At 43.1% G+C, this 72089-nt stretch overlaps 2 protein-coding genes across 2 annotated transcripts in view; both read right to left on the bottom strand.

The window, feature by feature from the left end:
• Nucleotides 1–11545, bottom strand: part of PFKFB3 (6-phosphofructo-2-kinase/fructose-2,6-biphosphatase 3) — a 96858-nt gene extending 85313 nt beyond the window's left edge. Inside the window, exon 1 of the mRNA XM_056573237.1 lies at nucleotides 11416–11545. Within this exon, the coding sequence (XP_056429212.1) occupies nucleotides 11416–11431 (16 nt within the window). The 5' untranslated portion in view covers nucleotides 11432–11545. The remainder of the gene's footprint in view (nucleotides 1–11415) is intronic.
• Nucleotides 11546–36136: 24591 nt separating this feature from the next.
• On the bottom strand, nucleotides 36137–67044 carry RBM17 (RNA binding motif protein 17). Its single transcript, XM_056573231.1, has 12 exons — nucleotides 66896–67044; nucleotides 64764–64903; nucleotides 61790–61903; nucleotides 61103–61269; nucleotides 52658–52749; nucleotides 50584–50640; nucleotides 49257–49395; nucleotides 48013–48164; nucleotides 43714–43790; nucleotides 43523–43621; nucleotides 39106–39178; nucleotides 36137–36787 (listed from the first exon to the last, which is right to left on the bottom strand). The coding sequence occupies exons 2-12, from the start codon at nucleotides 64884–64886 to the stop codon at nucleotides 36690–36692; spliced, it is 1191 nt and encodes a 396-aa protein (XP_056429206.1). The 5' UTR covers nucleotides 64887–64903; nucleotides 66896–67044; the 3' UTR covers nucleotides 36137–36689.
• Nucleotides 67045–72089: the final 5045 nt, after the last annotated feature.

Raw genomic sequence — 72089 nt, 5'->3', positions numbered from 1 at the left:
TCTCGGAAATCCGAAGTGTCTTTGAGGAACCTGCCCGAGCCTCTTCTGCTGAGACTGCCCTGTTGAACCTGGTCCAGGGTAATTCTTCCGTTGGCGAGTATGCCGTACAATTCCGTACTCTTGCTTCAGAATTGTCCTGGAATAATGAGGCCCTCTGCGCGACCTTCAAAAAAGGCCTATCCAGCAACATTAAAGATGTTCTGGCCGCACGAGAAATTCCTGCTAATCTACATGAACTTATTCACCTAGCCACTCGCATTGACATGCGTTTTTCCGAAAGGCGTCAGGAACTCCGCCAAGATATGGACTCTGTTCGCACGAGGCGTTTCTTCTCCTCGGCTCCTCTCTCCTCTGGTCCCCTGCAATCTGTTCCTGTGCCTCCCGCCGTGGAGGCTATGCAGGTCGACCGGTCTCGCCTGACACCTCAAGAGAGGACACGACGCCGTATGGAGAACCTCTGCCTGTACTGTGCTAGTACCGAACACTTCCTGAGAGATTGTCCTATCCGTCCTCCCCGCCTGGAAAGACGTACGCTGACTCCGCACAAAGGTGAGACAGTCCTTGATGTCTACTCTGCTTCTCCACGTCTTACTGTGCCTGTGCGGATGTCTGCCTCTGCCTTCTCCTTCTCTACAGTGGCCTTCTTGGACTCTGGATCTGCAGGAAATTTTATTTTGGCCTCTCTCGTCAACAGGTTCAACATCCCGGTGACCAGTCTCGCCAGACCCCTCTACATCAATTGTGTAAATAATGAAAGATTGGACTGTACCATACGTTTCCGCACGGAGCCCCTTCTTATGAGCATCGGATCTCATCATGAGAGGATTGAACTTTTGGTCCTCCCCAATTGCACCTCGGAAATTCTCCTTGGACTTCCCTGGCTTCAACTTCATTCCCCTACCCTGGATTGGTCCACTGGGGAGATCAAGAGTTGGGGGTCCTCTTGTTCCAAGAACTGTCTAAAACCGGTTCCCAGTAACCCTTGCCGTAACTCTGTGGTTCCTCCAGTAACCGGTCTCCCTAAGGCCTATATGGACTTCGCGGATGTTTTCTGCAAAAAACAAGCTGAGACTCTACCTCCTCACAGGCCTTATGATTGCCCTATCGACCTCCTCCCGGGCACTACTCCACCCCGGGGCAGAATTTATCCTCTCTCTGCCCCAGAGACTCTTGCCATGTCCGAATACGTCCAGGAGAATCTAAAAAAGGGCTTTATCCGTAAATCCTCCTCTCCTGCCGGAGCCGGATTTTTCTTTGTGTCCAAAAAAGATGGCTCCCTACGTCCTTGCATTGACTACCGCGGTCTTAATAAAATCACGGTTAAGAACCGCTACCCCTTACCCCTCATCTCTGAACTCTTTGATCGCCTCCAAGGTGCCCACATCTTCACTAAATTGGACTTAAGAGGCGCCTATAACCTCATCCGCATCAGAGAGGGGGACGAGTGGAAAACGGCATTTAACACCAGAGATGGACACTTTGAGTATCTGGTCATGCCCTTTGGACTGTGCAACGCCCCTGCCGTCTTCCAAGACTTTGTCAATGAAATTTTTCGTGATCTGTTATACTCCTGTGTTGTTGTATATCTGGACGATATCCTAATTTTTTCTGCCAATCTAGAAGAACACCGCCAGCATGTCCGTATGGTTCTTCAGAGACTTCGTGACAACCAACTCTATGCCAAAATTGAGAAATGTCTGTTTGAATGCCAATCTCTTCCTTTTCTAGGATATTTGGTCTCTGGCCAGGGACTACAGATGGATCCAGACAAACTCTCTGCCGTCTTAGATTGGCCACGCCCCTCCGGACTCCGTGCTATCCAACGCTTTTTGGGGTTCGCCAATTATTACAGGCAATTTATTCCACATTTTTCTACCATTGTGGCTCCTATCGTGGCTTTAACCAAAAAAAATGCTGATCCCAAGTCCTGGCCTCCTCAAGCAGAAGACGCCTTTAAACGACTCAAGTCTGCCTTTTCTTCGGCTCCCGTCCTCTCCAGACCTGACCCTTCCAAACCCTTCCTATTGGAGGTTGATGCCTCCTCAGTGGGAGCTGGAGCTGTTCTTCTACAAAAAAATTCTTCCGGGCATGCTGTCACTTGTGGTTTTTTCTCTAGGACCTTCTCTCCAGCGGAGAGGAACTACTCCATCGGGGATCGAGAGCTTCTAGCCATTAAATTAGCACTTGAGGAATGGAGGCATCTGCTGGAGGGATCAAGTTCTCCTGTTATTATCTACACCGACCACAAGAACCACTCCTACCTCCAGTCTGCCCAACGGCTGAATCCTCGCCAGGCCCGGTGGTCTCTATTCTTTGCCCGATTTAATTTTGAGATTCACTTTCGTCCTGCCGATAAGAACATTAGGGCCGATGCTCTCTCTCGTTCCTCGGATGCCTCAGAAGTTGAACTCTCTCCGCAACACATCATTCCACCTGACTGCCTGATCTCCACTTCTCCTGCCTCCATCAGGCAGACTCCTCCAGGAAAGACCTTTGTTTCTCCTCGCCAACGCCTCGGAATCCTCAAATGGGGTCACTCCTCCCATCTCGCAGGTCATGCGGGTATCAAGAAATCTGTGCAACTCATCTCCCGCTTCTATTGGTGGCCGACTCTGGAGACGGATGTTGTGGACTTTGTGCGAGCCTGCACTATCTGTGCCCGGGATAAGACTCCTCGCCAGAAGCCCGCTGGTTTTCTTCATCCTCTGCCTGTCCCCGAACAGCCTTGGTCTCTGATTGGTATGGATTTTATTACTGATTTACCCCCTTCCCGTGGCAACACTGTTATTTGGGTGGTCGTTGATCGATTCTCCAAAATGGCACATTTCATCCCTCTTCCTGGTCTTCCTTCTGCGCCTCAGTTGGCTAAACAATTTTTTGTACACATTTTTCGTCTTCACGGGTTGCCTACGCAGATTGTCTCGGATAGAGGCGTCCAATTCGTGTCTAAATTCTGGAGGGCTCTCTGTAAACAACTCAAGATTAAATTAAATTTTTCTTCTGCATATCATCCCCAGTCCAATGGACAAGTAGAAAGGATTAACCAGATCTTGGGTGATTATTTGCGACATTTTGTTTCCTCCCGCCAGGATGACTGGGCAGATCTCCTCCCATGGGCCGAATTCTCGTATAACTTCAGGGTCTCTGAGTCTTCCTCCAAATCCCCATTTTTCGTGGTGTACGGCCGTCACCCTCTTCCCCCCCTCCCTACTCCCTTGCCCTCTGGTCTGCCCGCTGTGGATGAAATTTCTCGTGACCTTTCCATCATATGGAGAGAGACCCAAAATTCTCTCTTACAGGCTTCATCACGCATGAAGAAGTTCGCGGATAAGAAAAGAAGAGCTCCCCCCGTTTTTTCCCCTGGAGACAAGGTATGGCTCTCCGCTAAATATGTCCGCTTCCGTGTCCCTAGCTACAAGTTGGGACCACGCTATCTTGGTCCTTTCAAAATTTTGTGTCAAATTAATCCTGTCTCTTATAAACTTCTTCTTCCTCCCTCTCTTCGTATCCCTAATGCCTTTCACGTCTCTCTTCTCAAACCACTCATCCTCAACCGTTTTTCTCCCAAATCTGTTCCTCCCACTCCTGTTTCCGGCTCCTCGGACATCTTCTCGGTCAAAGAAATTTTAGCTGCCAAAAAGGTCAGAGGGAAAAATTTTTTTTTAGTGGACTGGGAGGGTTGTGGTCCTGAAGAGAGATCCTGGGAACCTGAGGACAACATCCTAGACAAAAGTCTGCTCCTCAGGTTCTCAGGCTCTAAGAAGAGGGGGAGACCCAAGGGGGGGGGTACTGTTACGCCGAGCGCTCCGGGTCCCCGCTCCTCCCCGGAGCGCTCGCTTCACTCTCCCCGCGGCAGCGCTGCGGTCACGTCCTCTGACCCGGGGCGCTGCGATTCCGCTGCCAGCCGGGATGCGATTCGCGATGCGGGTAGCGCCCGCTCGCGATGCGCACCCCGGCTCCCCTACCTGACTTGCTCTCCGTCTGTTCTGTCCCGGCGCGCGCGGCCCCGCTCCCTAGGGCGCGCGCGCGCCGGGTCTCTGCGATTTAAAGGGCCACTGCGCCGCTGATTGGCGCAGTGGTTCCAATTAGTGTGTTCACCTGTGCACTCCCTTGCCGGATCTTGTTGCCTTAGTGCCAGTGAAAGCGTTCCTTGTGTGTTCCTTGCCTGTGTTTCCAGACCTTCTGCCGTTGCCCCTGACTACGATCCTTGCTGCCTGCCCCGACCTTCTGCTACGTCCGACCTTGCTTTTGCCTACTCCCTTGTACCGCGCCTATCTTCAGCAGCCAGAGAGGTGAGCCGTTGCTAGTGGATACGACCTGGTCACTACCGCCGCAGCAAGACCATCCCGCTTTGCGGCGGGCTCTGGTGAAAACCAGTAGTGGCTTAGAACCGGTCCACTAGCACGGTCCACGCCAATCCCTCTCTGGCACAGAGGATCCACTACCTGCCAGCCGGCACCGTGACACGGGTGAACGGGAGACCGATGTGGGGTCCCTAACTCATATACATACCTGCAGTCAGGTGCCCGATCCCTCTGAAGATCCTCTTCTGTGGGTCTGGACCCACTGGCTGGATTTGAATATTCATGGGTGCTGGTCACGTGAGCACTCAGTAGGTACAGGCACTCACATGACCAGCACCCATGAATATTCAAATTTAGCTGACAAGCCCGCCTCCAGCGCTCAATTCAACAAAGACAGAACCGGATCTTCAGAGGGACCGGGCACCTGACTGCAGGTATGTATATGAGTCAGGGACCCCGCATCGGTCTCCTGTTCACCCGCACTATAACCCAGTGTATAGGGTTTAGTGAGGGTGAGCGGGTGACCATTTTCCTTTAAAGCACCCATGCCAATTATCTGTTTGATGTGAAAAGGGCAATGCTGCAGTTCCTTTCACTGCCTCTTCTAAAAGTATAGTGAATGTAGGACAACTGTTCAGCAGGAGTGCCAAGAGTCAGACCCCTGCTTATCTATTTAGGCCAGGGGTGGAGAACATGTCCCATAAGGCCTGCAACATTATGTTGTCAGGAATGCCAGTGGTTCTCAACTGGAGTTTGGCAAGAACCCGCCAAGGGTTCCACAGCATTTCGGTGGGGAAGATGACTACAGGATGCACTAGGACCACCAAAGGTGTCCTAGCGTGTTCTAGGAACTGAATTGTTTAATACTCCCAGCCACTTGTGATGCTAACTGTGACCACTAGAGGCCAGGAGGTAAATCAAGTTCAACCTATATCACTATTGTGTCTCTACTGTGTTGATCCAGAGGTAGGCAAAAAACCCTAGTGAGGATATTACCAATTGCCCCCGGGGTGGGGGTGGGCAATTAGAATAAATCCCTGGATGAGCGTTCTGTCTCTGTAAATCAAGTATCCACAATCTGTAATGTTATTACTCTGCATATGAAACAGGGGATCCCATATACAGGGGGACCAGAGCAGACCATCGGAAAGACCGTGGGAGTGCTGGAGGTAAGCAGGAGTTTATTTTTGATATCTCACACAATGAGCATCATTTGGATCACCCCTTTAATTATAATATATTTGCTGTTCCAAAGTGGTTTAGAGGTTAACCTCTGGCATATCTGTTGGTTTAGGATAGTAGTTGGGCTCATAATAATATCCGTTATGTTTGGTGGTATAGGATGGGTATGGGTTAATATCTAATATTATTTCTAAGCTTATAATTTATGAGGAAGTAGGGCTGAGATACAGAGGCGTAGCGTGGGGGGTGCAGGGGGGGGGGGCGCACCGGGCGCAACATCTGGGGGGGGCGCTCGCACTCGCAGCACTCTGTCCCTGCCTGGCTCACTCGCTCTCTCTGCAGTGCTGGCTGTGTGAATCCAATCCGAGCCGCCGGGTTGCCGCCCACTGTGGAGGGGGGGGGGTGCCAGGCGTGCGGTGCGGTGAGTGCGAAGAGAGAGCGAGGGACTATCTGGGGGAAGGACAGTGCAGCGGCCGCCCAGCGCAGCGCTAAGAGCGCGGGAGAGAAGCACACCAGACCAGCCCAGGGAGCAGCAAGAAGAAGCTGGCAGCGGCAGCAGGCAGGTGACACAGGCCAGAGAGGAGAGAGGGAGCCAGTGGTGACAGACGCTACAGGAGGAAAACCTAGGAGGACCTGGAGGAGAAAACCTAGCCTGCTGACTGCTGTGATCGGGTCCAGGACAGTCGGTGAAAAAAAAGTGTAGTGTAGTGCTAGCAGAGCATCTCCAAAACTGAAGTTTCTTTGGGATGTTCCCGGTCTGCAGGTCAATAGGCATGAAGGTGAATAAACATTATGTTAAGAGTAAAGAAATGGTTATACAATGAAGGGGTGCTAAAATCCACGGGTTAGGGGGCGCAAATTACTTGCCTTGCCCCGGGTGCTGACAACCCATGCTACGCCACTGCTGAGATAAAAGGCAAAGAGTTCTCTTTTTCTACAATGGTCCAGCCATCTTTTGTAAAGTACATGTGAAGGTGGGTGAAGCAGTTACTAGTTAGTCTCTGTATGCACAAGTTGGACTGTAGGTGGACCTTGCTGAACAAAAGGGTGAATGAGTGGGGAATTTTATAGGCCTGTCTGGTGTGTTTTTAGATTGCTCTGGAGTATTTTAAATGTGTGCTGGGAAGAATACTCTTACACTCTAAAATATGGTACATATTCGCATTAAAAACTATGGAGCGCTTACTGGATATGTCTTTTTTGCAATGTTAGACAAAATGCTCAAGAAAAATGTTATGTGAACCTGGCCTAAGCTGTGTTCTTTAAACTGAATTGGTAGGTAATTGCCTGTTTATATTTTATGAAATCAGTCAACATTAGAACACAGCGGACACTGTCCTGTCAGTACTAATGTGGCGCCCAATTTGGGGAAACTGTGTGCAGGGTGTATAGGTATGATCGTGATCCCAGGGCACCGTTAACCTACACGGTCTGAGGATGGGACAGCTTCTCCTGGACCAGGCGCGGGATAAGAAATGCACTGATTCCAGGTTACAGATAGCTGTCTTTACTGAGGCAGGAGTAGATGTTACAATCCTCACAGCGCAGATTGGAGTAGAGGAGACGCAGTGTAACCCTTGATATCCCTGTACACTTGCTGTGACTTGTAGTATTTTACTTGAGACTGAATTCTGAGTCCTCCCACGCTGACTAGGATTCTGATAGTGTCCAATTAATGCTACACCGCCAGGGTATGAACTATCATTGTGTGGCCCGTCGACTCACCGAGTGTTATGCTCATAATTAGGAATCTCTAAATCCTCCTGGGTGGGGAACACTTGCAGAATGGCGTGGTCGCTTGCCTGAAGATTTATTTTAGGCTTGCATATTTTGGCCAAAATATCAACTAATACCTCATGTTTGTCATATGAGTATATATATTTTTTTTGTGAAGTGGTCTGGCCTTGTGATGCTGGGGGAGCCTGGGGTGTCAGTGCATTTGTGGGGTGCACATTAAAGAAGCTGGGCAACCCGCCTGATCGAATAGTATGGGCGTCACTAATAGGTTTTAGCATGGGGCACTACACATTATCATGTTACTGGCACCCTGTATATTGCCTTATCTGTGTGCAACTATAATACTAAGCAATTACCCACCTCATGAGTAGGAGGAGTATGAGTGGTTGTTCATTTTTGTTGTATTTTACACCTGTGCGACTCCCCCATATTTAGCATTGTGGCTGATCTGCATCATAATGGGAATAGGAGCCAAACCTGCCCTTGTATCAGTAACCAGTAAGTGGCCTTTATTCTGTGATTTTTTTTGTGTGATTTATGTCCCTTTTTTCAGTGTTTATTTTTTCTAGAATGTTAGTGTAGGGACACGCAAGAGACTGAGGACCCCTGACATGGGTTGCGAGCTTGTGTATTTTGGCCAAAATATCAACTAATACATCATGTTTATCATATAGGTATATATATATATATATATATATATATATATATATATATATATATATATAAAATTGCAATAGAAACAGCACATCCAAAAATATATGGCAAGAAGAGAAAAGGGGTGCATGCATGTTCCGAACCTCGGCCCACTGGTTCTTCAATCCACAGAAAAAATGCAGGCAGCACACCACAGCTTGTGTCAAAAAGGAAAGTGAGTTTATTCCATGATGTGATAGAGACTACGTTTCTCCAGCCTCACGCTGGCTTTCTCAAGTGCACTTGAGAAAGCCAGTGTGAGGCTGGAGAAACTTAGTCTCTATCACATCATGGAATAAACTCACTTTCCTTTTTGATACAAGCTGTGGTGTGCTGCCTGCATTTTTTCTATATATATATATATATATATATATATATATATATATATATATATTTTGTGATGTGGTCTGGCCTTGTGATGCTGGGGGAGCCCAAGGTGTCAGTGCGTTTTGGGGTGCACATAAAAGATGCTGGGCAGCCCACCTGATCTAATAGTATGGGCGTCACTAACAGGTATATTGCCCTGTATATTGCCTTATCTGTGTGCAACTATAATACTAAGCAACTACCCCCCTCATGAGTAGGAGGTGTGTGAGTGGTTGTTCATCAGTATTTTGCACCTGTGTGACCATCCCTTATATAGCATTGTGGCTGATCTGCATCATAATGGGAATAGCCTGCCTTTGTATCAGTAACCAGTAAATGGCCTTTTTTCTGTGTTTTTTTTATTTTTTTTTGAGATTTATGTCCTTTTTTTTCTGTGTTTATTTTAGGCTTCCCTAGAATCACCCAACTCTTCTCCACACTGCAGCTCACACTAAGCTCTGCACACAGCTCTTGGACTAGACCAAGACAAGATAACACACTATACATGGCTTAGCTAGGTAGACCTCCCATTGGGCAATCAGGGTCACATGGTTACTCTGCATCATACAGATATCCTGTACATTTCTTAAAGTTACAGTGCAACACAATATAAATTAACAAACAAAGATCATAACAAATATTAAAGCATCACCTGAGCAACAGGGCCTAGTGTAGGCACCTGAAGCAATGTTTACCTGACAGGACGTACTGGGACACCACACTAATAGTTTCAGACTGTGTAGGGATAAATCCTTTAGACAAAAAGATAGGGTTTGGATAGTTGTTTTAGGAGTTTCCAGTGTGGGACCGTCCTTATTAGGGCGACAATTCCGCCTAGGGGTAGGGCTTGAGAGTAGGACCAGTATAGGGAGTGACAGGCTCCCGGTCCCCCGCCCCCCCAGCTGTCCCTCCTAGCACCCTCCCTGTGTCATTGGGGGTTAGGGTTTGATAGATACATATTGTGTATATTTGATTTTTGTCTTACAATTGTATTGGTAGTTTGTTGTATTGGCTGATTTCTAGGTGGATAGGTACGATCTGTGTTATATGCTTTATCGGACGTACTAAGAATTATATTTTTGTCTATCAACGATTGATATATTTTATATCTTTTGTGAATTTATTGATTGAAATTTTTTTTTTGTGGTACCCCTCGTTTATGGGCTTTAGAATAAAAGTTATGTTTTAAATAGTCTATTTCTCTGTGATTGGGAGACAAAATGAATGGTAACACCCCGGAGAAATAACAGAAGAACAGAGCAAAGCAGAGCTCTATGAAATGATGCCACAACAGCCTAATTAGATATGGAATGAATGTCAGAAGAGTCTGTGACTTTATTTTTATTTTTTTGCTACATTGTCTTGAAGCAATTATCATTTTTGAAAAGTGGCTTGCTTGAATACTTTTTATTTTTTTTTACTTTGCAATGGTTACTGATTTATAAAGTGTGACTTTTCTATAAAAGTTGCACATTTTTGCACAATGCCCTCAAATAAACTGCAAACATACACCAGCCCAGACTTGGCTTACAAAACTAGCTGTGGCCAGAATTTTTAGAATGTCAAAGATTTTCACACAGCGGGTAAAAAAGTAGTACATTTTTGCACAGCGAGGGAATCATACAAAGTGGTGTATTAAGGTATTATTTTTTTTAAATGTGGCCTAGCACCAATATATGCTGTGCAAGTGCAACCATTTAATAAGTTTGGCGCAGGTATACATTGCCACCCACAAAAAATTCAGAAAAAAAAGTTTACCCACACCTACATTGATAAACAAATGGTCATAGGAATGTTCATTTCTCATTACTGCCCCCTGTGATCAGGCGACAAACACTTGTTTATTGGCTGCTCGCATATATAGGATAGTTTCACAACAGCACCATCATTCGAGAGAGCATTTACTTTCATGGTCCTTTTGATAAGTGCCTATTGACATTATATATATATATATATATATATATATACAGTGACCCCCCCGACATACGATCATTTCAACAATATGATGGCCTCTCAGAGGCCATTGCATGTTAAAGGCAGCATCAACATACGATGCTTTTGTATGTCGGGGCCATCGCATAAACGGCTATCCGGCAGCGCAGACTGCCTCAGCTGCCGCCGGATAGCCATTTACGGTGCCCTGTGTGGTCCGCTGACGATCACTTACCTGTCCTCGGGGCTCCGGCGCGTCCTCTTCGGGATCCCCTTCATGGCCGGCGCTCTCTCACGTCGCTGCGAACGCCGTCCCTTCATCCAATAGGAGCGGCGTGCATAGCGACGTGATGTGGCGACGGAGAGCGAGGATGCCGGGGAAGCAGAGGCCTTGCCGGAGCATCGGGGACACCCTGGGGACGGGGATGGATGGCGACATCCCAGGCAGCGGTGACGGACCGGAGCGGCGGGGACAGGTGACTACAACTTCCTCTACCAGTGGTCTTCAACCTGCGGACCTCCAGATGTTGCAAAACTACAACTCCCAGCATACCCGGACAGCCGTTGGCTGTCCGGGCATGCTGGGTGTTGTAGTTTTGCAACATCTGGAGGTTCGCAGGTTGTAGACCACTGTCCTATACTTTACATTGCACGGATCCCTCAACATACGATGGTTTCAACAAACGATGGTCCATTTGGAATGGATTACCATCGTATGTTGAGGGACCACTGTATATATATATATATATATATATATTTATATATATATATATATATATATATAGTTTGAGAGGTTTGGGCAGCACTTGTAGCAATGTTGATTTTCAATGGCGATGATAACAGGCAATAATCTGCCTTTGTAAAAGGAACCTAGGGTTGGCAAACTTAAACTGTGAGGTTTATCATCAACCATGGCACAGATGCCTGGCAGTCTTACATGCTTACTTGGTGCACAGATTTTAGCATAGCGCTCAGAGTTCAGGAGACCTGCTAGGGTTAACATATAAGATTTCACCTCCTACAGAGTAAATGCATGTATGTGCTATTGTATAGGACAGAAATCCCTATTCATTCCTTGTCTTCTAGCAGTAGTAGTAGTAAGAACCCACCGCCCCCCGATGCTTGTGTCATGAGGTCTGCTGTGCCCCTCAAACATCTGCTCCTATACAGTGTGGGGTGGGGAACTTCTTTGTGTTCTTACCTCTTCGGTGTGCCATGGCTGAGGTCAGGGGTCAGGATATAGCCCTATAGATAGTCACCAATGCAGGAAGTCTGCTGAAGACTGAGCAGTAGGAGTCTCACAGAAAGCAGGAAATAGTCATATATGGTTCTTATAACCCTCTCACACGTCACTTCAAGGAAGGATCTCAGCCAGAGAGAAGGAACTGTAAACTTTGTACTGTACGACTACAAGTCACACATTGACACGAAACATAATCTAGGACCAAAGATCCACCAGGGATTAAACAGTATGGAATGCTGCGTCTGAGGCGGGATATGGGGCGGGAGGAAATTGTGTAACATATTCTAAATACATAAACTAGTCGTGACTGAGCACAGATTGGAATGCTTGTGTGCTGGAGGATTCTCCCTCACGTCTTGTCCTGGCCTCCTGCTACACTGAATGGAGAAATGACCATTCTATTACACTGAGGCCACTCAATGCACTGGAGCAGAGGGCTTGGACCTCACATTAGGAACACACAAGGCAGAATTGCCACACAAGTTATAATAAATTGTAACCCTGTCCAGTCCTGATCAATAAAGACACAAAAGAATAATAGAATAGTGGCACCGGTACCTGTATATACAGCTCCACGAGATGGAAAATACGGACAATCGGGCAGCTAACCAGATCAACTCAGCTGGTGGAGGTGCTAGGACAATGGGAAACCCAGTGAATGCAAGAATGTAACACAGAAAAACCGGCGTCCTGCACTCACCGTCCAGATGCTGATAATTCGGCTCCCATCTCTGGCTTCTCAATCCGGCAAGGAAGACATGAATGGCGTGGGTCGCTCAGAGGCGACTGCCGGCGGTTTCACGCATACAGGTGCGCTTCTTCCGGTTTCACGCATACAGGTGCGCTTCTTGGAGGCCATAAGAAGCGCACCTGTATGCGTGAAACCGCTGGCAGTCGCCTTTGAGCGCCACACGCCATTCATGTCTTCCTTGCCGGATTGAGAAGCCCGATATGGGAGCCAAATTATCAGCATCTGGACGGCGAGTGGCGGACTCCTGTTTTTCTGTGTTACATTCTTGCTGTCCAGTCCTGATACCAACGCTTTAGGGAACATTCACACGATAGGATCTGCTGTAGATTTTAAGCAGTGTTCATTCGATTAGTTACATTGATACCTGCAGCATCAAATCTGCAGCAGATCCTATACATTTAATTGTACCTTTAGGCCATGTTCAGCCAACAGAAATTTTGCAGACATTCTGCAAGTAGCGGGTGCCATCTGGAATGCCTGCATTAGGACTGTTTAGAAATTCACCATTTCTATAGACAGCAATGCATATCCAAGGGAATTCCGCCAAAAGCATTGGTATGTCAATTCTTTCGAAAGGGGCCTGAATCAGGATTTCCACAGTAGATGTTTCTGCTACAGAACTTCCATCATGTGCAAGTGCAGCAGAATCCCATTGAAAGCAATGGGATTCTGCTGCAACAGAGTTTCCTAGCAGAATCTTTCCACTCGGAAATTCCGCTGTGTTAACATGGCCTTACAGTATACCATTTCTTGCTGGCTGTGCCATTTACTGTTAACTATTGTCACACAAAAGATCACAGATACATTATGCCAAGATTGTGCTGCCCTATTTTTCCAACAAGTTTAAAGGGGTACTCCGGTGAAAACCTTTTTTCTTTTAAATCAACTGGTGGCAGAAAGTTAAACATATTTGTAAATTACTTCTATTAAATAATCTTAATTCTTCCAGTACTTGTTAGCTGCTGAATACTACAGAGGAAATTCCTTTCTTTTTGGAACACTGATGACATCACGAGCACAGTGCTCTCTGCTGACATCTCTGTCCATTTTAGCAACCATGCATAGCAGATGTATGCTAAGGGCAGCATGGTGGCTCAGTGGTTTGCACTGCTGCCTTGCAGTGCTGGGGACTTGGGTTCAAATCCCACTAAGAACAACAATAAATAAAGCGTTATTATTATTATAATAACGTCAGCAGAGAGAACTGTGCTTGTGATGTAATCAGAGAGCATTCCAGAAAGAAAAGAATTTCCTCTGTAGTATTCAGCAGCTAATAAGTACAGGAAGGATTGAGATTTTTTTATAGAAGTAATTTACAAATGTGTTTAACTTTCTGCCACCAGTTGATTTAAAAGAAAAAAGGTTTTCACTGGAGTACCCCTTTAATGGAATCTGAACCTCCGACACATGAGTGCGCTATTACTTACTGATCTTCTGGGAATGAATATCTTCAAAATAAAAAACCTAGTGTGAATTCTTAAGCTGGCATCATGGCTTTTCATTTTCTGTCAATCATGATCTTTTTTTTTTTTTGCCGCCATTGACTTATAAGGGCAAATGTACACTGGGGAGATGTGCTGCAAAATTTTCCACAGCCAACCTGCAGTAAAACCTGCAAACCCCAATTTTTGAGGATTTGTTACTGTGAATTTTGCTGCAGATTCCCTAAAAGGGGGAAAATCCATTAAACATCCACAATAGGAGATTTTTCTATTGTACATAGGTTAGGGCTGGGCGGTATGACCAAATGTGTGTATCACGGCATTTTTTAAACTTTTGGCGGTTCCAAGGTATATAACGGTATTTCCTAGCCCCCCCCCCCCCCCCATATTAATTATTAGCCCACATCCCCATCAGGGTAAATACTCACACATCACCCGCAAGTGCTTCCTTCGTCGTCCTGTTTGTTGCGGCCGCCTGCGCTGGCACTCTATACTGTGCGGTATCCCTATGCCCGGGCTGCAAAAGGTAAACAAAATAAACTTTAACGCACCTACGTCGGCCTTACGCTGGGGACGGGAACGTTGGAGAGCCGTCAGCCTATCACCAGCCGCAGCAATGTTCCGCCAGTGATAGGCTGAGCCCACTGTCATGTATGAAGCCGGCCGAGGCGGTGATAAGCTGATGGCTGTCCGACGTTCCCATCCACAGGAAACAAGTGAGGCCGGTACCGGACCAAGGGGAGGTGAGTTAAAGTTTATTTTGTATACTTTTTGCAGCCCGGGCATAGGGATACCGCACAGTACAGAGCAGTGGTCTCCAACCTGAGGACCTCTAGATGTTGCAAAACTACAACTCCCAGCATGCCCGGACAGCCGTAAAGTGTCAGCGCCGACGGCAGCAACAAACAGGACGAGGAGGGCAGCGCATGCAGGTGACATGTGAGTATTTACCCTGATGGGGACAGCGCTGGGCTGGGCTAATAATTAATTGGGGGGGGGCAGAACAGCGCTCGCAGGTCACATAGGATTAGTTCCCCGATGTGGGGACAGCGCAACGCTGGGCTGATTCATTCATTCCCAGGGGGGGGGAGGGGGGGGGGCAAACCAGTATTGCGGTATGGGTTAAAATTCATATCGTGCAGCACAAAAATTTCGGTATTCGGTATGAACCGATATACCGCCCAGTCCTAGCATATTTAGTCCACAGCAATAGGATGGTTTATTGATTTTATTGGAGAATGTGAGTTAAATCCACGGTAAACCTACTACTAATCTGCAACATGAGATGATATTCTGTTGAAAGAAATATCTGCACCGCATGTCAGTTTCTGTGCCGAAAATGTCTGCTGTAAGTCGATGGGATTTCTACTTTCATGCTATTGTAATCATTTCTTATATGCATTATGGGACATATTAATCATAAACCAAAGAATTCTGTCCCCAGGCTCCCCCTATGAAATGTACTATACCTCTTAATAAGTCTTGTTTAATATAATTGAACATGTGTTTGTATGCAGCATATATTATGTCCATTTATAGTTCTTAGTAATAATGTAGATATGTAACACGTCATTTAATCCTATGCACAAGACTTCTCATCCCTTATACAGCACATTCTATTAGGAACCTTTCAAGATGAATTTGTTAGAAAGGTACATGCTGTTTTCCAGCTCTAAATCGTGATGTACTTAACAACAGGGACTTGAGCACAATGTTTAGTCATTATTTATAGTTAGAGAAACACCTATGGGATGAGCCTGTTCACAGGAAATAAATGGCAGAGGAATACGGCTAATGTCTTTCTTCTAGCACTGATGAGATTACATCCAGAAAACGTGTGCCATTATTCTAATTTTACTGTCATGGTACCAGGGGCTGACTGACAACACTCAGGGCCCCCGGACTAAAAAAGCAAGGGCCCCCTGCGATGCTTCGCCCCTGGTCAAACTTCTGCCCCTATTCCACCCAAATCCCTCCACCACGCCTACACACAAAATAAACAACATTTTATAAAACACTTTAAGGTAGGTAAAATAATTTTCCATGACCAATAATACCAGTATACAAGGAGTAATATATACCACCACACAATAACTGGATAATACCGCCATACTGTACAGAGTAAAACCACTATACACAGACCAGTATACTATACAGGATCTGTATACAATATAAGTGATTATATACAGGACCATATGGCGGTAGATATCAGCTGTACACATGGTCCATATACTATATAAGTGATTACAGTTACATTTTGGGACTCACAATTATGTCTTTTCTGATCAGCGGCGTCCTCTTTCCTTTTCTTCTCCGTCTGGATCAGACCGCCATGTGGATCTCTTAACATCTGCAGGAAAAACATGTCAGACTCTGCATGTTTCCAGTGCCCTCCCCTCCTCTACACAATCTCCCCATCTATAGGCACCAAACTGTAAGTATGTCCACCTGAACAGTAAAAGGACAGGTAGGTAGGTAGCCAGGTAACTAGATAACTAGGTAGGTAGATCAGGAAGCCAGATATGTATTTAGGTGACTAGCCAGGTAGGTAGGTAGGTTGCTAGCTAGGTAGTTAGGCAGCCATGTATGAAGGCCAGGTATGTACATAGTTAGGTAGCCAGGTATGTAGGTAGGTGGCAAGATATGTAGGTTGGCAGTTAGGCAGCCAGATATGTAGGTAGTTAGATAGGCAGGTATCTAGGTAAGTAGTTAGGCATCCAGATGTAAAGTTAGGTAGCCAGTACCCCCCTCCTCCACCCTGTGGTGGATCCAGAGTGTAGTCTTGGGAGGGGCACTATCAGAGTATTTTGTGTTAGCAAAAGAATACTGAAAATAAGGTGTTGCTTACAGAAGTTACAGGTAGGAAATGTGTGTATATATATATATATATATATATATATATATATAAGTGCTGGCGAATACAATAAATAAACTAATAAATATGATAAAATACCAATTTATTTAGAAGGTGTAGGATAAATATATTACTTGCAGTAAGAGCTGATGCAATACAATCATGTAGAATAAGAATGGCCAGATCAATCTGTGAATAAAAGGAATAAAAGGAATGAATATTTCATAAATAGGTAAAAAGGAACTGATTGTATATGTATATATTAGAATTGCTGAGTATTGGGGGGGCTCACCTAATGTGCTATAATGTTGATTACAGTTCTCAACTCCGTGAGTAAGGTTCCTTGTGCATCAAAGTAATGATTGGCAAGTGTGGTTGCCTATGGTAACAGGAATAATGAGAGTTGATTAACCTATACTTTCAATGAGGCCGTTAGAGACAATGTCAATCCGTGATAAACAATATGTTCATACCCTTATCTCCGCAATGATGGAAAATATACTGTGGAGGGTTGCCTCTAGACACAATGTGTACGTTGTATATCATTTAAAGCAATATGATCCTGTAAAAAAAGGGGGATACAGAAATAAGGCGCATTGTAGTTCTGTTATTTATGCACTTATTTACTGTGACCTGCAGAGGTGGAGAATACCTTTAGTAGTGTTGTCCTTGCATACGGTAGAATAGTATTGTCCGTGGTACCTGGAAGCTCGCATGGTATGTAATCCACGTGTCTGGCTGTAAGAGTTAAGGGAGATAAGCGGAAGATGGCCCCGGACGGTGGCGCTTCTACCGTATCTCTACCCGGGGTGGTAAAGAAGTTGATCAGCTGATGTTTCCCAGTGACGTCACTACGGGGTTGTTTAAGGTCCAAAAAGCTATCTGACGCTTTTTGGAGACTTCCGGTCTCCTTCGTCTGAGATGGTTGAATGCTCCCGAGCTGTTCTATATATGCTGATCAACCATTAACCCTTTGCAGACAGGAAAGGATTAAAGAATAGTTATTTCCTTTAGTGTTCTCTATTGTTTTAATCTTCCAGAAAAAATCTCAAAGTCACTATTTAGTCCATGTGGGGTCTCGGTGTTGAGGTTAAAAATCCATTTAGCTTCTGCCCGGGACATTTGTGATGTATAATTCCCCCTCTCCAATTTGGGGTAATGATTTCTAGTCCAAAAAATTGAGTATTGATTGTAGTGGAATTATGTTTGGTTTTGAAATGATGTGACAGTGGGTGCCCCTCATAGCCGCGTTTGATGTTAAATAGTTGTTCTGCGATTCTTTGCTTCAGAAGTCTTTTAGTTCGCCCAATAAGGTAGGAAATGTCCACAGGAGGTAGTGGCCCCTAGTAGATCATGCCCCCAGGTAGATAATGTTCCCCAGGTAGGTAGTCATGCTCCCTGTAGGTAAACAGCACCGATAGCTGCCCCCTGTATGAAACCCCTATGTAGGTAGTAGGTAGCCCTCCTATTAGTTTGGTAGTTTGTCCCCATATTAGCTAGAAAATAGTAGATAGCCCCTCACACTAAGGGGGTACTCCAGTGGAAAACATTTTTTTTAATCAACTGGTGCCAGAAAGTGAAACACATTTTTAAATTACTTCTATTTAAAAATCTTAATCCTTCCAGTACTTACCAGCTGCTATATGCTCCACAGGAAGTTCATTTCTTTTTTAATTTCCTTTCTGTCTGACCATAGTGCTCTCTGCTGATACCTCTGTCCAATTTAGGAACTGTCCAGAGCAGGAGAGGTTTGCTATGAGGATTTGCTCATACTCTGGACAGTTCATAAAATGGACAGAGGTGTCAGCAGAGAGCACTGTGGTCAGACAGAAAGGAAATTCAAAAAGAAAATAACTTCCTGTGGAGCATACAGCAGCTGATAAGTACTGGAAGGATTAAGATTTTTTTAATAGAAGTAATTTACAAATCTGTTAAAGTTTCTGGCACCAGTTGATTTAAAAAAAAATCCAGTGGAGTACCCCTTTAAGTGTAGACTGCAGAGTTCCCGCGCAGTAGGTGTAGGCAGAAGAGTACCCCCCATTAGGTGAAGGGTGCAGAGTTCCCCCACAGTAGGTGTAGGCAGCAGAGTTCCTCCACAGTAGGTGTAGGCAGCAGATTTCCCCTACAGTAGGTGTAGGCTGCAGAGTTCCCCCACAGTAGGTGTAGACTGCAGAGTTCCTTCACAGTATGTGTAGGCAGCAGAGTTCCTTCACAGTAGGTGTAGACTGCAGAGTTCCTTCCCAGTAGGTGTAGGCAGCAGAGTTCCCCAACAGTAGATGTAGGCTGCAGAGTTCCCCCACAGTAGGTGTAGACTGCAGAGTTCCTTCACAGTATGTGTAGGCAGCAGAGTTCCTCCACAGTAGGTGTAGACTGCAGAGTTCCTTCCCAGTAGGTGTAGGCAGCAGAGTTCCCCAACAGAAAGATGTAGGCAGCAGAGTTCCCCCACAGTAGGTGTAGGCAGCAGAGTTCCCCAACAGTAGATGTAGGCTGCAGAGTTCCCCCACAGTAGGTGTAGACTGCAGAGTTCCTTCACAGTATGTGTAGGCAGCAGAGTTCCTCCACAGTAGGTATAGACTGCAGAGTTCCTTCCCAGTAGGTGTAGGCAGCAGAGTTCCCCAACAGTAGATGTAGGCTGCAGAGTTCCCCCACAGTAGGTGTAGACTGCAGAGTTCCTTCACAGTATGTGTAGGCAGCAGAGTTCCTCCACAGTAGGTGTAGACTGCAGAGTTCCTTCCCAGTAGGTGTAGGCAGCAGAGTTCCCCAACAGTAGATGTAGGCAGCAGAGTTCCCCCACAGTAGGTGTAGGCAGCAGAGTTCCCCAACAGTAGATGTAGGCTGCAGAGTTCCCCCACAGTAGGTGTAGACTGCAGAGTTCCTTCACAGTATGTGTAGGCAGCAGAGTTCCTCCACAGTAGGTGTAGACTGCAGAGTTCCTTCCCAGTAGGTGTAGGCAGCAGAGTTCCCCAACAGTAGATGTAGGCAGCAGAGTTCCCCAACAGTAGATGTAGGCAGCAGAGTTTCCCCACAGTAGGTGTAGGCAGCAGAGTTCCCACACAGTAGGTGTAGGCAGCAGAGTTCCCCCACAGCAGGTGTAGGCAGCAGGGTCCCCCCCCCACAGTAGGGGTAGGCAGCAGGGTCCCCCCACAGTAGGTGTAGGCAGCAGGGTCCCTCCACAGTAGGTGTAGGCAGCAGGGTCCCCCACAGTAGATGTAGGCAGCAGGGTTCCCCCACAGTAGGTGTAGGCAGCAGAGTTCCCCACAGTAGGTGTAGGCAGCAGATTTCCCCAACAGTGGATGTAGGCTGCAGAGTTCCCCCACAGTAGGTGTAGGCAGCAGAGTTCCCCCACAGCAGGTGTAGGCAGCAGGGTCCCCCCCACAGTAGGGGTAGGCAGCAGGGTCCCCCCACAGTAGGTGTAGGCAGCAGGGTCCCCCACAGTAGATGTAGGCAGCAGGGTTCCCCCACAGTAGGTGTAGGCAGCAGGATGCCCCCCACAGTAGGTGTAGGCAGCAGAGTCCCCCCCCCCAATAGGTGTAGGCAGCAGAGTTCCCCCACAGTAGGTGTAGGCAGCAGAATCCCCCCCCAGTAGGTGTAGGCAGCAGGGTCCCCCCACAGTAGGTGTAGGCAGCAGGGTCCCCCCCATAGTAGGTCTAGGCAGCAGAGTAACCCCCCCAGTAGGTGTAGGCCACAGAGTTCCCCCCCCAATTAGGTGTAGGCAGCAGAGTTCCCCCACAGTAGGTGTAGGCAGCAGGGTCCCCCCACAGTAGGTGTAGGCACCTCAGTAACCCCCCCAGTAGGTGTAGGCAGCAGAGTTTCCCTCATTAGGTGTAGGCAGCAGAGTTCCCCCCAGTAGGTGTAGGCAGCAGAGTTCCCCCAATAGGTGTAGGCAGCAGAGTTTTTGCTCCCCCCTCCCCCAAAAAATAATAGGCTCACCTGATGTCCCACGCAGCGATCTTCTCCTCCGAGTGCAGCAGGGCCCGCATCTTCCTTACTCCACATTGCAGGCTCCGATGAGTGATGCCATCAGTGCCTGCACTGCGTGCTGCGTGGGGGAAGAGGTCATGTCTCTCCTCTGTGTAGGCCGCAGATGCCTCCTGCTCTGTGTCTGTGTACCGTACATACAGCAAAAGGCAGTGCTGTCTGCCTAGGGATCCGGGACAAGTGTCCTGGATCCTCAGTAGCGGCGGACCCTTCACCCGGCCGGGCCCTCGGACCACGTCCAATCAGACTGGCCGGTCAGTCCACCCCTCGCTGGTACCAACTGAATGCAGGGTACATACTTTAACAACAAATTTTCTTTTTAACTATGTTATGCTAATAAATTTGCCTAAGACAACTTTAACAAGGGCATATTTTGGTCAATATTTTGTATTGGTATTTGTATGTCATAACTAGGAGTTGATCTGTAACCCACAACGATCAGAAAACCAACAACTGGCAGATCAGAGTGCTATTTTAATGCACACTAAACCCTGGTGTCTTCAACCTACAGAGAGAAGCTCCAGTCCCTCTGACACAATGTCGGGATAAAACACAAATGGTATTGTGGTGGTATTATGGCACTAAGGAGCACAGAAAAGCTGGGTGACAACTTATTGTCTGATAGCACTCATCTGTGCTCTCTCCTGTCTATAGTTCTCCTCTGTGCTTTCTCCTGTCTGACAGTTCTTCTCTGTGCTCTCTCCTGTCTAATAACACTACTCTGTTCTCTCTCCTGTCTGATAGCACTCCTCTGTGCCCTCTCCTGTCTGATGGCACTCCTCTGTGCCCTCTCCTGTCTGATGGCACTCCTCTATGCTCTCTCCTGTCTGATAGCACTCCTCTGTGCTCTCTCCTGTCTGATAGCACTCCTCTGTGCTTTCTCCTGTCCGATAGGACTCCTCTGTGCTCTCTCCTGTCTGATGGCACTCCTCTGTGCTCTCTCCTGTCTGATAGTACTCCTTTGTGCCCTCTCCTGTCTAATAACACTACTCTGTGCTCTCTCCTGTCTGATAGCACTCCTCTGTGCTCTCTCCTGTCTGATAGCACTCCTCTGTGCTCTCTCCTGTCTGATAGCACTCCTCTATGCTCTCTCCTGTCTGATAGTACTCCTCTGTGCTCTCTCCTGTCTGATAGCACTCCTCTGTGCTTTCTCCTGTCCGATAGGACTCCTCTGTGCACTCTCCTGTCTGATGGCACTCCTCTGTGCTCTCTCCTGTCTGATAGCACTCCTCTGTGCCCTCTCCTGTCCTATCAGACACAGAGGAGTGCTAGCCCACCCTCACTTCCTGGACTTTGTCCATGCCTGTGCTTCAGCTTGGACAAAGCCATGATTTTATAAGCCATTATTTCTATAAAAAGGAAATAAAATGTTCTTATGAAGTATGTTAGAACTGTTAATGTTTTGCCAAGATGAACAACATATAAAACGTTTTTGTATCTGACAGTGCCCATTTAAGTAAAAATAAATGATACCCTATTATTCCCAGGTTATTGTCACCTGAAGACCCTGCATCTAAGACTACGTTTATTTCATTGTGCTCCAACCTGTTCATGGTCTGTTTGGTTCTCTTTTTTTTAATCTTTATAACCAAAAATATGGGCTCAATAATCAATCTAAACTATTCAGGGTCCATAAAATCTTAGACAGAAAAACCTGACACTGGACACTGTGGCATATATTGCAAAGTATAATCTTTATTCAACACAAAAATATACAGACACAATAAAAACATTTAAAAGACCAGCAACAGTCAGACTGCAAAACTTGCTGAAGCAGAAAAAATACCAATCACTCCCTGATGAAGCATAAAGTGCGAAACGGCGTAGGGGTTAACTCGCTGTGCGAGGGTAAGAGAGACCTGCCTGAGTGTGCGGTGAGTTACCTGTGTGATAGACTAGCTTCAGATTGGAACCCGAAGATATGTAAGACCGGCAACCTGCGTGTTTGCTTGTGCATGCCTCGTGATTCCGCTGGGATCAATTCACACTTGTGACTCTCTCCCTCTCTGGACTCTGTGTTTTCTACTTGTGTCTCTCAGTATCTTACCACCTATTATATTTATTTATTTAATGCTCACTGGCACTTTATTTAGTCTATAATATATTTGGCCACACATGGGCTCTTTATAGAGGTGCAATATATTATTACATGTACCGTATATACTCGAGTATAAGCCAACCCGAATATAAGCCGAGGCCCCTAATTTTACCCCAAAAACCCAGGAAAAGTTATTGACTCGACTATAAGCCTAGGGTGGGAAATACATCATCCCCCCATGTCATCATCCAAACCCCATCATCATCACCGCCTGTCAATCCCTTCATCAGTGGTCTTCAACCTGCGGACCTCCAGATGTTGCAAAACTACAACTCCCAGCATGCTGGGTGTTGTAGTTTTGAAACCTCTGGAGGTCCACAGGTTGAAGACAATTGCGGCCTTCATCATCATCCAGCCCCAAGTTAGGGTGAGCTGGTCCGGGCCATCTATTCTGCAGGGACCGTCCGGTGGGGAGGATTAGTCATTGCGGGCTGTCCATATTCACCGGGGAGGCCTCTTCTCCACGCTTCGGGCCCGGAATAGTGACGTTGCCATGACGACAACGGACAGGGACATTGCGCATGAATGTCCCTGTGCGGCGGTGTCAAGGCAACGTCACTAGTCCGGGGCCAAGCCCGAAGCGTGGAGAAGAGGCCTCCCCGGTGAATATGGACCCTAACTTCCCGCCGAGGGGAGGTGAGTACAAAACAAAAAGGGGGGGGGGGGGCTGGATGATGACGAAGGCTGCAGTGGTCTTCAACCTGCGGACCTCCAGAGGTTTCAAAACTAGAACACCCATCATGCTGGGATTTGTAGTTTTGCAACATCTGGAGGTCTGCAGGTTGAAGACCACTGATGAAGGGATTGACGGGCGGAGAGTTCACTCAAGTATAAGCCGAGGGGGGCGTTTTCAGCATGAAAAATCGTGCTGAAAAACTCGGCTTATACTCGAGTATATACGGTATTTGTGCAATAGTAATCTATGTGCAATATATCATTTACAGTATGTGGTAATCTTTCTGCTTCAGCAAGTTTTGCAGTCTGACTGTTGCTGGTCTTTTAAATGTTTTTATTGTGTCTGTATATTTTTGTGTTCAATAAAGATTATACTTTGCAATATATGCCTCAGTGTGCAGTGTTAGGTTTTTCTTTTTTTTTTTTGGATCTTGTCTGAACATAGCTCAACATGGTTGTGAATTCGGCCTTACAGGCCCAAAACTCAGAAGAGGTTAAAAATCGTTCTATTATATCTTCTCTCTGTGTTGTTTCACTCCTGGTTTTGGCACCATTGTGGGTAAATTGTTTGAAGGACTTATAAGGGATTACATACAGGAATACATAGGGGATAATTGTATTATAAGTGATAGCCAGCATGGGTTTACTAAGGATAGAAGTTGTCAAACCAATCTAATTTGCTTTTATGAAGAGGTGAGTAGAAGCCTTGACAGAGGAATGGCTGTGGATATAGTGTTTCTGGATTTTGCTAAAGCATTTGATACTGTCCCTCATAGACGTCTGACAGGTAAGTTAAGGTCTTTGGGTTTGGAAATTTTAGTTTGTAACTGGATTGAACACTGGCTCATGGATCGTACCCAGAGAGTGGTGGTCAATGATTCGTACGCTGATTGGTCCCCGGTTATTAATGGTGTAACCCAAGGTTCAGTACTGGGCCCGCTGCTGTTTAATTTATTTATCAATGATATAGAGGATGGTATTAACAGCTCTGTTTCTATCTTTGCAGATGACACCAAGCTTTGTAGCACGGTACAGTCTATAGAGGATGTGCATAAGTTACAAGATGACTTGGATAGACTAAGTGTCTGGGCATCCACTTGGCAAATGAGGTTCAATGTGGATAAATGTAAAGTTATGCATCTGGGCACTAATAACATGCATGCCTCGTATGTCTCAGGGGGGATTAAACTGGCAGAGTCACTGGTAGAGAAGGATCTGGGTGTACTTGTAGATCACAGACTACAGAATAGCATGCAATGTCAGGCTGCTGCTTCCAAAGCCGGCAGGATATTGTCATGTATCAAAAGAGGCATGGACTCAAGGGACAGGGACATAATACTCCCCCTTTATAAAGCATTGGTACGGCCTCACCTGGAATATGCTGTTCAGTTTTGGTCACCTGTCCATAAAAGGGACACTGCGGAGTTGGAAAGGGTGCAGAGACGCGCGACTAAACTAATATGGGGCATGGAACATCTTAGCTATGAGGAGCGATTAAAGGAGTTACAATTGTTTAGTCTTGAGAAGAGACGTTTAAGGGGGGATATGATAAACGTATATAAGTATATTAATGGCCCATACAAAAAATATGGAGAAAAACTGTTCCAGGTTAAACCCCCCCAAAGAACGAGGGGGCACTCCCTCCGTCTGGAGAAAAAAAAGTTTAGTCTCAAGGGGCGACACGCCTTCTTTACCGTGAGGACTGTGAATTTATGGAACGGTCTACCTCAGGAACTGGTCACAGCAGGAACAATTAACAGCTTTAAAACAGGATTAGATACATTCCTGGAACAAAATAAGATTAATGCTTATGAAGAAATATAAAATCTCATCCCTTCCCCAATATCGCGCCACACCCCTACCCCTTAATTCCCTGGTTGAACTTGATGGACATATGTCTTTTTTCGACCGTACTAACTATGTAACTAACTATGTAACTATGTAATACTGATGCAAAATATTGACTTAATACTGCTATTACCACTTTTACAATTTACAACCACTTCTTACATTTTTTTTAATCTGAGGAGTGAAGTTGCACAATGAGGGGAACTCATCAATGCTTTCTTCAAAGAACGGGTGTAAAAAGTTGCACAATGCTTTCAGTTTTTGTGCTTGGAGAATAAACATAAAGAACCTGACTTTGTTGAGCTTTAAAATCGATTTAAAGGGGTACTCCGGTGGAAAAATATTAAAAAAAATATTCACCCTTCCAGTACTTTTTAGCAGATGTATGCTACGGAGGAAATTCTTTGCTTTTTGAATTTAAAAGGGCAGGAACTTCCATTGTTTTATAGGTACTGTGGCGATTGCCGGCTGTAAGCTTGATTTTAAGCACGTTATACGAATGAATGTGAAAAAAATGGTTTAAACTAATTGTTTAAAGGGGAGTTCAGTTTGCTTGGGCATATTGTACCATTGTAACCTGAATAAAAAAAAAATAAACAGTGTAAAAATGTTCCTGATATCAGTGGAATACACTGAATACTATAGTTTTTGTAAAGGAAAGGAAGCTCTGAGATGTCAGCTGTGAGGGGAACCTCACTTGTAACTTTGCCACAAAGATAAGTGTACCACATATGATATTGATGAGTGACCATGGCTATATTACAGCCATTGTGTAAGAAGCCATAATAGGCCGCCATGGAGATATATGTCACTTTACTGTACCTCTATATACAAATAAATGAGGACAATACCTAATACATATAGCATCCCATACAGCATAATATAGTGGCACTTTATAGGACAATACTTATTACATACAGCATCCCATAGAGCATTATATAGTGACACTTTAGAGGACAATACCTAATACATACAGCATCCCATAGAGTATTATATAGTGACACTTTAGAGGACAATACCTAATACATACAGCATCCCATAGAGCATTATATAGTGACACTTTAGAGGACAATACCTATTACATACAGCATCCCATAGAGCATTATATAGTGACACTTTAGAGGACAATACCTAATACATACAGCATCCCATAGAGCATTATATAGTGACACTTTATAGGGCAATACTTATTACATACAGCATCCCATAGAGCATTATATAGTGACACTTTAGAGGACAATACCTAATACATACAGCATCCCATAGAGCATTATATAGTGACACTTTAGAGGACAATACCTAATACATACAGCATCCCATAGAGCATAATATAGTGACACTTTATAGGACAATACCTAATACATACAGCATCCCATAGAGCATTATATAGTGACACTTTAGAGGACAATACCTAATACATACAGCATCCCATAGAGCATTATATAGTGACACTTTAGAGGACAATACCTAATACATACAGCATCCCATAGAGCATTATATAGTGACACTTTAGAGGACAATACCTAATACATACAGCATCCCATAGAGCATTATATAGTGACACTTTAGAGGGCAATACCTATTACATACAGCATCCCATAGAGCATTATATAGTGACACTTTATAGGACAATACCTAATACATACAGCATCCCATAGAGCGTTATATAGTGACACTTTATAGGACAATACCTAATACATACAGCATCCCATAGAGCGTTATATAGTGACACTTCCTCTCCATAGTTTGGGACCATGCTGGACTTTGAAAGGCTGGTGCTACACACAGAATTTGTAATAAAAAGGCCAGTCTGATTTGTCAAGTATCAATTTTTGTGTATCCCTGCCCCATTTCTGTGAAAAGCTTCAAACATCATGAGATATTTAGCCCCTATGGCTCACTGCAGAAATAATCATTGGACATCCTGAAGCTTCACAACATAATAACATGTTTGTACAAAGAGTTTAATGTCACTTTTATATCTGTAGCTTCCAGCTATTCTTCGATTGAATAAAACCCAACTCCAGCATCTATTTCAATAGTGAGTCAGATCTGACAAAATCTAAGCAATTAAAAGTGAAGGATGTCGGTCCGTAAACCAGTTTACACTACAAATCAATATATAGCCTAAGCTAAGGGCTAAAGGCTGGAATGTTAGATCTAGTTGTGTTACTAGACAATGATACACAAAAAGTTAAGAATGTTTTATTACAGACTATGGCCCAGAGTTATCATTCTGTCTGCAGCAAAAACTGATTTGCCGATAACAACCAATCATATTGAGATATTTTATCCCCTATTGATAAAATCTATTCCAAGCCAGAATAAAATAACATCCTCCAGCCATAGGGACAACATCAAGAGGCCTGACCAGACATGAATAACATGCTTACTACAATATCAGAAGATTTATGTTCTGAAAAACATTTTGTATTCTACAGCTGCAGCTTCTCATGACATTTATTATTTTATCTATTTATTGAGGATTTTTTTTTATCCATTTGAAATACACAAAACAGCATAGATCTGTATTGCGATGGCAAAGATCATAGTTTCCTGTATTTAATCTCTTAGCGATTTTTTAGTTTTGCATTTTTATTTTTAACTCCTTGCCTTTTTAAATCCGGATTACAATTTTCCAAAACTTAACCCCCCCCCCCCACCACCACCTTTATGGTTAAAATGACAAAATATTTTTATCCTATAGGTCCATACATTTACAACAATACCCAATTATATAGGTTTGGCAAATGTTTACTACTTTAAAAAAAATAACTTTTGTAAGAAGATGCGTATGCTTAAAACTGTCCTCTTCTGACCCCTATACCGGGCTCACAAGACATTTTTGCAATACAGTTCCCGTATCAGGTTTTTGATGAAAAACGGATTCCTCAAAACCGGACGAAACTGTATCAAAACCGTGTGTACAAATTTTTATCTGTATACAGTTGAAAACCTTATACTGAAAACCGTATACGGTTTTAAAAAATGATGTCTGGTTGCATCCGTTTTTTAGGAAAAAAAGTAAACGTTAACTTCTCATTCCATTATGAATAAAGTTTCACTTGTTTGATTGAAATTTCAAAATAAAAAACTGTGCAAAGATAAAAACCGTATGGTGATAACTGGATGGAACCGTACGCACATTCGGTTCTGTACCTTTCCCATTGCCTCCAATGTTAAAAAAAATATATATATATATATAAATATATATATATATATATATATATATATACACACACACACGTTTCAATACGGTTTTTCACCCAGACCAAAAACCGTGGTAGGCTACGAGAAAAAAAACCATACAGGATGCAAAACAGCCACAACCGGATACATCTTTTGGCATACGGTTTTCAATGGAGAAATCAATGTATACGGTTTTCAACACGGTTCCGAACGGTTTTCAAATTGAAAACATATAACTGTATTGCAATAACGTGGTGTGAACCCAGCCACTCCCCTTATTCGGGGCTGTATGAAGGCAAATTTTTTGCGTCATGGTCTGTAGTTTTTATTGGTATAATTTTCATCTGGATTAGACTTTTTGATCCCTTTAAATAATTATTTTTCTTGTACATAAAGTGACCGAAAATCAGCAGTGTGGTTTTATTAATGTTATATTTTAATAAATTGGATATTTCCACAAATATGTTTGCTTATTTTTATTTACATTATTTTATTAAAATATGAAAAAAGAGGGGAGGAGTGATTTGAACATTTTTTTTGGGGGGGGGGGGGGGGGGGATTACCATTCATTACAAATATTTTTATATTTTTTTCCCCATTTTTTTTTTGTCCCATTACAAACACACACTGTTCAATGCTTTGCCATAGACATGGCATCGATCGGTGTTATCAGCACTCTGCTGCTCCATGCTGCTTTGGCAGATAGAGACCCTCCAGCCATCAAGTCAGCTGATCAGATCCCTGCGATCACCCTTTGGTGTTCCTGATAAGTCCCCCAAGCCCACATCCACCAGTATTCTACTAAATTTAGGCCCCACGATCGACATCGATCGTGAGCTTTTAGCAGAATTCCCTTGCTATTGACATCAGCTAGCGGCATGTACGGGGCTGGATAACAGCACAATCTGGTTCCAAAGCCACCTCAAACCCGCCCACCCCAGGACATACCAATACATTCTAGGGACGGAATGGGTTAAAGGGTATAAATCATGAGAAGATAACCTATTTTTTATTCAAGTTTTTATGTTATCCATGAGTTTGTGTTTTTTTTTCCTTCTAAAGTTCCATTTTACTATCTATATTTTAAAATAATCCTGAAATCTTGCAGTTTCCATTCTTTCCACTAGTTCTAAAACTAGGCTGAGCTTTCCTGTTCTATACAGATACTTTCCTCCTTATCACAGACTGGATTCCAGTAATAAGCGACACCAGTGGATAGATCTGCATCTACACGGCTGAATAGTTCGCAGCAGCGATGCATCTCCCCACTCAGCTGCTGAAAGCGCTGTCACCAGACGGAGTGAATAATAATGAAGGGGCAGGTGAGACAGGAGGAGATGGCGCCACGATTGTTACTACAAAAAACAATGGGAACGCCCCTGTTGCTAGTTTCTTTGTATTAGCATATCTTTATTTCATATCATGACTCTGCAAGTGCATCACACTTAGATCTTCTGCAGTTGCAAAGTGTGATGTTCTAAAAATTGCTCTAAGCTAATGGTAATGCAGTCAAGTAAAGTGTAGATTAATATTAGCAATGATAAGTGCACACACTTATATTACTCTACACAGGACATGAGTGCACTACAATTTACTATTATTGGAGTGTGGCTGTTGCACCAGAATACAGAATGAAAGTAACAGTTTTTCGCACCAGTTCCCATCTAGATACAACTTACATGTATTCTTTACTAAGTTTTTATGCGTTGTTAAACTCTATACTATATAATGCACCTCCCCATCTTATTACTGGTTCTTCTGGTTTCACTGAATCACAGTTATGCAGAGCAATCATACAAATCTATATTCATGGGAATAACAAATATTTTTGGTACTAAACACATTGCATGTATGAGCTTCACTACCACTATTTTGTTTGATCTAAATGATGCACGATTGTGTACAAATCTGTACATATTTAATAACCAGCATATTTTGTTACTACCACTCCAATAAACGCTTTCAGTCTCTGCAGGGTGACTTTTATCCTGTGGATACATTTCAAGGGAAGGGGACCTGTGATGTCTGATAAAGGGCTGATCACATACCTTTTTATAAAATGGTGATCGTGAAATTCCCCCTTCTATGACTGACACCAGTATTCAGCTCTGGTCAGTAGCTTTTATATTTATATGCCTACTATGGTGTTGTGTTTTTAACCCCTTAACCCTTTAAGGACACATGACGTTCTCATACGTCTCCATTTCTGAGTCCTTAAGGACACATGACGTATGAGAACGTCATGTGTTTTACCGGCCCCCCGCAACCATCTGGAGCGGAGCCGGTGCCCGATGCCTGCTGAAATCGTTCAGCAGGCATCGGGGCATATCGCCCAGGGGGGTCATTGTGACCCCCCATGTCGGCGATGGCCGCAGATCGCTGGACAATTCAGTCCAGCGATCTGCAGCGGATTCCGGGTCAATCGGGTCTCCAGTGACCCGGAATTATTGGCTGATCGGGGCCGTCAGAGACGGCCCCGAACAGCCAGAGCCAGCAGGGGTGAGGTGGCACTGGTGCCACCTCACGATCGCCCTGATTCGTCGGCCGGCCGACCAATCAGGGCGCCTGCTGCGGGTGTCACTCCCGCAACCCGCTCCGCCCCTCTTCCGGAGGACGTGAGCGGGTGCGGGACGTGCACCCCGGGTGCTGGGGACCCCGATCCCCGGCGTCCCTGTTGGGATCGGGGCCCCAGGAGCAGCGGGGGCGATGACGAGGGACTGACCTGTGCGGCGTGGATCGTTGGAGGTGAGTGACAGCCTCCTGCTGTTGCTTAGCAACAGCTCCCAGCATGCAAAAAGGGCATGCTGGGAGCTGTAGTTATGCAACAGCAGGAGGCAGACCACCACAACTCCCAGCATTCCCTTATGGGCATGCTGGGACTTGTAGTTTTGCAACAGCTGGAGGCACATTCTTTCTATGGAAAAGTGTACCTTCAGCTGTTGTATAACTACAACTCCCAGCTTGCACAATCAGCTAAAGTGCATGCTGGGAGTTGTAGTGGTGCATCTGGTGGTTGCATAACTACAACTCCCAGCATGCCCGTTGGCTGTCGGTGACTGCTGAGAGTTGTAGTTTTGCAACAGCTGAAGGCACACTGAGTTAAGTAGCAAACCAGTGTGTCTCCAGCTGTTGCATAACTACAATCCCCAGCATCCCCAGCCAAAGTAGTATGCCTCCAGCTGTTGCATAACTACAACACCCAGCATGCCCTTCCGCTGTCCGTACATGCTGGGGGTTGTAGCTTTTGCAACAGCTGAAGGCACACTGGTTGCAAAACACTGAGTTTGTTACCAAACTCGGTGTTTCACAACCAGTGTGCCTCCAGCTGTTGCAAAACTTCAACTCCCAGCATGCACTGATAGACCGTACATGCTGGGAGTTGTAGTTTTGCAACAGCTGGATGTTCCCCCCCCCCCCCCAATGTGAATGTACAGGGTACACTCACATGGGCGGAGGATTACAGTAAGTATCCGGCTGCAAGTTTGAGGTGCGGCAAAATTTCTGCCGCAGCTCAAACTGCCAGCGAGAAACTACTGTGAACCCCCGCCCGTGCGACTGTACCCTAAAAACACTACACTACACTAACACACAATAAAATAAAAAGTAAAAAACACTACGTATACACATACCCCTACACAGCCCCCCCTCCCCAATAAAAATGAAAAACGTCTGGTACGCCACTGTTTCCAAAACGGAGCCTCCAGCGGTTGCAAAACTACAACTCCCAGCATGCACTGATAGACCGTACATGCTGGGAGTTGTAGTTTTGCAACAGCTGGATGTCCCCCCCCCCCCCCCCCCCAATGTGAACGTACAAGGTACACTCACATGGGCGGAGGATTACAGTAAGTATCCGGCTGCAAAATTTTCTGCCGCAGCTCAAACTGCCAGCGAGAAACTACTGTGAACCCACGCCCGTGTGACTGTACCCTAAAAACACTACACTACACTAACACAAAATAAAATAAAAAGTAAAAAACACTATGTATACACATGCCCCTACACAGCCCCCCTCCCCAATAAAAATGAAAAACGTCTGGTACACCACTGTTTCCAAAACGGAGCCTCCAGCTGTTGCAAAACAACTACTCCCAGTATTACCAGACAGCCACTGACTGTCCAGGCATGCTGGGACTTTTACAACAGCTGGAGGCACCCTGTTTGGGAATCACTGGCGTGGAATACCCCTATGTCCACCCCTATGCAAGTCCCTAATTAAGGCCTCAAATGCGCATGGCGCTCTCACTTTGGAGCCCTGTCGTATTTCAAGGCAACAGTTTAGGGCCACATATAGGGTATCGCCATACTCGGGAGAAATTGCCTAACAAATTTTGGGGGGTATTTTCTGCTATTACCCTTTTAAAAAATGTAAAATTTTTGGGAAAAGAAGCATTTTAGGTAAAAAATATATATATTTTTTTACATATGCAAAAGTCGTGAAACACCTGTAGGGTATTAAAGGTTCAAATTACCCCTTGTTACGTTCCCCGAGGGGTCTAGTTTCCAAAATGGTATGCCATGTGGTTTTTTTTTTGCTGTCCTGGCACCATAGGGGCTTCCTAAATGCGGCATGCCCCCAGAGCAAAATTCGCTTTCAAAAAGCCAAATGTGACTCCTTCTCTTCTGAGACCTGTAGTGCGCCAGCAGAGCACTTTTCACCCCCATATGGGGTGTTTTCTGAATCGGGAGAAATTGGGCTTCAAATTTTGGGGGGTATTTTCTGCTATTACCCTTTTTAAAATTGTAAAAATTTGGGGAAACCAAGCATTTTAGGTAAAAAAATATATATATTTTTTTACATATGCAAAAGTCGTGAAACACCTGTAGGGTATTAAGGTTCACATTACCCCTTGTTACGTTCCACGAGGGGTCTAGTTTACAAAATGGTATGCCATGTGGTTTTTTTTTTTTTTGCTGTCCTGGCACCATAGGGGCTTCCTAAATGCGGCATGCCCCCAGAGCAAAATTCGCTTTCAAAAAGCCAAATGTGACTCCTTCTCTTCTGAGACCTGTAGTACGCCAGCAGAGCACTTTTCACCCCCATATGGGGTGTTTTCTGAATCGGGAGAAATTGGGCTTCAAATTTTGGGGGGTATTTTCCGCTATTACCCTTTTTAAAAATGTAAACATTTTGGGAAAACAAGCATTTTAGGTAAAAAATATATATATTTTTTTTACATATGCAAAAGTTGTGAATCACCTGTACGGTATTAAGGTTCACTTTACCCCTTGTTACGTTCCCTGAGGGGTCTAGTTTCCAAAATGGTATGCCATGTGTTTTTTTTTGCTGTCCTGGCACCATAGGGGCTTCCTAAATGCGGCATGCCCCCCAAAAACCATTTGTCGCTCCTTCCCTTCTGAGCCCTCTACTCCGCCCGCCGAACAATTAACATAGACATATGAGGTATGTGCTTACTCGAGAGAAATTGGGTTTCAAATACCAGTAAAAATTTTCTCCTTTTTACCCCTTGCAAAAATAAAAAAATTGGGTCTACAAGAACATGCGAGTGTAAAAAATGAAGATTTTGAATTTTCTCCTTCACTTTGCTGCTATTCCTGTGAAACACCTAAAGGGTTAATACACTTACTGAATGTCATTTTGAATACTTTGGGGGGTGTAGTTTTTATAATGGGTATTTCTAATATGAAGACCCTTCAAATCCACTTCAAAACTGAACTGGTCCCTGAAAAATAGTGAGTTTGAAAATTTTGTGGAAAATTTCAAAATTGCTGCTGAACTTTGAAGCCCTCTGGTGTCTTCCAAAAGTAAAAACTCATAAATTTTATGATGCAAACATAAAGTAGACATATTGTATATGTGAACCCAAAAAAATATATATTTTGAATATCCATTTTCCTTACAAGCAGAGAGCTTCAAAGTTAGAAAAATGCAAAATTTATTTTTTTCATCAAATTTTGGGATTTTTCACCAAGAAAGGATGCAAGTTACCATAAAATTTTACCACTAAGTTAAAGTAGAATATGTCACGAAAAAACAATCTCGGAATCAGAATGATAACTAAAAGCATTCCAGAGTTATTAATGTTTAAAGTGACAGTGGTCAGAATTGCAAAAAACGCTCCGGTCCTTAAGGTGTAAAATGGCCTGGTCCTTAAGGGGTTAAGGACGCAGCTCATTTTCACCTTAAGGACGGAGCCATTTTTTGCAATTCTGACCGTCACTTTAAGCATTAATAACTCTAAGATGCTTTTACCAATTATTCTGATTCCAAAAATGTTTTTTCGTGACATATTCTACTTTATTTTAGTGGTAAATTTTCGTTGTTACTTTATTTCATGAAAATTTGGAAAATTTAGCATTTTTCTAACTTTGAAACTCTCTGCTTGTAAGGAAAATGGATATTCCAAATACATTTTATATTGATTCACAAATACAATATGTCTACTTTATGATAGCATCATAAAATGTACCTATTTTTTTTTACTTTTTGAAGACATCAGAAGGCTTCAAAATATAGCAGCAATTTTCAATTTTTCATGAAAATTGCAAAATCTGAAGAGACAGATGTTACAGAACTACAACTCCCAGCATGCCTGGGCAGTCTAGGCATGCTGAGAGTTGTAGTTTTGCAACATCTGGAGGGCTACCGTTTGGGCACCACTGTATTATAGTGGTCTCCAAACTGTGACCCTCCAGATGTTGCAAAACTACAACTCCCAGCATGCCCAGACAGCCTTTGGCTGTCTGGCATGCTGGGAGTTGCAGTTTGGAAACCACTAGGAAGCCAGCAGTAAATATCGCTTTACTGCCACTTTCCTTGATGCTCGGCGCCATCACCTCCCTACCTCCGCCACTGATCTCCGCTGATGCCACCGATTATCGGCGGTCCCGAACGCATCTTCTCCCCAGGTACCGGCCGCCATCTTCTCCCCCCATTCTGCCCGACATCCAGGGGTGGGCAGAGCGGGGGGTTTCCATGGTAACCCCCTGCCTTCAACTGCCATTGGTCAGTAGTCATTGCTGACTAATGGCAGGGGATAGGAGGGGGTGGCACCACTGAAACCTCACTCCTATACCTTGGGATGATCGGCGCTGTCACTGACAGCTCCGATCATCCCTATTTTCCGGGCGATTGGGTCACCAGAGACCCGATCAGCCTGGAATAGCGACAAATCGCAGATCTGAATTGATCTGCGATTTGCCACAATCACCGACATGGGGGGGTCCCCCCCTCTCAGGACCCCCCTGGGCGATATGAACGATATCAGCAGTCATTCCGGTCCAGTCCCCGACCAGCTACCAGCGGGGACCAGAATTCCCACGGGCATATCCATACGCCCTACGTCCTTAAGGACTCAGGATCCAGGGCATATGCATACGCCCTGCGTCCTGAAGAGGTTAATCTAGCACAACCAGTCAAGGTAAGTACACCTTTGGTGAGGTGGTTGGGACGGACACACATGCCATGTACTACAAAAAATAGAGCTCCTCTCCTCTTTTTTGTCTTTCCTGTGATTTTACAATATAGATAAGACAGGATCAGACCATTGACAAGTGAGTTCAGCCTCCTCCCTCCCTGCACAATGATTACAGTACAGGTCACAGAGCATACTCAGAAAATTTCCTAATACAAGTGAATAGGGTCTGCCCCAGTCTATTGTGCCTTTGTCCATTTGACTTGCTGTAAAGCATATCTCTAACTTCGGTTACAAAAAAAAAAACACGTTTAGGCAAGATGGCTACCTCTATTATAATGTACACGCTAATTGTAGAGCTTTAATAGAGTAATTTGTGCTGCATGTTTAACCTTTTACTTTGTGCAAAATGCTACATTTGAGATAAATGAGGCCAAAGAGTAGTGGGAAATAAATATAATAAAAATGTTTTATACACAAAAAATTTTTATTTAATCATTACTTTGAATATAAAACACTTGACATGAGCGGTAACACTGGGAGCTATCCCAGATTTTATTTTTCAGATTCCCACTTTGCTACAAAAAAATATAGCTCAGTGGTTACAGGGCAGATCTTACATGTACACATGACGTTTTAATTTGGATAGTGACCTCATCCATAAATTCTTGCCATTGTGTTGAAGAAAAAAAAAACTAAACAAATGTGTTAATTTGATAATAAATACCCTTAGAAGATGAGGGGATTTATGCATTAATATCGGATGGAAGCTGTAGGAAAACAGGCTACCAGTTTTAGTTTAGAAAAAAGGATCTAGACAAAATCATGTTGTCATAATTGAAACAAAAAGAATTGCACGGAGAAACAAGATCAGTGTGGTTTTAAAATGTTTTTTATACTATAAAAACAAAAGGAAAAAAAAAACTGTGATAATTTACATAATATTTTCTTGAGCAGATGACCCACAAGGTCCACAGCACTAAGAGACTGGTCCCCTCAAAGTACAGGACTACAGTTATTGTTACTCTCCAAGGTCCAGAGTTCTGAATTTGTCTAAGTTGTAGAAGCACGCCTTCACTATTCTACCGCCAAAGTATCTTCCGTTAAGGTCCACCACAGCTGTAGAACAAGAACAAAAAATGTATTATAAATGTTATTCAAGAATAATAGAAAAATGCACCACAGTGTGGGATTTGGGTGTTAGGAGTGGATGAGACTGACACCTCCCCCCCTTTACAACAGAAATTAGAAAGAAAAGCACCTAAATGTTTGCTATTGCTTTGGATAGGCGATAAGATGCATAGCAGCGGAGTACCCCCTTAACGACAATGGACGTAAGTGTATGTCATGGTGACGTGGTACTTAACGCACCATGACGTACATTTACGTGCCACCATGATCGCGAGCACCGGAGCGGTGCTGGCATCATGCCCGGCAGGTCCCGGCTGCTATCAGCAGCCAGGGATCCACCGGTAATGGCGGACATCCGCATCTGCGCGGATGTCCGCTATTAATCCCTCAGATGCTGTGATCAATACAGATCATGGCATATGCAGCAGTGCAGTACTTTGAATGGATGATTGGATCACCCGCAGCGATCCGATCATCCAGCATGGCGGCTGGCGGTCTTCCGGGATCTTCTGCTCTGGTCTGAGATCGAGCAGACCAGAACAGAAGATCACCGATAATACTGATCAGTGCTATGTCCTATACATAGCACTGAACCGTATAAGCAATCAACTGATTGCTATGAATAGTCCCCTATGGGGACATAAAAAGTGTAAAAAAAAAAAAAAAAAATGTAAAATAAAAAAGTTACAAAAATGTGAAAAATCCCCTCCCCCAATAAAAAAGTAATACGTCCGTTTTTCCCATTTTACCCCCCAAAAAGCGTAAGAAAAATTATTAATACACATATTTGGTATCACCGCGTGCGTAAAAGTCTGATCTATTAAAATATATTGTTAATTATCCTGTATGGTGAACGGCGTAATCGTAAAAAAAAATTTAAAAGTACAAAATTGCTGCTTTTTTTTTTTATAAAATGTGACAAAAAAGTTAAACCTAAGCAAAATTGGTACTATTAAAAACTACAGATCATGGCGCAAAAAATGAGCCCTCATATCGCCCCATATACGGAAAAATTAGAAAGTTATAGGTGGTCAAAATAGGGCCATTTCAAACATACTAATTTTGTTAAAATGGTTTGAGATTTTGTTTAAGTGGTACAATTATAGAAAAGCATATAACATGGGTATCATTTTAATCGTATTGACCCACAGAATAAAGAAAACATGTCATTTTTACCGGAAAGTGTACAGCGTGAAAACAAAACCTTCCAAAATTTGCTAAATTGCTGTTTTCTTTTCAATTTTCCCACATAACTAATATTTGTTTGGTTGCGCCGTACATTTTATGGTAAAATAAGTGATGTAATTACAAAGTACAATTGGTGACGCAAAAAACAAGCCCTCTTATGGGTCTGTGGATGGAAATATAAGAGAGTTATGATTTTTAGAAGGCGAGGAAGAAAAAATGAAAATGCAAAAATAAAATTGGTCTGGTCCTGAAGGGGTTAAAGAAGCACTATGAGATTATAATTAGAGTATAATGTAGATGTTCTTGTGTATGCCTTGTTATTACCTATTTTAGCTGATGTGTTCCTGAAATATAATGGTCACGCTGCCTACATTTCCCATGAAACCTCTGGCTTTGCAAAGAGAGATTGGGATTCATATTATGTAATGAGACCAACCTAATCACCTGGCTAGACTCCTGCAATCAGATGCCTAAACAGCTGAGATCATAAGTGGGTTGGTGTCAGTTCACACTACAAGCAGTTTTGATGGGGTTTCTTCAATATGCATTCAAAGTGCATTTTTAGGAAAAATATTGTCATTCACCTGTAATCACAATTCTAGTGTTTAGTTGAACTTTATTGCATTTTTCACACATTTTGATGGCTTCTGCTGTGATTTTCCAAAATCGAGGTAAAATTTACACATTTACTGTGATTTGCACAATTGCAGTAAAATATCCCCATTTTTTGCCACATGTTAGAAAAATCACAGCAAAAGCAAAACATGCAGTAGCCTCTGGGGAGGTGTATAACTACTATATAAATCCTGATCCCATAAGGAAAACATTTTTCACCGGAACACCAAAACAAAAAAAGAAAACCTCACACAAGATCAAATAATAGCTACATCTTTTCAGTAAAGGATTCTGACTTAATTACAACACGTAAAAGTTCATCAGAGTTTCATCATGGAAAACCAATTTTAAGCCCATTTACAACATATATTTAGGAGGCAACAAGTGTCACCCATAACAGGCTTAGCAATTACCAAAGACTGCTATTATCCTTGAGCCTCCCTTTCCTCCCTTAGAAATCCTTTGACAAATTGGTCAGGGTTTACAAAAATGACGCAATTTACCTTTTATAGCTGACTCCACTCGTTCAAATTCCAAAAATATCCTCACTGCATCTTCATCTGGAGCTCCTGGGATCTAGTAAAATAAAAGCATAATGACTATTACTAACCAGCTTAGTCACTTCTATTACACATTTTGCGTCTTTAGAGTATATTTTATGTACAGCAATGAAAAGTAACATAGGGGAGAGACTATACAAAAAACCTGTATCCATCTGGATTTCAGTCAGGCTTTATACAAGTGAAATTCATAAAGAATCAAATTGTATAAAGCTATTTTTCAATATGCCTCTTTAGATGGGCTTTTAAAAGGAGAGGATGTAAAATCAAACTGCAAAAATGAAAACTGACATCATCATGAAGGGATTATTCATAAACATCAAAAGCTAACCCCAAAATATTCAGGACAGTAGAACATGTAAAAGGGAACACGTTAAATATTTCAAGCTGTCTAAACCAGTGGCAGTGAGGAAATCATTCTAATGATCTAAATCACTCCCTCATTTTAATATGATTTACCTGAAAAGATATGTTGTTTATTAAGAGAAATCAAACTTTAAAGTCAAGGTGGGAACAGGGCATAAAGTTGAGGAGGGCGGCTCTCTGCCGACTTCTCTCTGCTCCGCTGATTAACAGGTCTCTACCTATACACAAATAGAGAAAGACCTCTCAATCAAGCCTAACAGGACAGGGAGTGGTTGGTGTAGAGCTCAGTGTACAGATTTATAGGGACGGGAAACATAAAGCATGTTGGGGTGTGTTCTTAAAGGGGTATTGCGGTGGAAAACATTTTTTTTTTTTATCAACTGGTGCCAGAAAGTAAAAACAGATTTGTAAATTACTTTAATTAAAAACTCATAATCCTTCCAGTACTTATTAGCAGATGTATAGTACACAGGAAGTTATTTTCTTTTTTTGGATTTCATTTCTGTCTGACCACAGTGCTCTCTGCTGACACCTCTGTCCATTTTAGGAACTATCCAGAGCAGCATATGTTTGCTATGGAGATTTTCTCCTGCTCTGGACATGGACAGAGGTGTCAGCAGAGAGCACTGTGGTCATAACAGAAAAGAAATCAAAAAAGAAAAGAATTTCCTCTGTAGTATACAGCCGCTAGTAAGTACTGGAAGGATTAAGATTTTTTAACAGAAGTAATTTACACATCTGTTTAAGTTTCTGGCATTAGTTGATTTAAAAATAAAACATTTCCGCTGGAGTACCCCTTTAATGATACAGGGTGCTGGCTACCCAGTAGTCATTTATCCTTGACAATACTGCCTTTTTTTGATGGTCATTTCTTGTGGCACTTGTTTCATGACTGTGTTAGCCTCATGTGGTTGTCTGACAAGTTCTTTGTAAACATGCATAAATGAGATCTAAAAAAAAAAAAACTTTTTTCCCTTGATCTAACGTTATATATAAACCACTTGCACTTTACCTTGTAGTGACTATTTGTAATAGCGTATGTATTGCGATACATTATATGCATGTACTGCCATGTAAGGCACAACAACTTTAAAAGGGGTACTCTGTGATACAACAAACAAATTGGACTTACCTGCCACTGTTCCCGCGGTATCCTTCTCCTGACCTCCGCAATGATCCTCTTCCTGCTGGTTGATACATCACACTGTAGTGTGACGAATTGTGCCCCGGCACCAGAATGATGACCAGGGCTCAACATGTCCCACAACAGCTCAGCCTATCACCAGCCAAGGCGGGACAACTCCACAGCGGGCAATTAGCCACAGTGTGAAGCGTCGACCACAAGAAGCAGGAAGTAGATTGCCGCAGAGGTCATGAGCAGGATACTGGAGGCACCGGGGGAGCGGCGGGAGGTAAGTCCAGTTTTTTTTTTTTTTTTTTAATGCCAGCATTCAGGGTAAGTTACAAAAGTTTAAAAATTATAATTATTTGATCCCGGAGTATTCCTCCTTTAAAGTTTTTATAAAAATTTTTTTTTTTCAAAGTAAAGCTTGAGTTTTTAAAGCAAATTAGGTAATACATGAACAAGTAATGAATTTAAAAAATGTTTTATGATTGTCCTTGAGCTTATTCTATAAAGTAATATAACCAATTTTGTATCACTGTCATTGTGTACTCTCTTTTTGTAGGGAATATACTATTCTTGTAGGGGTTATAAGATTTATAGAAAGGAAAAAGGAATCAGCATCCTTGACTTTTGGCTCCGGTACTTGCTCATCTTTAAAGGGTAGCTCCCACAAAGTGCTATATAATCTAATATGTCCCTACCTAGTAGTAATCTAGCCCTAACCCCCTACCTGGCTACAAAAAATGTTTAAATCGCTTTAATAGAGCAGATTTATTGCTTCTAAATCTGCTCTATAAAGCAGGGCAGGAAGCAGCGCTTTCCAACAGGCGCGACGTCACTGACGCCTTGCTGGGCGCTTGCTTCCGCCCTCAGATCGTCTATGCAGCGCTCCTATCGCTCCTGTTTCACAACTACAATTCTCAGCATGGCCTGACAGCTAATGGCAATCATGGCATGCTGGGAGTTGTAGTTGGCAAACTACAAGAAGAATCTTTGTAAATAGAAAATGATGCCAGATCCCAACCATAACATGTTCCGGCCGTAATTTGTAAAGTTTGTAAAGTAATTTGTAAAGTATTATAAGACCTCAGATCAGACTTACCCGTCCGGAGGATCAGCACAGCAATGAGTGTGCGCGCTGCCTCCGGACAAGGTAACGGGGGCGGGCGGGGCCGCGCGCGAGGCCAGTGGAGCTGGCCAATGCGCGCAGCCCCAGCTATCAGCGTGCTTGCTCTCGCCTGTTTGACAGCGAGCACCGCAGTGACTGAATTTCGACTCGTTGCCAGGCTTAAATGAGTCGAAATTCTGTAGCGACGTCACTGCCGAATGCATTCAGCCACTAGGAGGGCGACCCCTAGTGGCCGAATTTAACCCCTTAAGGACCGAGGATTTTTCCGTTTTTGCACTTTCGTTTTTTGCTCCTTGCCTTTAAAAAAGGCGCCACCAATTCTACTTTGTAATGACGTCAGTCATTTTGCCCAAAAATCTATGGCGAAACGGAAGAAAAAATCATTGTTAGACAAAATTGAAAAAAAACCCGCTGTTTTGTAACTTTTGGGGGCTTCCGTTTCTACTTAGAGCATTTTTCGGTAAAAAGGACACCTTATGTTTATTCTGTAGGTTCATACGATTAAAATGATACCCTAATTATATAGGTTTGATTTTTTCGTACTTCTGGAAAAAATCATAACTTCATGCAGGAAAATGAATCCGTTTAAAATTGTCATTTTCTGACCCCTATAACTTTTTAATTTTTCCGCGTATGAGGGCTCATTTTTTGCGCCGTGATCTGAAGTTTTTAGCGGTACCATTTTTGCATTGATAGGACTTAGTGATCGCTTTTTATTCATTTTTTCATGATATAAAAAGTGACCAAAAATTTCCGCACGCAGCGATACCATATATGTTTATTTTTATTTACACTGTGTTTTTTTTTTTTTATGGGAAAAGGGGGGGTGATTCAAACTTTTATTAGGGAAGGGGTTAAATGATCTTTATTCACTTTTTTTTTGCAGTGTTATAGCTCCTATAGGGACATATAACACTGCACACACTGATCTTTTTTACATTGATCACTGGTTTCTCATAGGAAACCAGTGATCGATGATTCTGCAGCTTTACTGCTCATGCCTGGATCTCAGGCACTGAGAAGTCATTCGGCGATCGGACAGCGAGGAGGCAGGTGGGGACCCTCCAGCTGTCCTGTAAGCTGTTCGGGATGCCGCGATTTCGCCGCGGCTATCCCGAACAGCCCACTGAGCTAACTGGCATGCTTTCACTTTCACTTTAGACGCGGCGTTCAACTTTGAACGCCGCGTCTAAAGGGTTAATAGCGCGCAGCACCGCAATCAATGCCGCACGCTATTAGCCATGGGTCCCGGCCGTTGTCAGACCCGATGACGCGGGGCCACGCGTTATAGATCGGGAGCGGAGACATGACGTACATGAGGTACGTCATGTGTCCTTAAGGGGTTAAAAGTGATTTTAACATGTTTAAAATCACTTTTTTTAATTAAAGTATATTAGAGATATGTTGTAGTACTTAAGTACTACAACATTCCATTTTTTTGATTTCATGACAGTGCCCATTAAAAACCACAACTTCTCTGTAAGAGTAATGGCAATGGTAGCACATTGTCCCTTTTTCATGCGGCATAGTCAAGTCTTTAGCAGTAGTTTCTGGAATATGACCAGCTGTGATTAAGAATGTGATGAACCCAATTACATAATAAAAATAAACAACTGTTAACAAAAGCACCTAAGAATAAACATCTGAAGACACAATGACATAAGGATAAACAACTGTTAACATTGTGTAGGTTTATAAGAATGTTTTCAATAAAAAATTAATAAAACAAATGTACTTGCCTCAAAAATGACACATTTTGCAACTTTGCCATATTTCTCACATTCTTCTTTTGTTTCACCCTCTAGGTCTTCATCCACTTCCCCTGCACCCACCATATTCTGCAAAAGAGAGTTAGTATGACATGTAGATTGTGTACATTGTGTCAGAAACTCTCCATTTGGGCATGAATGTGCTGTCACACTTGTCTTACCCGTAATAACACCACTTTGGTAGGACACTTTAAAATTTCTGTTAGAGGGTTTGGATCAGCTTTTTTAGATGGGTCAACTGAAAGAAAGTGATACAAAAGGTTAGATTACTCCACTGCAACAAAACACATTCAGAAAATGAAATGTCATGATTTGCATCTGTTCTCTCACGTTATTATCTGTAACATTTCATTACATCCACATGCATAGCATGCATTCTAATAGATCAAAGACTCATCAGTGACGAATGGGATCTAAGCTTCTTGTTCATGTATATTTACAATTGGTGATTCCATAAATGCATGACAATGCAACCCTGAGCTGAACAAGGGTGCAGGATTCAGCCCTTGCTTACTGGCATTGTTCCAAAATGAAGCACATCAGCCGCAGAAGAATAGGCTTAACTGTATGGTCATCAGTCCCATAAACTATGTCACAGCAATAATCCTTTCTGCCTCTCGGTTTATCCGTTAGTGATGACAGAGTAGAGAGACTGGCGCAGGAAAAAAGTGACTGATGGCATGTATCTTCCTGTTTGAAGAGTAAAGTTATGTTTGGCACGGCTATGTATTTAGAATGATTTTATGAATACCGCCATGCAACATTTATTAATGAGTCATTAGGATCAATCTGTAATACTGCCTCACTGTAGATGCTATATGGTCTGCTGTGAGTTCACACCGCTTCTGGGCTCTGTTCCATGTAGGGCCAGTTCAGTGCCAAAAAATAAAGCCGAACGGACCCTTTTAACAGTGGACACTGCGATCCCATTGACCTGAATGAGGTTCATTGGGTGTCCAGTATTTTACAAGAGTTGAGCGAAGAGAAGAAAAAAGAACATGCTCTATTTTTGTATGCACTCAACTCCAGTCTTTTATACCGGTTAAGCAATGGTGCTACCTTCAGCAGAGGCCAGCAGTAGTGTGAACGTATCCTTAGAAAGATTTAAGTAACCTAGTCATTTCTGTCAGGTTATAACTGTACAGCTTTGGATCTGAACAATAACATGCTCCTATGCTTCCTGCATAGCTAATATTGTTGCTGCCAAGAAGCAGATAAAACACAACTGTCACTAGGAAGTACCCCAAAAAAACTTTGCCCAGCATGTAAAAGCTGTTTAGATGTGTAATGCAGCCATACCATCGGCTCCTTAATCAATGTTTTTATGGAGCTAAAAAACATGTGACAGGAGTCAGCAACTGTTGAATAGGCATTGCCAGGGGTCCACAATGCCTCTGGGTCGGCATGCCTCACCGATTTGCCTACTGTGAGATTGACACACAGGTTGTCCGCGCATGCGGCACTTATCTCTTTTACGGCACCCAGAGAGATGTCTTGCTCCAGCTAGCTATCCGACATGCGCTAAGGGCCTGTGAGTTATCTTCATATGGGCGTTAATTTCCATTTTAAACCAGTCTGCGATGATGATAATATGGAGACTGCTAAAAAATGAGATCTCTACAGAAAAGGACTTTTATGGGGCTCAGTGGCCAGAGTATGGACACCTTTTTTTTCCCAATTTGTTTTCTAAATGCAAAATGAAGCAGCTTCCTATATGTTCAGTAGAATTTTACTACAATTGAGCTATAAATCAGACAAAGATTGGATAAGTCTTAGAAATAACTAGGGATATTGTAGACCAGGTCAGATAGTGGATAGAGAAAGAAGCAAAGGCTGGAAAGAGGAGATGAAAGACAGTTTGCTAGAGAGAATCACATAAGCTGTGTATAAGTATGTAGAGAAAATACAGAATGTTGTAGAGAGTGTACAAGCAAAGGATCCAGCGTTTTTAATGACCACCTAGGGATAAAATGTTTTTTTCTGCACAATAATAAAAAAACAAGGGCGTTTCAGGGCTCTCATATGCTTTAAACACGGCCCTTTCCTCAGTAGGCTTGCAACATAACGCTCCCGAGACCATCTTCCAGGCAGCGCTGCCCAGCGCCTGTGACGTCACCCACCATCGAGTTACCTAGAGGTCCGCACCTGCTTCTCTGCTTGGTTACCGTCTACAGCAAAACATCAGAACGCAGCTACCTTTCCAGCTGGTCTGTGGCAGACCGACCACCGCTAAGATGCGTGCCAGCGTCTGGTACCATTCCAACTGTGCGGACTTCACATTACAACTCAAGGTGACATATTATCGGGACTCATTGCAGGCTGGTAACCATAATACATCTAATATAATCTTATTATTTTGGAATTTATACCATTTAAGGGACTTAAACTCATTTTCGGATTATCGGAGGCCGGATTATGAAAAGCGACATCGCATTGTTAAAAATTTCTAAATGATAGCTATTGGTGGTTGTTGATATTGTCATTTTATTTTATTTAGTGTTTTATATTATAATTCCCTCAGCACAAGGGCCCTGTGCTCTGAGGATTTACTGTTTAAAGAATTTTTTATATATTTTATATTGTGTAATAAATTTGCACTTTCATATTATAATTGAAGCACGATCCAGTCATTATTATTATCACTACATCATTGTATCAGGTAACTGATGGTAGCCTTGAGGGGTCGGCTATCTTTTTCAATTTTGTCTTTCTTATTACAAACACCAGGTGTAGGTGTACAGCCCTCTTACCTCGGCTAGTTAATTGTGAGCTGCACATCCCCAGTTTTGTTTTACTAATTTACAAATCTGTTTAACTTTCTGGCACCAGTTGATTAAAAAAAAAAAAGTTTTCTATGGGAGTACCCCTTTAAGGACACAGCCCATTTTGGCCTTAAAGGGGTACTACCGTGCTGACAAATTATCCCCTATCTTATCCTAACCCCCTAACTTATCCCCTATCAGCTTTTGCAAAACTACAACTCCCAGCATGCCCAGACATCCTTTAACTGTCCATGCATGTTTGGAGTTGTAGTTTTTCAACAGCTGGAGGCACATGTTTCTGCAAGTTGTGTTCCTCCTGCAACCTTATGCATCAGCCATCACTTGTCCATGACCCTTGGACAAGCTGATGCTGCTGTAGGATTCCGTGTCCCAAGAGGTATGAGGACCCCTAGTGGTGGGATTTTTAAAGGCAGTTTCATTAAAGAGTACCTGTCATCAACAAAAACTTTTAATATGTTGTTCATAATCATTAATGAAGAGATATTGTAATATATCTTCATTAAAAAAATATTAATATTTCTACCAGATTTTTCATTTTATACTTTTGGCCACTAGGGGTCACTCTTCTATGCCTGGTCTGCAAGCAGCATCCTATGCTTTTCATAGTAAGTATACAGATTTTAGGACTAATGCTGAAAGGGCACTGGTCCTTCCACCGGAAGTTCAGTACTCTCAGCTCAGGACTCGCTCCCAGCCTGTGAGCTACAAGCCTACACATGCCTCTCATATAACAGCCAGTCACCTCCCCCTCCCCCTTCCCCTCACCACACGTTATCTTATATATTGTATTATCTCACTGCACTCCCTGCTCTGTGCCCCCCCTGACATTCATCTTAATCACTGCCTCTGTAATTGCTCCCACCGCCCCTGGTTCTCAGCATTGACTTTTTAGTGCAGAGAGACACAGGAGAGAGAGAGACAGAGGATGCCGTCCCTCACCTGTAATTAGTCTGTATGCACACTGCAGAGCAGTGTTTCCCAACCAGGGTGCCTCCAGCTGTTGCAAAACTACAACTCCCAGCATGTCTGGACAGCTGTTGGCTGTCTGGGCATGCTGGGAGTTGTAGTTTTGCAACAGCTGGAGGTGCCTTGGTTGGGAAACACTGCTGCAGAGGGAGAGCAGCATACAGGAAGACTGGCAGAAGCAGAGTCCCAGCCAAGCTTCATGTGACATCATGCCTGCCGGGACCCGCCTCCTTTCACCCCTCAGAAAGACTGTGCTCCTGAGCTAATGAAGAGGGATAAAAAAAGGTATTTCCACAGCGTTTTAAACCTCAGTAAAAACACAGGGATAGGCATAGTTAGAGAAAGGGACAGATGGGAAGGGGGATCAGGGATAGTTTAGATGATGACAGGTACTCTTTAATAAAATGTGAAGATTTTTTAAAGAAGCATATTAGACAAATTATAGTTTTGCCAAGATGTACAACATATAAAAAGCTTTTATATCTGACAGTGCCCATTTAAGTTAATATTTCTTTAAATATGAATATCAGCCAGACATTTGACAAACCAAATGCATGTAAGATAACATTTTGGTTTATCTAAGACTAAATAACAGCTTTATTATATTGACCTTTATAAGCTCATATGTCAACATTGAATCAGAGTAACTCTTCATATAGATTTGCAAGTATTTTAAATGTAATACTCTTGATTATAAAAGAATCAACATACGTTTGTCAGACACATCACCAATGATGATTTTGCCTCCTCTTTTGCTGGTTTTCTCAACGGATAATGCAGTGCTAAGCCCCTGCTCATGTTTCCCCAAACCCTGTCCTTCTCGGAAGCCATATTTCTGCATGATTTTATGAGCTACAGTTCCCCTACAAAGCAAAAAAAGTAAAGAAGAGGAGGTTGAGTGCAACACAAAGCAAGATGTTTTCAGGCAGAAATGCAAAAGCAGTAAAATGATTATCTAATAAGTTACTAAGATTTATAATTATAAAAAAAATTAAAAAAAAACAATGGTCCGGGTTTAGGTATTCAGCTAAGCGCTTCTCTCCATGACTCCTGTCTTGCTACAAAAGATGGTCTCCATATGCTTACTATAGAAATCTATCTACTTCATATCTTTAGGGGTCCTTTAAAGGGGTACTCCACTAGAAAACATTTTTTTAATCAACTGGTGCCAGAAAGTTGAACAGATTTGTAAATTACGTCTATTAAAAAAAAATCTGTATCCTTCCAGTACTTATCAGCTGCTGTATACTACAGAGGAAGTTCTTTTATTTTTGAATTTCCTTTCTGTCTGACCACAGTGCTCTCTGCTGACACCTCTGTCCATTTTAGGAACTGTCCAGAGTAGAAACAAATCCCCATAGCAAACCTCTCCTGATCTAGACAGTTCCTGACATGGACAGAGGTGTCAGTAGAGAGCACTGTGGTAAGACAGAAAGGAAATTCAAAAAGAAAAGAACTTCCTCTGTAGTATACAGCAGTATTTGTCATTTACAAATTTGTTTAACTTTCTGGCACCAGTTGATTTAACAAAAAAACATTTTCAGCAGAGTACCCCTTTAAGTCTCTCATAAATCGAAACAGAAAAAGTGTTCAAAAGATGGCTTCATTTGGACACAAATCTGCACTTCTAAAAATAGGGATTTACCCAGCTTGCAGCCTCCGTTATCACTGTGCTTTGCCACCTCTGAACTTCACTTCCTGGTTCTTGGATCGGCCCAAGACATTACCGCTCTGCCAATCACTGGCCGCAGCATTGTCCAGCCTCAGCCAGCGAGTGGCAACTACCATGATAACTGAGGCCGCAGGGGGGCGAGGGAGGTAAGTACAGGCTTTTTTTATTTTATCAGACAGCAGGGGCACATGAAAAACATTTTTGCAGGACAATTCCTTTAAGAAAGGAACAAATCAGGCCAACACTGTTAGCATACAAAAACTTTATCTAAAAAAACTCTTACCCCATGTTTGCTATAAATGAATTGCTGGGCCCAGTTGGTGAGCGAGGTCTCTCTGGCTCATCATATATAGGCGGAGGAATGGCTGCTTTAGGTATAGGTGGACGAGGTCTAGGTTCATCATCATAAGATGGCACAATGGCTAAAAAGAAATCAGGAAAATGACAATGTAAACCTCAAATGAAAGAAGAATGTATTTAGACAGAAAACTTAACATTTCAACTGATGCAGTGTATATACTGTAATTAACACCTGGATGATTATCAACTTTTTTTTATGGGTTAAGTGAGTGTTTTCAAGAGAGCAATTCAACTTTGCTCTCATCTTTAAGGCTAGGTTCACACTGCGGATTTTCCAAGTGAAATTCCACTCAGAAATTCTGATACAGCAGAATCCTATTGCTGTCAATGGGATTTTGCTGCACAGTGCAGACTACGGAATCTCCTCTGTTGACGTTTCGCCGCTGAAATTTTACCGAAAAATAAAACCCGATCCTGCTCGTTCTGTCGACAGAATCCAAGCAGAATACTTTGTTGTCTATAGAAACAGAAATGTCTGCGTAGTCCTAGTGCGCTCTTAATCTCCCAGAATAAAATGTAAACCTAGCCTAACACTAAAAGCACAGAAAGTACATCGGACCTATGTTTTTTTCGGAGTAGCAACTAAATAGTAGGAAATTTCTAATGATCATTATTTAGAAATGTCCTTTTTTTTTTAATAAATTAGAGAAAAGGTGTCAATATTTTTTAATAAATTAGAGAAAAGGTGTCCATAGCCTTTCATTTGGTGCATTGTAGGTATGTACTTATTAATAACTGTACAATTGTAGGTAGTTTATGTGTAGACTAATGTGTGACTTGATTCATGATTTACATATTCATCAAAACTTGTTCAGAGGAAAAGTTGACCAGATCAGATTGCGTCTTTCATTTGTGATAAGGCCTCTGAAAAATTAAAGTAGGGATCTGATTAGTTGCTATGGGCAACTGGTCAACTTTTTCTCTTCACAGGTCTTTATGAATCTTTTCCATTGTTCTTTAGAAATGAAACTATCCTCTAATCTAACTATTGCTTTTATATAAAGGAAGATGCTATCACGGTAAACTGGAACTTTGTATTTGGTCTGAACTACCACTACAAACGACACAAAACACATTGTCATATCATAATGTGAAGAGGAGTAGCACATAAAATGTACAAAAATGTTTTTTAATGATATTATGAAATAGGCAAACATCTTTGTTCTTAAATGCATGAGAAAATTTGTACCACTGACTCCATCTAGTGTAAAAACACACTCATAATTTAAAGAAATCATAGCAACACTTACATTCCCGATCTTTCTCAACAAGTGATGTAGGTGGTGCAATGGCTGCTCCTCCTATTACTGTAAAAAGACAAATAGATGATGACACAAAAGAAAAGCTATTTTGCTGAGAAATAAATGGAAAAAAAGAAATTTTGCAGTAAACAATAAATATTTGAGTGTAGACATAGCCTTCAATGATTCAGCATTATCTTAAAGCGGTTATTCCAAGATTATAAATTAGCACCTATCTATAGGTATTAACCCCTTCCCTCTTTTTTTCATTTTTGCACTTTTGTTTTTTCCTCCTCACCTTCTAAAAATCATAACACTTTCAATTTTCCACCTAAAAATCCATACGCGGGCTTGTTTGCGCCAACATTTTTTCTTTGTAATGCCATTAATAATTTCACAACAAAATCTACGTCTTCCATTCTTATGCAGTAAAAATTGCACCTTATATTTATTCTGTAGGTCCATATGGCCGCAAGGCTACCCAATTTATATAGGTTTGATTTTATTTTACTACAAAAAAAAAAAAAGCTATAACTACATGCGCCAAAATTTATAGGTTGAAAAATGTCCTCTTCTGACCCTATAACTTTTTATTTTTCCGTGTACGGGGCGGTTTGAGGGCTAATTTTTAGCACTGCAAGACAAAGTTTTTAGCGGTACCATTTTTGTTTTGATCGGACTTCTTGATCACTTTTTATTCATTTTTTTATGGTATAAAAAGTGACCAAAAATACGCTATTTTGGACTTTGGAATTTTTTACGTGTATGCCATTGACCGTGCGGTTTAATTAACAATATTTTTATAGTTCGGACTTTTACGCACGGTGGGATACCACATGTTTATTTTTATTTACTTTTGTTTTTAAATGGGAAAAGGGGGGTGATTCAAACTTTTATTAGGGAAGCTGTTAAATTACATTTATTAACACTTTATTTTCTTTTTTTTTGCAATGTTATAGCAAAAAAAATAGGGGGCTATAACATTGCACGCACTGATTTCCTACACTAATCACTGCCATGCAATAGTATGGCATTGATCAGTGTTATCGCAGCTCGACTGCTCCTGCCTGGATCTCAGGCACCGAGCAGTCATTCGGCGATCGGACAGCGGGGAGGCAGGTAGGGATCCTCCTTGCTTCCTGCAAGCTGTTTGGGACGCCACGATTTCACCGCAGTGGTCCCAAACAGCACCACTGAGCTAACCGGCAATGTTTACTTTTGTTTTAGACACGGCAATCAAATTTGATCACTGTGTCTAAAGGGTTAATGCCGGACACCAGCCCAATCGGCGATGTCCGGCATTAGCCGTGGGTCCTGGTTGCCTATAGCAACCGGGACCCACCGGGTATGAAGCGCGCTCACCTGCTGAGTGCACGCCATTCCTCGGAAGCTGCAGATGGACGTTAACGACCGTCCATTTGCGGCAAGGGGTTAAACTTCATGAGACTGCCAAAGATATTAGAGTAAAGTGCTCACTATGTTTGAAAGTCCCATAGTTTGGAGGAAGTAACAGTGTACATACTTAACCACCACTCTAATGAAACATGTGCAATCGGGACCCCCATTATAATTTTGGGGGTCCCAGCAGTCAGAGCTCCCTGATCAGATATTTTTATAATCTGTGTTTAGGTGTTAAATTGTAATCTTTAATGCATTTAAAAACCACACATGCATTTTATACACTTGCACTTTCAAATTATGCATATTTGGACAAGAGAGAAAAAAAAAATCCTGAAGTCTTGCCTGGGAATGTCTGCCCTTGAATTACAGATAGTCTGGCCTAGAACAAATGGCATATATCCCAGTAATACAGATTAGAGGTGTCTCTACATATAATTCAGCACGTAAAACAATAAATCTCTTAATCCTGATCCTAGGAGAAGCCTTCAGTGATCGTTCATGACATTAATTCAGACTTCTCCATTCAAAAAAATTCTAGCTTAAAAGTGCGCAAGTCCACATAAGATAAATTACTAGTTCAGAGTCCATTACAATTCTATGTCCCACACTGTACAGATAAATGTAGATAAGGTATCATTTTACATTATCCAAGTAAAACATACAAACTCTTACAACTACTGACCTCTCTTACGCCGCTCAAATTCTTCCTCTTCATCAGATTCAGGATCTGGTCTGCGGGAAAACCCACTAGCTTCATGTCGGTCCTTTCTTCGCCTAAAAAGCAAAACATTGCACATTTTTATTTAAATTGCAGCATTAGTTTCCAAGGCACTGTATAGGTATACACCCAAAATGAGATATTACAGAGTGTCAACAATTCACACAAAAGTGAGGCTCCAGTCATATTTTGGCTAAACATGGAGAGGGATACCTAATCCTGCAGAGACTGTTCTGCCCTTCGTTCTGATGCAATGAACGATGTAAAAGATGAAGGAGTAAGAGACTTAAAGGGGTATTCCAGGAAAAACTTTTTTTTATATATATCAACTGGCTCCAGAAAGTTAAACAGATTTGTAAATTACTTCTATTAAAAAATCTTAATCCTTTCAATAATTATCAGCTGCTGAAGTTGAGTTGTTTTCTGTCTGGCAACAGTGCTCTCTGCTGACATCTCTGCTTGTCTCGGGAACTGCACAGAGTAGAAGAGGTTTGCTATGGGGATTTGCTTCTAAACTGGGCAGTTTCCGAGCCACGTGTCATCAGAGAGCGCTTAGACAGAAAAGAACAACTCAACTTCAGCAGCTCATAAGTAATGAAAGGATTAAGATTTTTTAATAGAAGTAATTTACAAATCTGTTTAACTTCCTGGAGCCAGCTGATTGATATATAAAAAAAAAAAAAAAAAAAAAAAAAAAAAAAAAAAAGGGTTTTCCTGCATAAACCTTTTAACTATTATTGAATATACTGATCAGGTTCTAAGGAATAATATAGAAGAGGGTGCTAAAAGGAACTCAGAAGTAATAAGAGTTATTCTAGGTCAGTGGTCTCAAACTGTGGCCCTCCAGATGTTGAAAAACTTCAACTCCCAGCATGCCCAGACAGCCAACGGCTGTCCGGGCATGCTGGGAGTTGAAGTTTTGCAACATCTGGAAGGCCATTGTTTTGAGACCACTGCTCTAAGTAATATGATTGACCTCCCTAAAAAGATGCGTTTCTAGGGCATACTTCAAACTGATAAAGCTGTAAAGAATGCAGGGTAGTGGTCTACAAAACTGGTGCAGCACAAGATAAATCAGGCTTAGGCAAACTTCGGCACTGCAGATGTTTTGGACTACATCTCTCATGATGCTCTTACAGCCAAAATGCTGACAAAGCATCATGGGAGATGTAGTACAAAACATCTGCAGTGCCGAAGTTTGCCTAAGCCTGAGATAAATCATGGATTTATCATTTATAAGTGGGAGGTTTGGATTATGATATTTTCAGATTGTTGGTAAATTGGGTAGGACAATAATGAAATGAGGGGCATGATGCAGGGCGCTGCATCACCACTGAGAGTTTTTTGAGTTAGAATTTTTTAATTAAAAGAGAATGAGAATGGGCAGTGACTGTGGGCAGTGCAGTGACTGGCTCAGGTAAGACACATTACTACAGACTACCGTATATACTCGAGTATAAGCCGACCCGAGTATAAGCCGAGACCCCTAATTTCAACCCAAAATCCCAGGAAAAGTTATTGACTCGAGTATAAGCCTAGGGTGGGAAATACATCATACCCCCCCTGTCATCATCCAGACCCGTCATTAACATCCTCATCATCATCCCCTTGTCATCATCCCACACATCCCCCCTTCATCATCCCCTTGTCATCATCCCACACATCCCCCCTTCATCATCCCCTTATCATCCCGCACATCCCCCCTTCATCATCCCACCCCCCCTCCCTTTATCATCCTCTTGTCATCATCCCACACCCCCCCCCTTCATCATCCTCTTCTCATCATTCGCCATCAGTGGTCTTCAACCTGCGGACCTCCAGAGGTTTCAAAACTACAACTCCCAGCAAGCCCGGGCAGCCATCGGCTGTCCGGGCTTGCTGGGAGTTGTAGTTTTGAAACCTCCGGAGGTCCGCAGGTTGAAGACCACTGCGGCCTTCGACATCATCCAGCCCCCTCTCACCCCCTTTAGTTCTGAGTACTCACCTCCGCTCGGCGCTGGTCCGGTCCTGCAGGGCTGTCCGGAGAGGAGGTGGTCCGGTGGGATAGTGGTTCCGGGCTGCTATCTTCACCCGGGGCGCCTCTTCTCCGCGCTTCCGGCCCGGAATAGAGGCGTTGCCTTGACAATGACGCAGAAGTACGTTGGCAATGAACGCACCTCTGCGTCGTTGTCAAGGCAACGTGACTATTCTGAGGCCGGGCCCGAAGCGCTTAGAAGAGGCCTCCCTGGTGAAGATAGCAGCCCGGAACCACTATGCCACCGGACCACCTCCTCACCGGACAGTCCTGCGGCACCGGATCAGCACCGAGCGGAGGTGAGTACTGTACAGAACTAAAGGGGGTGAGAGGGGGCTGGATGATGTCGAAGGCCGCAGTGGTCTTCAACCTGCGGACCTCCGGAGGTTTCAAAACTACAACTCCCAGCAAGCCCGGACAGCCGATGGCTGCCCGGGCTTGCTGGGAGTTGTAGTTTTGAAACCTCTGGAGGTCCGCAGGTTGAAGACCACTGCGGGTGGGGGAGTTCACTCGAGTATAAGCCGAGGGGGGTGTTTTCAGCACGAAAAATCGTGCTGAAAAACTCGGCTTATACTCGAGTATATACGGTAGTTTCTGCATGTGTGAGAGGTTGGAGATGTGGGGAAGGCAGAGCATTAATGAGTTGCATCAATAAAAGGGATAAAGGGATAATAATATTACCAGTTATTTTAAGTCTTCAATGATGTCTTAAAGGGGTTATCCAGGAAAAAAAAAATTCTTATATATCAACTGGCTCCAAAAGTTAAACAGATTTGTAAATTACTTCTATAATTTTTTTTTTTTATCCTTTCAGTACTTATGAGCTGCTGAAGTTGAGTTGTTCTTTTCTGTCTAAGTTCTCTCTGATGACACCTGTCTCGGGAAATGTCCAGAGAAGAAGCAAATCCCCATAACAAACCTCTTCTACCCTGTGCAGTTCGCGAAACAAGCAGAGATTTCAGCAGAGAGCACTGTTGCCAGACAGAAAAGAACACCTCAACTTCAGCAGCTGATAATTACTGGAAGGATTAAGATTTTTTAATAGAAGTAATTTACAAATCTGTTTAACTTTCTGGAGCCAGTTGATATAAAAAATAAATAAATAAAAAAGTTTTTTCCTGGAATACCCCTTTAAAAAGGAATATTGCCTCCATCTATGTGTGTGGTAATATTAATAAAGGGAAAAGATCCCCAATTTGCTGAATCTTATAGGTCTATATCACTGCTTTGCAGTGGTGTAAAAATTTTAGCTAAAATTGTGGCCTCACATTTAAATAAGATAACCCCAATAATAAACCAAAATCAAACACACTTCATCCCTACACATTCTACATCTACTAATATACGACACTATCGACAGGTTTTTCTAAGTTAAAGGGGAATTCTGGGCAAAAACATCTTATCCCCTATCCAAAGGATAGGGGATAAGATGTCTGATCATGGGAGGCACGCTGCTGGGACCCCCCGCAATCTCCCTGCAGCACCCGCATTCTATGCGGGGCTGCGTCTCCAGTTTCAGAAACCTCCATGCTTCCGAGACGGGGACGTGACGTTACGCCACGCCCCCTCCATTCATGTCTATGGGAGGGGGCGTGATGGCCGTCAGAGGTTTCCAAAACTGGAGACGCAGCCCTGCATAAAATGCGGGTGCTGCAGGGAGATTGCGGGGGGTACCAGCAGCAGCCCCCCGCGATCAGACATCTTATCCCCTTGTTTTTGCCCGGAATACCCCTTTAACAGATTCCACCGGACTCTTCCAAAGATAGGGCCATTTTCTCGTTGAATGCACAAAAAGTCTTCAAGTGCAAGGATTGGCCTTATCTTTGGGCAACAATGGAGGAAATGGGCTTCGGCCCCTGGTTTATATCATTGGTTAAATTACCTTATAATGGGCCGAGAGCCCGAATTCGGGCCAATGGTGAGGTCTCCCTGAGCTTCTCACTATCTCGCGGTACTAGACAGGGGTGCCCACTTTTGCAGCTACTATTTGCAATTGTTATGGAACCTTTTGGCAGCCCTTGTGCCCCTGACAAAGGCGATAAAGGGTTCCTGCTACGCTTTATAAGTAAATAAAATTGCATTATATGCAGATGATGCATTATTGTTTCTAACTGGCACTGGCCCCTCACATATTGCCCTAATAAAACTTATGGATAGATAAGGGTGGCTCTCCGGTATATGTATTAATTGCAAAAAATCGTTTCCTATGTTGTTAGATCAGGATGTCCCCCATGCCAGGGTTAATGATGAAATTATTATAAAATGTGTAACCCAAATTAAATATCTTGGAATTGAGATCTCCCTAAACATACATCATTATGAAGCCTTGAACCTGGCTCCACTTTAAATTACACTTGAATCTATGGCATGGCGTAAACTTCCTTTATCAGTAGTAGGAAGAATCAACCTTAGTGGTTTATATGCCCCAATTTCTCTATTTGCTCCATAACTCCCGATCTGGTTGTCTTCTAATCTTTTTCAAAAAATGAATGGTCAGTTTAGAGACCTGATATGGAATGGACGGAAAGCCAAACTTAAATTAGAAAATCTTCAAAGACCTAAAGAGGAGGTTAGCCTGGCTCTATCCAACCCCTGGCTCTTTCCTGGAATCACAGTCTCAGCATTTAGGGGGATGGGCAAATGAAAAGATTCTACCAGTGCAGTGGCTATTCTTCAACATTACTTATCTAGATCTTTGATCTTTGTGGAGATTTTATAGCAAAGAAACCAAATCCCCCCCACTCTAAAACTGGTTTACAAAGTGTTGAGTAAGGTGAAGCAAATATGCAATTGGAAAGGTGAACACATTTTTTCAGACTAAAGTTATCAACAGCCGAGCTGCGAGGTTCGTTATGAGCCAAGTTACTGTAAGTTCGCTCTACTCTAGCCTCAAGTAAATGTTACTGAGTCAGGACTATCGGAGCTGAACAAGTTGTAATACAAACACACAACATGAGGACTGATATGGTGTTGTTTTTGGAAGAAATTTGCTCTGTTTTTCTATTCCTGTGAGAACCTTTTAGGGTACCTTCACACATACAGGATCTGCTGCATATTTTTCTGCATATTTTTAGTAGTTGGTTTTGCTACCCACTAACTTCAATGAGCAGCAAAATCAGCTGCAGAAAATATGCAGCAAAAATATGCAGCAGATTGTGTATTTTCTTTTTTGTTCTTAAGGAAATTATAAAAAAAATAGATATATTCCGGCACTGCTTTGGTCCTTCCCACTGGTCTGGTTGTGGCAATAACATGTCTTAATACTCATCTCCCCAATACAGCCAATCATTGATCTCCGTGGCCAATGATTTGCTGCAGCAGTCATATGTGTATATCTGCATGTCATCACTAGAGCCAAGTAAACAGAGTAGTGGGATGATCAGGTGAGGAATTGATTATTTTTTTTTGTTATGTGGCTTTTTTTTTTCTTCAAAACTCAAAAAACTCTATTAATCCTTATCCACAATGTTTATAAAGTGTTGTGAACAATAATGAGGGGAAGAAGCCCATAATACCATAAAGCAAGAAGGCTACTGCAAAGGACTCCAATTGCCCTGTCTATTATCATTGCTTACTGTGGGCAGTGTGTAATTTGACTGAAACAAGAATGACTTTACGGAGGCATTTTATCAGTTGTGTCTCAAACTGCAGCATTATAAAATATATGAGTGTCAATAGGGAAATGTATTTGTAAAAGCTTTCCTTTGGTGATGCTTTTCTACTTGACACTATTTAGTAGTAGTACAATAGGAGTTATTTAGGATGGAATAAATCATTTCATATTCATTTGCAGGCCTGTAAAAGTACATTTTCATTTCTACATATAATATTTCCAGAGCACAGCAGAAGTAGATCCCACACATTTAAGCAAAGGATAAAAGCCCTCGCTGTGTATTCTGATGGCCGAACGTGCACTGGAAAGATTAATAGTATTAGATCAAATCCGTTTCATCACTGAGAAGATTAAATGCTGTTTTATTAATAACCGCCTGAGTATAATCCAAATGGCTAGAAGACCCACAGAAGCATAATGAATATGAAATGCAGCCATGATCATTGCTGGATTATTTGTTATATGACAGTGACTTAAGCACCTCCTGAATACCTTGTCTGTGGACAGGTCACCGTACACAAGTTCAATTCACTTGAGACACATTTTTACTATACATTACAATATTTTGAATTATTTTAACCCAATGAAACAAGACATTTAACCTTGCTCTGGTCATAAACCAACTTAAGGGTGCATTCACATCACTTTTTCTTTATTCGGTCACTGAATCCGGCTAGGACATGTCAAAACCGGGCACTCCTGTATCCCAGTCGGACTGGCCTGCATCTCACTCATTTGAAGGAGCCAACTGGAGTCAGATAGTGACTCTGGTCGGATAATTTTCCCCCATATCCGGTTTTGTGGCTGGACTGAAAACCGTAGAATACCACAATTTTAAGTCCGGCCACAAAACCGGATTGGTCGGCTCATTCAAATGAATGAGATGCGGCCGAGTCAGTTTTGGCACTTTCCAACTGCATCCGGTGACCGTATAAAGAAAAAGTGGTGTGAATGCACCCTAAGCTAGGTTCACATCTTTGTCGAAAATCCGTCACAGACTCAGTTTGTGACAGAAAAAAACAGCCTGATGGTCTATTGCACGGCGGACACAATGGGTCCTGATGGATTACACCGACTTTAATGGTGTCTGTCTGGTGTCTGCTTATTAGTAGGATTTGAGCTTAGAAAAATGACTGCTTACAGTACTTTTCTCCGCTCAGGTCCCTCTATTTCAAAAGATTCTGTGAACGGAGCTCCCAGAACAGGGCTCCGACGAAAATGTGAACCTAGCCATAGAAGTTTATTATTAAAATTTGGAAAAAGAGCCAACAGACTGCTTTTCTAATGGAATAGAACACAGATAATATGTAATATAGGGAAAAACCAAGAAGAAGATGTAGAAGTGAAACTAAGTAGAATTTATAAGAATTTATGTATATATATATATATATATATATATATATACACATACATATACACACACACACACACACATATACACATACAGTGACCCCCCCTACCTACGATGGCCCCGACATACGATCATTTCAACATACGATGGCCTCTCAGAGGCCATCGCATGTTGAAGGCAGCATCAACATACGATGCTTTTGTATGTCAGGGCCATCGCATAAATGGCTATCCGGCAGCGCAGACTGCTTCAGCTGCCACCGGATAGCCGTTTACGGTGCCCCGTGTGGTCCGCTGACAATCACTCACCTGTCCTCGGGGCTCCGGCGCGTCCTCTTCGGGATCCCCTGCATCGTCGGCGTTCTCCATCGATGTCATTACGTCGCTGCGCACGCCATCCCGTCAGCGGCGTGCGTAGCGACGTGATGGCGGCGACAGAGAGCGAGGGTGCTGGGGAAGCAGAGGCCTTGCCGGAGCATCGGGGACACCCTGGGAACGCAGCGACAGAGATGGAAGGCAACATCCAGTGCAGCGGTGGCGAACGGTGACGGTCCGGAGCGGCGGGGACACGTGAGTATAACCTCCAATATCAGTGGTCTTCAACCTGCGGACCTCCAGATGTTGCAAAACTACAACTCCCAGCATGCCCGGATTGGCTGTCCGGGAATGCTGGGTGTTGTAGTTTTCGCAACATCTGGAGGTCCGCAGGTTGTAGACCACTGTCCTATACTTTACATTGCACGGATCCCTCAACATACGATGGTTTCAACAAACGATGGTCCATTTGGAACGGATTACCATCGTATGTTGAGGGACCACTGTAGAATTTATAAGAAAAAATAAATAAAATGATATATATATATATATATATATATATACACACACATACATATATATATATATATATACATACACACACGCACACACACACATATCAGCTGTGTTCCATTCCATTGGAAAATATATAGCATACAGAGCATATGTAGCATTTAAAAGGAGTCCATAGCCATAAATCATTGCTTGTTTATCCATAGCATCCTCTCTTGGTGTATGCTGAAATATCACGCAAGCCACATCTTGTATATGTTTTAATAGGCTATATGCCCCATACTATCCAGCAATGATGCAGTTGCCTTGGCCACTGTACAGCCAAGCTTGTATTAGGGCCCTAGTATGTGTGCTTAAGACAAGAAAAATGATGTGCCCCACAGGGGACTCACATGGCAATCTCTAAATTTACAGTGCTATGGAAAATTATGGTATGATATAACAACAGGAAATAACATACTAAAAAACTCATTGTTCCAATATTATAGGAGCACAAATAAGCTAATAATGATTTGTCTGACAACAAGTTGAAAACTCTTTCCACTGATTGTGAGAAGAATTGTAATAGATTTTTTTTTTTTTTATAAACTACTTTTTTACTTACTTTTCTCGCTCTTCAATTTCTTTCTGCCTTTCCAGCTCGCGCTGACGTTGCCTTTCCTCTCTCTGACGTTTAAGCACTTTTTCAAATTCATTAGGGTACATGGGATCATACTCATCAGCTAATGGAACCAAGACATCTCCTGTAGAAAACCCACTAGGAACCGGGTCCTGAAGCAGCACACAAAATAACCATAAAATAGTAAGATGTGTATGGAATGTCAATGAAGACTGATTAAGCAATCGTTGTATACAATTATATTTATGAAATGTATTAATCTTGTCAGTCCTGTAAATATATGAAATATTGACACAAAAAAAAAAAAAAAAAAAAAAAAAAAAATAAAGCATGCCTGGCTCCAAACACTTTCAGTGTCCACATATAAAATGGACCTGTCATCTGAATCCACATGTCCACATTCATTTTGGCCAAAACAATACAAAAAATGTGTTGAATAGGAGTGATCAAATACAGATTTCATAAGGGGAGCGCAGCTCTCATCCCTCTCACTTACAGCAGTCCATCAAGCACTGTGAGAAGGACTGCGAGTGTGCTGTATTCTTTTATCATTCCTATTAACCAAATGCACATTATTTTGTGCTGTTAGGGCTAACCGGAGAGCAGACTTGTCCCTCTATTGTGCAGTCCTTAGATGACAGATCTCCTCTCATGGTGGGGCAATAACAATACCTTTATTCCAGCAGCCACATGAGGTGGCGTATCAATAATCTGCCGATCATCTGTACTGCCTCGTTTAAGGTCAATTACAGGAGCAAGAACCGTACTCTGTTTTGTCCTCTGAGTCTGTAAAAACAACAGAAACACACTTTTTTTTTAGAGCTATGACAACTCTTTACTACAATGCTAAAACATAAATGACACAGATTGTTATGATGGGGAGATTTATCAAAACCTGTGCTGAGTTGCCTTTAGCAACCAATCAGATCGCTTCTTTTATTTTTGAAAAGGCCTGTGAGAAATGAAAGAAGTGATCTGATTGGTTGCTATGGGCAACTTAGCAACTTTTCCTTCAGACAGGTTTTGATAAATCTCCCCCAATGTGTTTACAAAAGTAAGAAAAAAGTGTTTCCATTAGCTTACTAATGAATGAACATGTTTAGACAGAAGAAATATATTTAAAGGAGAAATCCAGTCTATAGAGTCTTTAACCCCCTAAGGACGCAGGGTTTTTCCGTTTTTGCACTTTCGTTTTTTCCTCCTTACCTTTTAAAAATCATAACCCTTTCAATTTTCCACCTAAACATCCATATTATGGCTTATTTTTAGCGTCACCAATTCTACTTTGCAGTGACATTAGTCATTTTACCCAGAAATTCATGGCGAAACGGAAAAAAAAAAATAATTGTGCGACAAAATCGAAGAAAAAACGCCATTTTGTAACTTTTGTGGGCTTCTGTTTCTACACAGTGCGTATTTCTGTAAAAATTACACCTTATCATTATTCTGTAGGTCCATACGGTTAAAATGATACCCTACTTATATAGGTTTGATTTTGTCGTACTTCGGAAAAAAATCATAACTACATACAGGAAAATTTATACGTTTAAAAATGTCATCTTCTGACCCCTATAACTTTTTTATTTTTCCACGTATAGGGCGGTATGAGGGCTCGTTCTTTGTGCCGTGATCTGAAGTTTTTATCGGTACAATTTTTGTTTTGATCGGACTTTTCGATCACTTTTTATAAATTTTTTAATGGTATAAAAAAGTGACCAAAAATATGCTTTTTTGTACTTTGGAATTTTTTTTTACGTGTACGCCATTGACCATGCGGTTTAATTAATGATATATTTTTATAGCTCGGACATTTACGCACGCGGCGATACCACATGTTTATTTTTATTTAAACTGTTTTATTTTTTTTATGGGAAAAGGGGGCGATTCAAACTTTTATTAGGGAAGGGGTTAAATGACCTTTATTAACACTTTTTTTTTTTGCAGTGTTATAGGTCCCATAGGGACCTATAACACTGCACACACTGATCTCTCATGCTGATCACTGGTGTATATTAACACGCCTGTGATCAGTGTTATCGGCGCTTGACTGCTCCTGCCTGGATCTCAGGCACGGAGCAGTCATTTGTCGATCGGACACTGACGAGGCAGGTAAGGGCCCTCCCGGTGTCCTGTAAGCTGTTCGGGACCACCGCGGTGAAATCGCGGCGTCCCGAACAGCCGGGTTACTTTCACTTCAGACGCGGCGGTCAGCTTTGATCACCGCGTCTGAAGAGTTAATACAGGGCATCACCGCGATCGGTGATGTCATGTATTAGCCGAGGGTCCCGGCCGTTGATAGCCACCGGGACCGACCCGATATGACGCGGGGACACCGTGTGACCCCGCGGCATATGGCGGGAGCCGGCGGAGGACGTAAATATACGTCCTTCGTTGTTAAGGGGTTAATAACTAATGAACAATTCAACCTGTCAGAGCACAAATTAAAAAGTTCTCAGCTGGATGGAAAACCCCTTTAACCCCTTAAGGACCAAGCCCATTTTGACCTTAAGGACCGGGCCAATCTTATTTTTGCATTTTCGTTTTTCCTCCTCGCCTAAAATCCATAAAAGTCTTTTATATTTCCAACTACAGACCCATATAAGGGCTTGTTTTTTGTGTGACCAAATGTACTTTGTAATGAAACCTCATTTTACCATAAAATGTACGGCGAGCCCAAAAAAATATTTTTTAGGGAGGACATTTAGATGAAAACCACAATTTAGCAAGTTTTGGAGAGTTGTACACTTTACAATATAAATGACATGTGTTCTTTATTCTGTGGGTCAATTCGAATAAAATGATACCCATGGCTAGATACTTTTCTATTATTGTACCGCTTAAAAAAAAAATCTCAAACTTTTTGTGCAAAATAAGTACGTTTAAAATCGCCCTAATCTGACCACTTATGTAACTTTTTCATTTTTCCATACATGGAGTGGAATTTTTTGCGCCGTGATCTGTACTTTTTATCGATACCCCATTTGCCCATATGAAACTTTTAAAACACTTTTGATTAATTTTTTGGGGAATAAAATGTGACAAAAAAGCAGCAATTTTGGACTTTGTTTTCATTTTTACGTCTACGCCGTTCACCGTACAAGCTATATTTTGATAGCTAGGACATTTACGCAAGCGGTGATACCAAAATATGTTTACTACATTTTTTTTATTTATTTTTTTATGCTTTTTGGGGGTAAAATGGGAGAAAGGGACAATTTTTATTTTTATTGGGGGGAGGGGATTTTTCACTTTTTTTTACTTGTTATTTTTACATTTTTAAACTTAATTTTTTTTTTATTGTGTATTTCTCCTTACAAGTCATGTGATTCTTTGCTCCTGTGACTTAAGAATTTCTACAGAAGAATGAGTAAAAAAAAAGAAAAAAAAAAAGAACATTTACGTAAACTGTAAACAAAACTTTGGAGGTCTATAGGAGGAAAAACATCACAACTTGAGTAGGGGGAAAAAAAAAAAAAACATACCTACAGCATGTTGAGTTTTGAAAAAAACTGAGAATGCAACAAGCTGGTATACATTTTATATTTCCCTATTCTCACACTGTTTTTCTCCGAAAAAAAAGAGCCACGCGTCATCCACAGCATTTTTTGAAGGAAAAAAAAATGCGTGAGGCCAATTGTACACTTACCTTTGCTTGTGTTAGAGCTGCCTTTTTAACCTGCAGCTGTGATTGCAAAAGCTTGAAGTTTTTTGACCATCCTTCTGTTTTTGAGTCACTTGTCTCCACTCCTAAATCGTCGTACAAAGACATTTTTCCTCACCTGCAACCTTTCAAAATGGAAAAGGAAAAAATTAAAATATTTACTCTAAGCATAATTTAAATGGCTTATCTTTCCACTTATTAGTAATGTTATGTCTACAAGTAAAAAATTAAATAAGCCCATTAAGGTGAACCAGATGAATAAAAAATAATCCTATGGTGCAGTTGACACCTGCAATTCATTAGGAAAAATTTGCTATTTTTTGTGCACCAATAAAGGAATCTCCCCTGTAACAAATATGAATCAAATTCTGAATGTTGAAAAGCTATATATGCCTGTTTTACCCTTGGCTTACAGCTAAAGTTAAAGGGGGTACTCAGGAGTTTGGCCAAAAAGCTTTATACATAACCTAACAGAATAACACTAATCCTGTGGATTGAAGACTACAGTTCCCATAATGCATTTCTGACATCTACTCCAGGCTGTCCACCTCCACCTGTATTGCCCTGACTGGTAAAATGCAAGCCTCTCGTGCAGTTCATAGTGCTCCCTCACATTACATCATATCCATCTCCTGCTGTTCCACAGACAAATAAATCAGCCACCAATATCATCTAGTGCTGCAACTGAGCAAGTGTGATCAGAAAGCTGTAAACCTAGGTAGCGAGCGATAAACATAAATTTTTGACCCATTAATTGGTAAGGGATTATGCGGGAAACTATGGAAAATATTTAAAGGGGTGCTCCACTTCAGAGAAATGTATTCCCTATCCACAGGATAAGGGATAAGTGTCTAATTTTAAAGAGTACCTCTCATCAGATTCACAGACTGTGAAGGGACGTTACCCAGCAGGCGTGACATCATCTGAAGTCATACAGGGGAAAACTTCCTCCCTCACTCTGCTACACACAGCCCAGAGCAGTTGTGTGTGAGATGAGCTATGATTGGCTAAGGCTGCACACCCCCTCTCTTTCTCTCTCAGCATTTCCTGCTTTTGGACTCCAGGAGTCCAAAGTCTGTGAAAAAGATGGGAGAAAATGTGCTCTGGACAAGTAGGGAGACACCTAGTGGCAGTATTTTTTTAACACAATTAAAACATAGAAAACTTCATTTTGTACAAAATACATTAGAAAGATTTTTTATTTACCATAAGGAGTGCAATAGCAAAAATTAATTTTAATGATAGTGCCCATTTAAGGGGTCTGATCTCTGTTACGTCCCCTGCGATCTCCTAAATCAAGCCTGCTTCTAACTGCTGGACGTGCCCCGCAACACCAGTCCCCACCTTCTGAGACAGCCTCCTTGTCCTGAACAGTGACAGCCCGCTCAGCCAATCACTGGAACCACTCCGACAGAACACACACTATGGTCACCGGTGGTCTGGGTATGCTGGGAGTTGTTGTTTTGCAACTTCTGGACGTATGGGAGAGCACTGTACTACAGGGAGACTAGCCAGTGGGCTGTCATAAGTCTTCAATGACTTGATGAATGGCACTCCAAAGAAAAAAACCATAGTCCATTGCAATGAGAGGGCCCCTAGTGAGGGCTAATGGTTGCCCATGTTTTTGCGTCAGTATTAATAATAACCCACAGTGACAGCTGGAACCTAAAACACCCACGAGACTATCACAGCGTCAGCACCACAAACACCTGTGTACAGTACATACACTATACAGGCTGCCATTAGATTTTAGTCCAGGGTTTCCCAACCAGGGTGCCTCCAGCTGTTGCAAAACTACAACTCCCGGCCTTTGGCTGTCTGGGCATGCTGGGAGTTGTAGTTTTGAAACAGCTGGAGACCCCCTGGTTGGGAAACACTGTTCTGGTCAACTGCAGGTCCATATAAACCTGCTTTCTCCCTAAAAGAGGCTCTTTATTATGTACTGAGGGGACCACAAAACAGAGCCTGGCTTTATAATGGGACCTTATTGCTCTAGGAGGAATGACCCATAGAGATAACATGGAGAAGACTGTACGCATTCCCTTCACTACGGGCCGCACACCTATAAGAGGAGAGGTGGATAAACCGAGCAACCCCCCTCACCGAGAAATACTCACCCACCAGCACCTCCATTAACACCCGCTGATAGGAAAGGGGCGGAGCTTCACTACGTGTAAAACAGGCGACAATACGGCAACCAGCATGCAATGGTTTGAAAACGAGATTTGGAACGCAACGTAAACGTATCGCACGCACAGTGCGTGTTTGCGTAGCGTTAAAAGAAGGCGGGAGGGATTACTTGAGGGCAGGAATTGTTTGGCAGCAGTGAGGAATGCTGGTTACGTGGACGCATGAATGGATTTACATGGCGCCGTGTCGTGTAATAGCTATACTATCATATACATACCGAACTGGGAATACCTTGACATTTGCACAGCAAGAGCACAATAGAGCAGTTATACACGGGTGCTTCTGTATGTCGAGTTTCTTCCCATATGGTAGTTTTCCCAACTTATGGCTCTCCAGCCATACTCTGGGCATGCTGGGAATTGTAGTTGTGCAACAACTGAAGAGTCACTGGCTGGGAAGCACTGACCCTTCGTTAATGTCCAGGGCAGTGTTTCTCAACTAATGAGCCTCCAGCTGTTGCAAAACTACAGCTCCCATCATGCCCGGACTGCCAAAGGCTGACTGGGCATGCTGGGAGTTGTAGTTTTGTAACAGCTGGAGGCACCATGGTTAGGGAACACTTGTCCAGGATGTAAAAGTAGTTATATGGACCTTAACTATACAGATACCAATGCAGGTCCCTCCAGTTCTGCTTTGTAGTGAATTGTCACTAATAACAATTGTAGCTGTGTTTTGGATGCGTTCCAAGTGACTTCTTTGGGTTGATATCCTGCTCCAAATTAGATAAAATACGTGCACGGAGAAAACCCGCTTTCGCTCATTGGGTCAAAGCCGTTCTCTGATTTATTGTATAGCGTACACATCCGATATATCCTTCAGTAGGGCATAGCACATTGTATAAGCATTCTAATTGGTTAGCTACTTTATGTAAGCATTGCATCATATTCTCTCTGTGCCAAAAGGGGATGACCACACAGGGTGTAATACAGGATGTAACCTCATTTTACATATATTATCCATAACAGTTGTGTAGCATCCGGACCATTGGGGCCTAATAATTATAGGATTCTAGCCATATTTCTATCAAGTGACTTACACTGATAAATATTGCCCTTACATTTTACCTAGCATATTTGTATAAACACAGGCATGTATTATAGAGGTTGCAGGTTAATGTATTTCTAACTCAGAACCAGCAAATCCTTGATTTATGTACAGATTCTGGCATTTGGAGACCGGACTATCTGATTTATAAAGTGTGTGCACATTAAAGGGGAACTCCCGTGGAAAACTTTGTTTTTTAAATCAACTGGTGCCAGAAAGTTAAACAGATTTGTAAATCACTTCTATTAAAAAATCTTAATCCTTCCAGTACTTTTTAGGGGCTGTATACTAAAGGGAAATCAAAAAAAGAAATGCATTTCCTCTGATGTCCATACCACAGTGCTCTCTGCTGACCTCTGCTGTCCTTTTTAGGAACTGTCCAGAGCTGGAGAAAATCACCATAGCAAACATATGCTGCACTGGACAGTTCCTAAAATGGTCAGCAGAGAGCACTGTGGTCATGACATCAGAGGAAATGCATTTCTTACACAGCGCCACAATGTTAACACACTAAACTTGCCGCATGCGTGCTGACGCTGTGGCCTTGCTATGTAAACATTTTTTTTTACTAGCAATTGTCTCAGCTTGTGGTGTTTGGATCCTGATACACTTGGCATGTAAGCGCAGTTCTAATCCAGCCCGGGGTCAATTATAAAGGCTGGGTCAGCACTGGAGGACCCCTATTCTGTACCAAAGTTATTACTTACAAACAAATGGGAGCAGCTTATCTAAGATATACACTAGAAAAATTGTGCATTAAATTAGAATGTTATAAAAGAAAAAGATAAATTATATATATATATATATATATATATATATATATATATTAGGGATCGACCAATTATCGGTTTGGCCGATATTATCGGCCGATATTCACGATTTTGGACATTATGGGTATCGGCAATTATCTTGCCGATAATGCCCCTCACCGTGCACCGCCCCGGCCAGAGACCGCCGCCGCTGCCCCATTGCCTCCCCCATCCCCGGTTTTATAATTACCTGTTCCGGGGGTCCATGCTAGGGATTGACCGATTATCGGTATGGCCGATATTATCGGCTGATAATCACGATTTTGGGCATTATCGGTATCGGCAATTACCTTGCCGATAATGCCCCATAATGCCCCGCCCACCGCGACCGCCCCCCCCCCCCCGATCCGCCGCACCGCGACCGCCCCCCGACCGCCCCCCCATAGTGCTGGGCGGTATACCGGTATGGATTTTTGCCCATACTGCTATACCGATCGGGCCCCTCCCCCACCCTCCGAGTCAATAAAAAAAAATTAAACTTACCCGTAATGGGGGTGGTCCGGGCCATCCATCCTGTAGTGTCCGGCGGCATTCCGGGTGGAGGGTGCACCGGTCCGGGCTGTCCTTCTCCGGGGGTCCTCTTCTCCACTCCGGGCAGGCTCCGGCCTAGTACGCTGCATAGACACCGCTACGCCGTGACGTCAGGTGCGTCGCTGCACACGGGCGTCACTGCGCAGCGGCGTCTATGCAGTGTACTAGGCCGGAGCCTGCCCGAAGTGGAGAAGATGACCGCCGGAGAAGAAGGCCAGCCCGGACCGGTGCACCCTCCACCCGGAATGCCGCCGGACACTACAGGAAGGGAGGATGGATGGCCCGGACCACCCTGACAGGTAGGGGGAGAGAAGCGGGCAGTGGTGGTGGCGGCGGCGGCCTATGGCACCGCAAAAGCCACCGCAGTGCATTGATTTAAAGCGCCCGCTTTAAATCAATGCTCTGCAGCGGTGTCGAGGGGGGATAAATAGCCGATAACTTATACAGGAATATCGGTATAAGTTATCGGCTATCGGCCCTAACCTCCACCGATTATCGGTATCGGCCCTAAAAAAACGATATCGGTCGATCCCTAGTCCATGCTACTTCTGGCTCCTGCTGCTTCCTGCGTTATGCTCTGCGTTGCGCAATGACGAGTGACGTCCTCAACGTGACGTCACTGTCAGTGCGCACAGTGACAGCTCAGAAGTAGTGTGGGCCCTGGGAACAGGTAATTATAAAACCGGGGATGGGGGAGGCAATGGGGAGGCGGCGGCGGTCTCTGGCCGGTGGTTGGACTCAGGACCGGCAGGGGGAGAGAAGGAGGGGGGTGTGTGCTGAAATAGCCGATAACTTATACCGGACTATCGGTATAAATTATCGGCTATCGGCCGTAAAGTCCACAGATTATCGGTATCGGCCCTAAAAAATTGATATTGGTCGATCCCTAATATATATATGGGGTAGAACAAGAAAAACGTCAAAGCATCAGGATGGAAAGCAAAACAATTTTTCTTAAAATATGAAAATGCACAACAAAAATATATATAACAAGGGGCAGACACAGGAGTCAATGTTTCTGATAGAACTGTAAGACATCGGCTCAGTGAAATGGAATTTATATATAGAAAGGCCGTTCAAAGACCAGCACTAACACCTAAACAGGAGAAAACAAGTTTACATTGGGCTAAAGAGAAGCCATTATGGATTGTGCATAATTGGGTGAAAGTGATATTCAGTGATGAATCACCCATCCTTAACCCCTTAAGGACCAGGCACGTACTCATACGTCCTGGCGAATTTCGCATCCCGCCGCGTGCCGGGCGGGTTGCAAAACCAGACGCCTGCTGAAATCGTTCAGCAGGCGTCCGAGGCAAACGCCGAGGGGGGTCCCCCACATGTCGGCGATCGCCGCAGATCGTCCGCAAAATCATGCGGGCGATCTGCGGTGATTCGGGTCAGTGGTGACCCGATGACCCGGAACTAGATGGTGATCGGCTGTGTATCGTAACACCGCCAATCACCTGGCGTGGCTGGGGAGAGGTGAAAATACTGTCACCTCCCCAGCAACACTACTATTGGCTGGCGATCGTCCAGCCAATAGCAGTGTGGCAGAGGAGGGGTTAACGGTCTCTTCCCACTGCTGCACCCGCTCTCTGTGTTCAATCAGCGGGTGCAGCAGTGAGGAGAAGACCGTGGATCCCCCCTCGGAGCTCCGGAGCCCCCTCAGGAGCCTTAGAATAGGGAAAGCGGATTGCAGGGACTGGTAGGAGTTAATAAAGTTAAAAAAGTTTTTTTTTTAAGTCCCCTCGACCCCCTAATAGGCCCCCAAGGGTCCTATTAGAGTCTGATCCCTGACCCCGGGTCCTATTAGGGGTTCAGGGAGGTGCGTGCTCCATCCTTTTTTTTTTTTTTTGCGGTAGCTTTCCCCCCCCCCCCCCCCCCCGATCCCCTAATAAGTCCCCCAGGGTCCTATTAGGGTCTGATCCCTTACCCGGGTCCTATTAGGGGTTCAGGGAGCTGCGTGCGCCACCCCTTTTTTTTTTTCTATTACTGTTGTACACTTTTTACAAGCACTACAATGCCGCTCGTAATAGGAGTCCGGCCCCCCAGACAAGTGCACTGAAGCCCTCTTCCGATAACCTTGTCTGGAGCCCCCCAGAGGGTTATCAGCCACGGATTCCTGAGTTTGTTAGCGACTCAGGAATCCGGATTGACCATGCTGGCTTCACTGATCTGGACTTTTTAAAGTTTTTTTCAATGACAGCCTGGTCAATCACATGGTGGAGCAAACGAACTTGTATGCCCAGCAGTTCATTGCCCACCACCCAGATTCGCTTTTGGCCAGGCCCAATGAATGGCGCACCATTGATGCAGCGGAAATGAGGACATTTTGGGGCCTCACGCTGCATATGGGCCTGGACAAAAAACCAAGTGCTCGTCATTACTGGAGCGGGAACGTCCTCTATCAGACCCCGCTTTGCAGTATGGCGATGACACGGAGGCGGTTTGAGGCCATTCGGAAATGCCTGCATTATGAAGTTAATGCGGCAAGTCCGCCCCGAGGTGATCCCGCCCATGACCGGCTTTACAAAGTGAGGCCGGTCATCGATAACTTTGGGGCCAAATTTTTGGAGGCCTACGTACCACTCTGGGACCTCTCGGTAGATGAGTCTCTCATCAGTTTTAAGGGGAGACTTATCTTCCGCCAGTATATTCCCTCAAAGCGGGCGCGGTATGGCGTGAAGCTCTATAAACTTGGTGAGAGTACCTCCGGGTACACTTGCAAGTTTATAGT

The sequence above is a fragment of the Hyla sarda genome, chromosome 4, assembly GCF_029499605.1.
Source record: "Hyla sarda isolate aHylSar1 chromosome 4, aHylSar1.hap1, whole genome shotgun sequence".
Classification (NCBI taxonomy): domain Eukaryota; kingdom Metazoa; phylum Chordata; class Amphibia; order Anura; family Hylidae; genus Hyla; species Hyla sarda.
Note: the sequence above shows the minus strand (reverse complement) of the source record. Positions and strands in the feature narration are given on the sequence as shown.

Bases quoted from the DNA above. Each gene is read 5' to 3' on its own strand.
- RBM17 (XM_056573231.1), bottom strand. From the start codon at position 64,886: ATGTCTTTGTACGACGATTTAGGAGTGGAGACAAGTGACTCAAAAACA. The intron at 49,396-50,583 runs GTAAGTGTTGCT...ATTTCTTTTTAG, and splicing joins TGTTGAGAAAGATCGGGAAT to CCATTGTGCCATCTTATGAT. The intron at 43,622-43,713 runs GTAAGACAAGTG...TCTCTTTTGCAG, and splicing joins CCAAAGTGGTGTTATTACGG to AATATGGTGGGTGCAGGGGA.